Raw genomic sequence first — 60,948 nt, forward strand, 5'->3', positions numbered from 1 at the left:
CACCCCCACCTCAATTTCCCATATCTCCTTTTTTCTCTCTCTCTTTAAAAAATCGTAAAGCAACCCAAAGCCACGAGTGAATGCCTTCACTGAGGACTGCGGCGTCTCCTTGTAAACTCTAAGCTCCGAGTGTTCAACCAGAGGCCTTTTTAAGTGCATGAGAATGCCATACCTCCCCTTCAGCATTCATCTGTCAGTCCCCGAAGAACGTCCCACCCCATCTAGGCACTGAGTAACGCTTTCAGGCATCAGTCATGGTCTAGAACACTAAAACTCACAAAAAATGCCCCGAATCTAAAGGACCAGCTATGAAGTGCTGGCTGAACTGCCAAAACAACGTCATAAATTGGCTGTAGCATCACCTTTTGATCTTTACGAGAGCTTCGGACCCCAACCCGGCGCAGAGTCTGGGGTCTATGTCTGCCCCTGATAAAACCCATGTGTCTCCAGAGCCCACCTTCACTTCTCTTCTCCCCTCTCTCTCTCTCTCTCTCTCTCTGTGTCTCTTATCTGTGCTTCCCATTTCTGACCTCCCCTACATTTCTGATAAATGACCTGAGGTCACTGGGTCAGTGTCCAGGAGGCACAGGAAGTACTTGACTGATAGTGTGCCATTCCCGTCCTAAAAGCTGCTCTGGATATTAACGTGTGCTGATGAACAACACAGACTAAAGAGAAAATATAAAAACATGAGTTCCCCTGACTCCCTGACCATGGTTATCTACACAGAGTAACCCCTGACCAGAGTAACAATGGTTATCTACACAGAGTAACCCCTGGCCAGAGTAACCATGGTTATCTACACAGAGTAACCCCTGACCAGAGTAACCATGGTTATCTACACAGAGTAAGTGCTGACTGCTGCATTGCTTCATGTGACAGGAGCCAAAGCACTGATGTATGTGTCGGATACGGCCCAGCCAACCAGCTCATTTGCACCTGTTATTACCGCACTGGTTGATACTAAAAGTAACACTCCGTACAAAAACATTTACAGTACTTCTCAACAACCCACACAGCCTAGGCGAGAGACCCCCCCGGCATTAAAAGCTGCAAAAACCACATCAAGAACAGTGAAATTGAGCTAATTTCGTATTAACACACTTGTCAGGATCACTCTCGAAGGCTTCAGTGAAGAATTGCATCACCTGATAACAACATATGCGTGTCTAAACACACACACACTGGCATGCTGCTGAATGCTACCTGAAGAGAAGAGACTAGACACACACACACACTGGCATGCGGCTGAAAGCTATCTGAAGAGAAGAGACTAGACACTTACGATACAGGCAGCCTGCTTCCCCGTTGAGCCGGGACCATCCTGGGCAACACTTGTACACAGTCTGGTAGTCCTGTCGGTACACTTGCCTGAACGCCGTATAGTAAGCGGTTCTGTGGACAGACAGAGAGCGACAGATGATGCAATGATTAGATCCTGTCGGTACACTTGCCTGAACGCTGTATAGTAAGAGGTTCTGTGGACAGACAGAGAGCGACAAGATGATGCAATGATTAGATCTATTCCAAACTCAAGCATCAGTCAGTCATTTCCACAGGCAGGGCTACTCAATGGGATTTAATGTCCAAACAGGATGAAATATTGTCTCTGACCTCTGCAGTGTTTGAGTGCATGTTCCTGCGCAGTGTATTTACTTGAAAACTGATGGATAACAAACAGTCTTCTCACTTTGTGTACATAAAGAAGGCCGTTTAATACACATTTAGAAATTAGAAAAAAATACACATTTATTTCAGTAGGTCGTTAAATCAAGACACTTGAACTTGAATGCGAAAACAGATGTCATGATATAATTAATCTAAGGCCTATTTTGTACATGGCTCTGGCATCATCTCAAAATCGTGAACGAATCCATCATCGTCTGTCAGTGGGGCTCACTTTGTTTCATACGCTGTGGATTAAAGCGCGCCACTACGCTGGAGATAATGATGGCCCTGACAGAAGAAACCAAGTTCACAGCCTGAGGTTGAGCTTGTGGTTTTCCCTAATGGCTAAAGTGTGTGTGGATGCGTGCGTGTGGGTACGGCCCGTATGAGTGACGGAGACGGGGTGCGAGAGAGTGAATGACAGATTGAAAAGCATGACTAATGTTTGCAGACAAGGTGGTGTGTGTGTGTGTGTGTGTGTGTGTGTGTGTGTGTGTGTAGGTACGTGTCTCTGTGGGCGGAAAGGAAAACACAAACACTGTCGTAATTAGTCTGACATTTCCACCCCTCCCTCACATCTTTCATGTGATTTTTTTTCTTTTTTTCTCAGAGCGAGAGAGACTCGCTGGCGCACTCCTCAGCCTTGGTGTGTGTCCCTGTAGTTAGGCCTTTCAGGAGTCTCGCACACGGACGCCTCTCACACACTCATTATGGCCAGCAGACTGCTCTTTGTTTATAGGTCCTAATTGAAACCCTGGCCTCCATCAAAGAGGGCTGCAGCACTCCAGACTCGTCCCCACACACACACACACACACACACACACACACACACTTGAGTGTGTGAGTGCACAGGAGAAAGATAGGCTAAGGTCAGGTTTTAAGATAGATTCCTGAAACACTCCTCCTCAGAGACAAAGAGAGATAAAATGGCAGAAACAGAGAAAGAAGAGAGAGAAAGGAAGAGAGAGAGAGAGAGAGAGAGAGAGAGAAATTGTCAAGAGGAGGAGTGGGGTAGAGAGAGAAATTGAACACACTCTGCACAACAAAAAAGGTTAGATCGATTAAATAAAATGTCAACAGTTTTTAAGAGCTAAACTAACATCCCAGATGGAGATGGCCAAGCTGGATGGCATGATGAGTGTGAGTCAGACTGCTCCGCTGGCTCGACTGGGCACTGTGTGTGTGTGTGTGTGTGTGTGTGTGTGTGTGTGTGTGTGTGTGTGTGTGTGTGTGTGTGTGTGTGTGTGTGTGTGTCTGTTTCACTTACCCCGTAATGGCCTGAGACAGTGAACAGGGACACCAACTGTTCATACTGATGCTATGTGAGCATCAAAACGTTGTGTAAGTGTATGTGTGCACGCGTACTATTATAAACGTCTATGGTACATCTGTTGACTTGTGTCCATATTGTCAACTCATTCCTCAGCAACACGGCACGTGAACAGTCACACTGAAGAAGCCACACAGGCATAGAGAGAGAGAGAGAGAGGGAGAGAGTGAGAGAGAGAGAGTGAGAGAGAGAGAGAGAGAGAGAGAGAGGAATGAGTTCAAACAGCAAATGAGAATGGGTGAGAGAGGAAAAGTGAAGAGAGAGAGAGGGAGGGACAGAGGGAGGGAGAGAGAGAGGGAGAGAGATAGAGAGGGGAGGAAAGAGGGAGAGAGAGGGAGAGAAGGAAAAAGACAGATTGTGGGGAGAGAGAGAGGGAGAGGGAAAGGGAGAAAAAGAAAGAGTGTGTGGGAGAAAGAGAGCTACAGCAAGGTGAGCTTCGGTGTTGTCCCTTGCAGGTATGCGTGTTCTGAGGATGTCTTCCAAATTGCACCTTTCAGGCTGATGGTGAGGACACCTTACACTTAAAGGCCAAGGGGGGGGGGTTAAGGCCCTGATTACAGAAGGGGGAAAAAGGAGAACTAGAACCAACCTGAGGTGAAAGGACACAGCCTCTGTGTTTGAAGTAGTAAATACACAGGCACACAAACAAATGAAGCCTAATCCTTATGGCACACACTCTTAGGGGGAAAGGGTTCTTCGGTCTACCACCACAAAACACTTAAAGGTATAGTCCTTGATTATAATCCATTTTACTTTTGTCAAGTTCAGCAAAAATCTCCTCGCACTCCTGTCTATCCCGTGTCTTTCTGTTTTTAAAAAACTGCACAGGCCAAGCTCTGTACATCTGGTACGTCCAACCAATCCACAACAAGCTCTGATCATCGGTCCAACCAATCCACAACAAGGGATTCTTGAGTTCTCCCGAGGATTGTATTTGTTGAGTTCAAATGTCAACAATCTTTTGCCAGCATCAAGGACTACACCTTTAAAAGGGTTCTTCAAGAGGTTGTCTTTGCCTCAAACGTGGTACTGAAAGAGGCTCAAAGTCTTCATCAGAAGGATCCTCTTCTCCTCTTTTCACAGTTCTACAAAGTGGACAAGCGTTGGGGATTCCTTCAGCTAAAGTCCCAAAAGCATTCCTGAGGAAGAATCATTAACGATTCTTTCAAAGAACCTTTTCTGCTCAAAGTGGTTATTAAACATGACAATGTAGCAACAAACACAAGTGACATTTGCTTTGGTTCAGTGGCACTGACAACATAAACATACAATTAGACATTCATACATAAATAATGGAGTTGGGGACATTGATGGATCCATTATAAAATACTGCACGGATGACTAGATTGTAAATGGGATTAAAAACAGATGGATGAGCAGATTGACATGTGCCTGGGTGGATGAACACAGATGGACAGATGGACCTACGACTGGGTGGATGCACACAGATGGACAGATGTATAGACAGGGAGATAGATTGCCTTCCCATGGACTTCACTCAGTTGACTGTGGTCTGGAGTTGACAGTAGATGTGTGTCTGTGGTGTGTATAGTCCAGAATTAGATCAGTTTATAATAACTGGCTTTGGAATACAATTCATCTTTCTGAGGTCATCACCTCAACCAACATTTTTAAATCACCAAAGCATATTGGAATCCAAACTCTTGTCAATCAAGGGTTTCCAGACCATATCCGTGTTAAAACTGATCTATAGGCTGGCAGTGCCAGGATAAGAGCCATATCCGTGTTCAAGGGGGGGGGGGGGGGGGGGGGAGTGAGGCATGAGAATCAGGAGGCAAGCTGATAATTCCTACAAAGACAAGTCATACCTTCTCTCGTATCTCATGCACCAGGATTGGCCCACGCAGCCCTGCTTCCACACCTTCACCATGCGTGAGAAGGCCTGGACACATGGCTGCTTCTGTGCCACCAGTTTGACCTCGCGCTCAGGGCACACGTTCGGCCTGTTGGGGGAGACAAACGTCAGGTTGAGAAAATAAACCATTACACTTGGATATCCGCTGTGAGGGCCCCCTGTCGTGAGACTCAACATAATTATTTGTAAGACTAATATTGTTTGTTGAGGATCTGACAGGTCTCCAGCCCTGCCGGGGTGTTTATCCTCGGAGGGGAATTCCTCTATAGTATTAGCAGAATAACTAAGTAGTACTGCACAAGACTATACCTGCAGGAGGGCTTGTTGACATCATGCAAAGAGACTTACCTGGAGGAAGAGGAATATGCTTCCACGTACACACAGAAACACGCACACAGGCACACACACACACACACTTTGTCTCTCTCCTCTCTTTCACACACTCACACACTCTCTCTCTCTCTCTCTCTCTCTCTCTCTCTCTCTCTCTCACACACACACACACTATAGATAATTTTCTCTGTGACTGATACTTTCTGACTCAACCATAAGTCACTGCACACATGACTAATCAAAGAGCCGGATCGGATCGTAAGTCTGTCTTGATGGGAACTTACTGATGTTTATGGCTTCACGCCCCAAAGGGCACAAGACTCTTTTATGGACCCTGTGAGCATCTGAGGCCAGCTGACAGCAGATAAAGACAGAGCCTAGAGATGTGATCAGGGGCTTTGGCTTGGTCTAATCGGTGTGACTTACTGGAAAGCTGTTTCAGCAAGAGTAGAGGTGCAATTCCATTTAACATAATGACAACCCTCTGATGACTTAGTTAAATAAGGACTGAAAGTAGCTGTTAGTGAATTAAAGTGAGAACTACCAAATTCCCGACATAATTGTATGTTCCCAGGAGATTTTGCTATTTGAATCTGATTCACACCTGCTATTGTTTAAGAGAAGTCATTCAACTGAATTCCACCAAAGTTAACTACAATCCACCAAGACAAATGTTGTAGATTCAACAGTGTACTGTGATGTGTAGACAGTAGACTACTCCACATTTAACAGGGGTGACTAGAGGGACACAATGTAGCCTAGTAAATAGTAATAATTCGAATTTAGACGTCTACCTGACATTTTCACAAAAACAACAAAAGCAGTTGAGAGTTTTAATTTTTTTTTTGTTCAACATTAAATGTCTTAACCAACGTAAATATTATAGGGGGAAATCCCGTACTAATCTGTCTTCATCACTAATTCGCAATTAGGTATATTTACAGAAAACACAACTTAATTCAAGATATAAAGATTAGGTTTATGAAGGGGTTACAGGAATTATTTTGTCAGCGCAATTTTTCTCAATAACATAATCTTGTATGGGCTTGCACTGTCCGGGCAAAACTGAGTCCATTCCATTCTCACTTCTTGAAGGTGCGTCTCTCTAGATCAGAAGCTAAACTAAATTGCAGCGGGAGACATTCTTCATAAATAGCCTACATTAGGGTACATTTTAGTCCGTGCACTTGCATTTACTCCTATAATAATGTAGAATTCGTATATTAATATGTATATTATTTCACGCCATGTCTTTCGACCAATGGTAAACAAACAATACGTAAAGGTAAACTTGAATCCATAAGTCGAAATAACCAGCCCACTTGGTTAATTTGTCATATTATGAACACAGACTCAGGCTAGTTAAAGGTAGCATCAGTATGAACCTTATTCCTTGTCGTAAGAGGAAACTCACAACTTAATTCTCTCAGGTGATGTTTTGATAGATGTAACTTACATGTATGGCATGAGGTCTCTTCCATAACGGGATGCAGCTTGTATCCCGTTAATTAAGAAAATAAGCACTGAAGTGAAAAAGATATCCATTCTCACTCGCTGAAGAAAAATAGACGCAAGGGTAAATCAGAGGTAACGCAACCAAGCAAACTAAGTTAAATCGCGGAGACCATGTTTGAAAAGTCCCAAAAATTGGCGAAGTATCTCAAGAGTAGCGGTGGTGTCTCGCGTCCAGGGAGCAAAGAGTGAATTGAAGACAGTTAACGAGGAGGAAAAAAACTTACCGTCCCCCTTCCCCCTGGGAGGGCAAAAACCCAAATATCCGCAGGGCAAAACTCCTTCCTTTGAGTGCCGGGTTTCCAGCGTTTGATGACACGTGCGAATCACTTGTTGGTCATTAAGAGTGCACTTATGTAGAGATAACAGACATTCAGAAGTCAGATGTAAATCAGGGAGCACACAAACGCATTTGCTTGAATTTTTCCCAAATGCTAATGATAACATGAAAGTCAAATTCATTTAAGATTAAATTCATTTTTGAAAGTGGCTGTGCCAAGATCGTCTTTGACAAGCATGTATATATTATTATTGTAATATTTCCCAAAAGGACTGTGTATTCTGTACCAAATGCCTTAAAAGATTATTATTTCAGCTTTGAGGCTTCAACCGATTTTTTTGAAATGATGCTAAACTGAGACACCTTACAATAAAAAGCAGAGGGCTTTCCTTTGACCTGCAAAACAGTGCAGACATAAAACTTTTAGTTATGGAGTTATGGAAAGTGTTGGTAGGGTTTCTGAGGAATACAGACACATTCAGCTGACCTACGCATGAAAACTATTAATGAAAACAGTGTGCACAGGCAGAATATATCATACTATTTTTCTTACCAGACATCTTTTCCAAATATGTTCTAGACCAGTAATAGGCCTATAGTATCATTGATATCTGACAGCATGAGTCTGACAATAATGACATCATTTAAACACTAGGAAACTGCATCTCTTAGATGGACATTTAGGTCTTTGACTAGAATGGAAAAACGTATATCTGAGGTCATTCAGGATGCTTTATGTCAGGTCAAATGTCAGTAAATCCTGGAGGAATGCGTCATCCTCTGACCCCACTGGGGTTGCGTGGGTTCAAGGGTCAATGCCAGACCCGGTTCAGCAGAACCACCATCTTCAGCTGCACCTAAAACAACATGCCTTGCATTGAGGTGAGTACCTACTAATGCTACCCTGTTTGGGTTGCCGTTCTTCAGGCTGTAACAAACAAACCTGGGGTTGGGGGAATAATTGGCTCAAGCATAGTTATTCTTGTAACCCACTAGTAATCACACAGTTTATTAAACTGGGCTGTGGCATGGTGATCCTGTTTGAATCAAACAACCATCAAACGACCTTATAGAATTGTAAAGTTAGTGTACCTACTTTATAGTTTCGTAATACCATAGACTCCACAGCCATTGGCCTGGCTGTAATGTGCATGTAACTACTGCACTGTAAGGAACAAAGTGTTTTGTTTTGTTTTTTGTTCCTGGTAAGGCAATCAACCACAGTGATATTACAGAGGAAAACAGACCCTGTGTTCAGCCATCAGCAGGAAGGCTTTTGGAGGAGTAGAGAGGTCTGGTCGACAGCAGAGGTCAGTGAGGTGAGGGCCTACATAGCAGTCTGACATTTGGAGACAATTATTTTTACCTTATGCCGACTGTCTACACAGGTGTCTAAGCCATTTAGCCAAGGGAGGGCAGATTCCAAGGAAGTCGTTGATAATGACCCATTGAATGAGAGGGCCCTAGTTTATCATGCTACACCAGAGGAACAGAACACTGCTGCATCCTGGGACATCCTGCTCAAGGGAGGCCACTCTGTATGAGATTTGCATTCCTTAATTTGAACCGATGTGAAGGTAATTTAATTTAGTAATACATTTATTAAATTATTCTTTGAAAGGTCATACCACCGTGAAAAAAGAGTAATCAACCACATGATCTCCATCTCATAAGATAGGCTGAAATTAATGTGTATATTTGCATTGAATGTTAACGTCATCCTTGGCAGATTCAGCAACGGGTATTCAGGGCAAATCTATGTCAGAATTAGCTGCTATCTGTGTGATGGCTCTACACTGAAAGATGTGAGAGGGGTCATATTATGACCCTGGACTCATTGATATCCTAACACCTAAAACAAGCATTACCTGCTTCTTTATGTCCTTTACCATTTGAACATCTCCCAGAACCTTCTGCCCAAGACAAACCTTCATTCCATTGCATAACAGAGTTGTAGCAGACAGTTTTACATCTTAATGCAGGGTAAGTAGTTCTAAAAGATTATTTATATGTTTAAAATGTAATAATGTATGTTTTCATTACACAACCTTTCAGAATAGTAGTGTAATGAAAACATATATTATTACATTATACAGTAGTGAATAGAAGGCCTATAATTGATTCAGGCTGTCAACACTATGGGCCTACATCAAGACCGCATCTGCATCCAACATTTTGTCCATTTCTTGAAAGCCTTTGAAAAGCTGAAATAGCCTTGATGTCCCCCATCGACACAATAAAGGCATAACTGAAGGTCAAAGTTAACTTGGCTCTCCTTGCAATTCGAAGTTTACGGGTGAGTCACATTTGCTGGTGTTCTGCTGCCATCTACATGTACAAAAAACAAAACGAGGGATAGGATAACAGTGAAAGTCAAGTTCTTCCAAAGTCGCAGTCATAACATTGAAACAAGTTTTTTTGTCCAGGTGTTATCCAGTGTGTTCTGTCCTTTTCAATGGAAAAATGTGAAACGTTAGACTCTGTCCCTTTCCAAATTTGGACCAATAGTATATTTCGTTGACAGCACTGCCCCTCTACGTGCATGTCACTGGTAAAACTTTTGAGACACTCCCTTATCTGTGCTTGAACGTGAACGTCTGCCCACGCTACTCAGCTCAGCTGACCCGCGGTTTTATTATGCTTGCAGTAGTTAGAGTAGGCCTTTGTGTTTTGCATCAACGACTTTTCACTGGATCAAGTAGCCTGCTCCTTGTCCAAAACCGAAACATGTCTTCTTCCAACTCAGCACACTCCAAAATCCCGATCACGCTTCTGGGATCGATGGCATTCGGAGGACGAGCTGACGCGGAGATGAGTGAAAAAATGGTGAAAGCTTTCCTGGAGCGTGGTCACAGAGAGTTGGATACAGCTTATATGTACACAGATGGACAGGCAGAGACAATTATTGGTGGAATGGACCTGCCCAACAATGGTAACTGTCATAACTATCTCAGTTTTGCACACCAGCATTACGGTCACTTATGAGTCGTCACGATTGATTGTGCAAGCAGTCACCTGCACTACAACTAGTTGGATAAGAGTAAATCTTGCGTATTAGAATGACAAGCGAGCTTCTTCAATCAAATACCGTAAATATTTACCCTTATCGACATTTTCCTGTGTGTCGGTCAGTGTCTTTTCAATGTTCTGTGTTTTGAGAACCTTAATTTATTTAGTGAATTACCTAAATATTGCATTACACACACGCAGATTTTACAGCTTTCAGAACTGCTGCCCCAAAAGCAGCAGTTTATGAGGTGACTCTGGCCCGTCATATATCCTCAGATAATTAGTGTCAGTTAATGAATTACTTCAGAATCAACTCACGAGGTTACTCTTCAAAAGCTGACGTCCGTTGGGATTAAGAGGCCAAGGCAAATTTCATGGAGTTTCAAACCTATGTATAGGCCTTTTTTGCCAGAAATGTAATGTCCTAAAATGTTCATATCATGAATTTGCATACATACCCACTCCCTAACTCAAAACTCAATACCCCCCCCCCCCCCCATCATTGTTTCAATCTCTCTGTCTTCAGTGAGTTTAGCCACCAAAGCAAACCCATGGGACGGAAAGACCCTGAAGCCAGAGAGTGTCCGTTCTCAGCTAGAGACGTCTCTGAAAAGGCTACACACCCAGTGTGTGGACATCTTCTACCTGCATGCCCCAGACCACCAGAACCCCATAGAGGACACACTTCGAGCCTGCAATGAGCTGCACAAGGAGGTATGACAGCAAGGCATTCATTAGTGACCTTTTATTGACCTTTAATGGCCATTAGGAGGACCACTGATTGATTGTAAGTTAATGTGAATGCACAAGATGTCTGTACTTTTGAATAGGGTGTAATAGGTGCTTATCATATAGTTGTGTAACCATAACGTTTTCTTATTCATTTACTTTTGTAACCTTTGTTGTATCCTCTCCACTCTCTGTTATGTCTTGGGTTCTCTCTGTTCGTATAGTAAGCCATAGATCATAGTATTTCCTTGGCATCAGAATGCTGTTGTTCATCCAAGGCTAATACACCCATACCGATATTGACATCCCTTCAGAAAATCACCCAAGAACCAATAGAAACTTCTCCCTAACAAATACCTAGGATAGTGAAGATTAAATCTTTATCATTTTAGTCAGAGCCTGTGGTGCACATGTCTCTGTATTTTGTGACTGACTTCACACATGCGCAACGGTTGGATAATACATTTTGTGATTTAGACATTAAGGCCCCGTCCACACGGAAACTGGGTTGCCTGAATCCGGAACAGTCTTTGGATCCGGTACTTTTTAAGAAGATACTTCCTCAACTGTTGATCCTTCCTCAATTCAAAGGGAATTTACACCACAATGTGGTGGTCCAGTTCCCACCCTTTTGTCTAGGGCTAACGTGGGTCAAAGCCATTATTTGCTGTCTGGAAGAAGTTTTTTACCCCAGATAGCAGGTCCATTTCAAAGGGAAAAAAGGCACTAATCAGGTTACTCCAGCTTTTTAACACTGCGTGTTATAATCCTTCCTTTTCAGGGAAAGTACAAAGAGCTCGGTCTGTCAAACTATGCATCCTGGGAGATTGCCGAAATCTACTGCATATGCAAACACAACAACTGGGTTCTTCCCACAGTTTATCAGGTAAGGGCATAGGATGTGGACTGTATTCCTTCATCTGAAGGAAATCTGACATTTTAATTTATTGAATGGATGAGTGCCAAACAACCAAACAAAACAAAAACAAACCAAAATCTGTGTTGTCAAACCTTTTTGATCATCTAGACATGCCCTCGTGTTTATATCATAGCTTATGACTCCCACTCTCTTGATGATGTCTTCCCTCCCTTACAGGGCATGTACAATTCCACCACAAGACAGGTGGAGACAGAACTGCTGCCATGTCTGAGAAACTTTCACATGAGGTTCTATGCATACAACCCCCTGGCAGGTACTATGATGCAAAAGTCTGACTTGGACCTCTCTTTCCCATCTTTATTAGTATTACTGATATCTCTGCTCTAAATTCACATAACCTAGTCATAACAGCAAGAAAAACACACAAAAATAGTGTTTAGCTGTGTGGATGCCGTATGTATGTGTTCATCAAATGACATCGTCAGATCTAAGAAAGCTTCCAGCGCTAAAAGTTTGTGCTGCTGAGACGAAAGTGACTTGGACTATTAAAAAAAAAAAAAGCATGCAATGAATTCACTTAAGAGTGATAAGAAGATGAGTCTCACACCATATTTCTGCTCCAGCTGTTAGCCATAGCAGCAGCTCATCTGACCGTGTCTCTGTCCACACAGGCGGCCTTCTCACGGGGAAGTATCACTACGAGGACAAAGACGCAAGCCAACCTGCCGGACGCTTTTTTGGCAACAACTGGGCAGGTGCCTACAGAGACAGGTAACGCGCGCACACACAGAGGAATCATCTTCGGGATGTTCATGCCAAAAATTCAAATTAAGCCACAACCTATTGTCCACAATTCCATGCAAGTAGTCACTCATGTTAGGCTTGTAGCACTAAATTAACCTAACCCTACATTTAATTTAATTCCACAGTATAGAAAAGTTTGTACACAGAAAAAAATTATTCGGAATCTTTTTTTAATCTAAAGGTGTGTAGATAGTTTTGATTTGTTGATGAACCATTCCCTTCATGAATGTGAGAGTGTCATCACATGTTGTTTTTATCCAGGGGTTAGTACTCATATGGCTATATGATGGTGTTGACCCCATTCTATACTACATAAACCACAGGACTGAGAATACAAGTCCTACATAAAGGAACTTGAACGGCAGATACATGTACTTGAATAACTTGATATATGTGTGTTGTGCAGGTATTGGAAAGAGAGCCACTTCCAAGGAGTGGACCTGGTTCGAACGGCTCTTGAGGCGTCATACGGTGCAGAGAAGCCCACTCTTACCTCAGCCGCTATCCGCTGGATGTACCACCACTCTCACCTCAAGGTAGCCATTTTGGGCGGTTTAACCGTAATCTTCTGTCAGAAATCTTTGCTGATGTTACTTTTTTTTTTAAATGTTTCAAAGATTCAAGTTCTGCTGTATTTATGAAACAATCACACCCTGTCTGTTTTGATTATATAAGTAACTGCTGTTTTAAAATAGACCTAAATAGACCTCCTTCATGCCCGTTGTTTGTCAGGGAGAGCTTGGCGATGGCGTGATCGTTGGCATGTCCACCATGGAGCAGCTCCGTGAGAACCTAGGTGCCTCTGAGGAGGGTCCTTTGAAGGGGGAGGTGGTAGAGGCCTTCAAGCAGGCCTGGGACCTGGTCGCCCACGAGTGCCCCAGCTACTTCCGCTAAAGGGACCTGGTCGCCCACAAGTGTCCCAAACTACTTCCGCTAAAGGGACTCACCCGGTTAAGCCTGCTGATCAGGCATCTGAAAGGACTGGACTAGACAATATTACACAGAGGACTTGAGATGCTGTGAACCAAGCATTAACCTATTAATTCCCCATTGCTATTTTTTTTTAAACCATGCCAGATGAGAGAAATGAATCTACTCCTCTTGGTTGAGAGATTTGCCTTAAATATGAGAAGCTACAGTTGACAAGCGATTTAGAGGGCTACACTGCTCTGTGCCTTCACAGCTCAGTGTAGTTCAACTGACTTAGCAATACTGTGATGAGTTTAGCCAGGTCACACTTTAAGCACTTAAATGCCATATAACAAGCGCAGTTTCTTTCATGTTTCCATTATTATTAAAATAGTTACATTTTGTATGGCCCTTGTGTGTTTTCTGGGTTTTCTTTACAGCTGAATGCTTTTTGTACTGTGATGGCCTCTTTACTTCTCATCAATCTATTCCACAAATGGAAAAAAAGCACGTGAACCTGTCTACATTACATTTTGAATGTATTTAGCATCGGTGACGGTTACAAAACATCCTTTGCAGTTTAGGCACTGGCATTTACACATAATAATCAAACAAGAGTGGGAATCTTAAAAACACTACACAACACAAATATGTCCAGAGATTCCACAACTCCAGGGATTTTGTTAGATGAAAAACAACAGCAGAGAGAAGAGAAAAAAAAAAAAAGGTTGGTTTGGGGGGCAGGTCCTGCTGAATGTCACATTAAAGTCCATTTGAGGGTCAATTCTTATTCACTTCCATCAATCTCTTCCTCATCCTCCTTGTCTTGCATACTCTCGCTCTCATCCTCCTTGTCTTGTATGCTCTCATCTGTAAGCAGCTTGAAGTCCCCTGTCTCGGAGTTCCACATGCACTTTATCGTCAGTTTGAATTCCGCCATTTGAATTGCAAAGAGTTTCTGAAAGAACAAGAACAACATTAGACACATAGCCAACATACAACATCTGCATAGTTACATCACACTCAGTTTCAAGGTGCAGTCCTCATTCCTAGCGAAAGATTGTTGACATTTTAAGTCAACAACTAATCAAATATGTGCCTCCCTCAGTGCTCCTGAAGCAACATTGTTGATTGGCTGTAACAGTGTATTGCAGCTACTTTGTTTCCCATTTGCAGAGCTAGGACTGTACCAACACCAGAGCTTTTCTGAGCGCACACACAGAACGGACAGCTGGAAGACTGAAGAGAAATGTGCTGAATTTGACCAAAAGTGCACTGGATTGGAATCAACGACTGCACCTTTAACTAGATTTCTTCAATAGGTGAACTGCATCTAGTATGAGGGACGCTTTTACTTATATGAACGTACTTTCATTTCAGCGTTTAATTAATACTTTAATGCGTCATTTTCAACAGAATGGCACTAATTAGCAAAACTAAGTCATCACTTACCAAAATCCGAGCCTGTTCAGGTGTCAAAGAGTCTCCCTCCTTGCACACCACAAACTCTTTAATAAGAGTGACCACACCTAATAACAGACACAAGGCAATACCATTAACACAGGAGACTTTAGAAGTACGGCACAATTCATGAGATACTTTCAGAATTCTTTCTCTGCCGATCGCTCACCTTTCTTCAGGGCCGTGGGCAGACCTAACTGTCTGAGCTGGGGCTCCATGGAGTGAGGGAACTGCTCCAGCGGTCCCTCATCGAGGGTCACGGCCATCTGTGCTACGTTTCCCGCCCGAGCGTAGTCTATTTCTTTGAAGTTGTTGAAATATCTACATGCAACAGACAGACATGATAGGAGTGTTTGAAACAATGTCAGATGTCATACAGTGGGCTTGCTACAAAATGCAACTTCATTCGCCGTTATTTCATACTTGACAATGATTGTATATCTGGTATGTACATTCATGCACTTGGTGCAAATATGCAAACTTGCTATTTCTCAATACACATCGTGATGTAAAAGTATGAGAGTAAAGTATGAACTCAAAGTTACAGTTAGTAAGTTGTATTATGAAGCATCTTCTCAAAATGTGTCTAAGGTGGATCCACATCACAAAAGGCCTGCTCAATGCAGTGCTAACTAAGTGTGGGAACACAGAACACCTTCACTGATCACACATAGGAGTCGTATTTGTACTCACTCTTGCACCTCCTCTTTTGTTTTATTTGTGAACAAGACGCCAACTTCACCTTTCAGAAATCTACTGACCTGCAACATGAACAGTTTTTATGTTTTTATGCCTCACACACAGTACACAGATAATAATGAATTAGAGCCTCAAAGAGACAAGAACGAAGTAGAAACTACAATGTGCATTATCCAGATCCTTTAAAACATGCTCACCTTGTGTAGGTTGTCCTTGTATTCATCTGCTGGTCCTCTGCCCAAAGCAATCATCATTACTTTGTTCTTCCCAAAAAAGAACCTGCAATAGAAGATCCATATCTAGGTGATGTAAATGCTAGGCGTTGCTAGGCGTAGTGTACAGAGTACCTCAAAAATGCATGACCCATCAATTTACAGGGGAACAGATCTTACCGACTATGTTTCCATGCTGTCCTTATGTCTTTCAGTTTGTTGTTCCTCATGTGCTCCACGGAGAAGATGAAAACGTTTTTGTATATGTCCACACATTTCCGACACTGAAGAGAACATATGCAACATGTAAGTTAGATAACGGAAACAAACTTAAGTAACTACATGGATGTTAAGGTCATTAAAAAAAAAATAGTATACGCACCTCCTCAATTAAATTCTGTTTAGATTCCAGCCCCTTCTTGGCTGTTTTTGTTAAGGATACTGAAAAGTGGGAAATTAAAGTTATTCTCCATCCATTTAGAATGGCAACACACTTCACCTTAAAGAACTGGCTAACGTGTACACCGACAACAGCCATCTATCTAACTAGACATCTTACCCCTCAATGTTACTTAAATGCATTTGGCTACAGGGGATGCTAACACGCTGGAAGTTCCGCTGAGGCACCAGTGCAGTAGGCTACACAAATCTCGAGACAACTCAATCATAAAATTATCAAATACCAATCTCAGGGTTGTCCGACAATGTCAGTTCAGTCTGAATGGATCAACATTCAACATTCGGTTAACGTGTTATAGTGGTGTTGTGAGGCTAAAAGCACAGCAGCTAGGTGCTAAGTTAACGTTAAATCATTTTGAACCCTTTAACGATGGTTTGAAGCGTCACTTGAAACTTGTCGTTATGGCTTTTTCAGATGAATTCACACAGGATTGCAGTTCAGCAACTTGTTGTCAATTCTAAAAAGTACCACAATAATTTAAACTTACTTTTCTTATCCCTCTTAGACTTCGGCATGGTTCTCACGTTGTACAAGGACCATGCAGTAAAAGACAGCACGCACGTAGTAGGACCCCAAATGCTTTACTCTTCAGAGTTTTCCACGGACCGCCTGTCTGAAATGAAAGCAGACTTAATAAAAGATTAATTTGATTCTAATAACATACATTACATTTCAATAGCACACAATTCATTTATATCATAATTACAGTGAATTGTTCTATGTTTGGATTTTCTCTTACACCGAATGGAAATAAACGACTCAGGCAAGAATCTAGGCATGCCATAATCTCTAAAAGAGGCATGTGTGGTGCGATTCTATTTTTCTTCACCTGGTGGTGCAGTTGTGCTGTTGAAATATTTTACAAATCTTCCAGGTCAATGCCCATGGTCGGCTGACAAAAGTCTGATGAGTCCGAAATTGAGATTGACTGACTAGTAGAGCCCGCCTGAAAATGTTGTGTTATTTGTGTTACACTTATCGATATGGCCTGCAGTCTTACGAGGAGATTCAAGCAGAAGTGTTCCAAAATCATTATGCTTGATGTTACTGTGCATCCATGCTATTGTTACAATTCTTGAACAAACACATAGGCATACACGCATTAAAAAAATATAGCATTTTATGACCTCGATTTTTTTGTGTTAAAGCTGTTTTTGTTAATATGCCATGGTACAGTTGGATATGATTCGCCCTGAGAGAAATATAGACAGGAAAAAAAAGAGCTGACTGTTATGACAGAGTTACTGACTTGCCCTGCACCTTTAGAAAGCATAATCCTTTGAGGGGCTGTCAGGCCTTCACCATGAGAGCTTTCACAGGAAAAGAAATTAAACTGTCAAAACACTTCCCCTCTGGTTTTCGACTCTGCCACTCTTCTGTCGCCCCATAACAGCCATAAAACAGCCGTTCACTCCCTCGCTGTAGTCTATTATTGCAGCTGTCAAACACCGCCACCACACATCAGACCGGAACACTTTAATGCCAAAATGATTATAGCTAATCATCATCATAACATCAGGTACACTGACAAACTGTGACCACATAAATAGACATAACAACCAAATTGTCTCTGTCAATGTTATTATTAGTATTTTGTCATTAATCCATCTCCATGTTATGATCTATGCATTCTCTCATTAATCCACTTGTATTTGCATGCATGCATGTATAACACCTGTAAAGCACTAGGTGGAGCTCTAACCCACTGTCAACTGAACCAACACCCTTTATGTAGATTCATTTTCTTAATTACTTCGATACAATTCTAAAGATGGTTAAATCCCTTCCAAAGTGTCATTTTCACACACAAAAAAGCCCAAATTGTTTGGTAATGGAGTCTACACAGACTTAATGGATTCTGGCCCTGACTAGAAACTATACTGTAGGCCTTTTCAATAAGCTAAATTACATAAAGAGATTATGTACATTCTTTCATAATCTGCACACTTTGTTCTTGAATGTAAATCCCTTAATTTCCTAGTTAGGGTCAGCCCCAAGTCTTACTCATTCCGTTTGCAAGTAAACAAAGTCTTAAGAGATTTTGAAATCTGTGTTTATGGCAAAGCTTGAGGATGGAGATATAGCTGTGCCAATAGCACTGTCTTAATACAAAGAACGTGACACATCTGAACTTTCCCCAAATGGCTGGATCCAGGAACCCCCACAGCCAGAAGAAGGCTCGTTCATATGGTGTCATAAAGATCTCTTTTACACTTTTACATCAGGCATCCAGACCAATGGTATGCTTTCATTATATGAGTTCAATGTTTAAATTAACAACACTTGTGTTTGATACGTACACTTTTTAATCTATCAACCACGCAACAGCAGAGGGGTCAGCAGGTGAAGACTTTCACTTTCAATCTAATGTATGTAACCCCTTCAATATTTGAAGTAAAATAACTTATCCATGCTGAATAAAATCAGCCTTTGAAGAGGAGGTACATTCTTAATAAATAGATGATGATTTACACAAATGTGTGAACCCATCTTAAAGTTTTGTGATATCTGTTCATGATCAGTGAAGAAGTGCAGGTTTCTAATCTTACCACCACACCCAAAAATAGCACCCTTACACCCACACACAAGTAAAGACAGAGGAGAAATGAAAGTTATGTTCCGGGCCAGGGGATTTCACACTTTTTTTACTTAGTATCCTACACTCTTCAGCAAGTGTTGCCACTTAAATGCAAAGTTCAAAATGTGAAGAATATTCTTACAAAAGCCAAAGTAAATATCATTAATAATAGACTACAATGCATGAATACATTACCTTATTTGTTTGAGGAAAATGTCTGTTTTCCCCTGTTCTCTGAATCAAATAAAAAAATAAAACATTGTGGTATATTCTAATCCTACAAGCCCCTCTTAATTGAGTAATTAACTGGACTCTCAGATAACCACTGATTCTATACAGCAGATTAGGGCCAGATCAAGGCCAGATCCAGCCCAGAGACAGTTGCCTTGCTTAGTCTTGAGCTATTCCTGATGAACGTATGGCTAAAACTAGGTCTGACTAATGTGTTATGTGTTCAGTGACAGGGCTTTGTATTATTCATTTTGTTTGTTTTTGGAAAAACAGTCATAGTGTTTTCATTTCACACATGAGCTGAAGGTCATCTGAGACTGCGTTGTCTGGGAACCTGGCACACTGTCTGTTGCTGTTGAGGCTTTTCGTTGAGTTTTCAGAAAATTATTCTGTAGCCGTCCAATAATGTTGACTGACACAGAGGACCTGATCGTTGTTGTGATATTCATCAGAATTCTTAAAATATCAGTGTATTACACATCCTAACACCCGGCTCTGAGTGATGACCTCATGGCCATGTCTCAGTTCACACCATGTCATCACCTCAGATGTTACTCATCCAAACAAGCTCGTATGTTACCATAAGCAACATCATCAGCATCATACAGCCAGTAACCAGAGGAGCCAATCAGACCTTGGTAACATCTTTATCTCCTGTTAGTGAAAAACAGATATATCATTGGTCAAACCCTCAGATTAGTCTTTGCTAATATCTGTATTCTTTGTTTATTTATCAATTCCTTCATAGCCCATTGAGCCCAAGGTACAGACATCTAACTTGATTGTAAAGTCATAAAGCATGATGAGATAGATAGATTGAAGTAGAAGATTGCCATTACATAGCCTACACAAACACATCCTAGAGTCCATCCATTTTGATAAAACTGTCAGTTTAGACTGTAGCTTTTACTTGAATTATTAGAATTATCACAGCATTTGTCACAGAATACGCCACCTGGAAGTCCCCTGGAAATACGGTAAGGCTTTTATTCAGTTCGTAACTCAGTGAATTCTGACTCAACTCATGTTTCAACTTTTCGGACAGAAAGACATAAAGGGTCATTGGGTGACTGTTAATCTTGAGGTCTGAGCTGTAGCTAAATGCTCAGCTTTTGAGTGCTCTTGAAATCTAGGCTGTAGTAGCAGTCAAGCCAACCCGTTCTCAGTGGGTTAGCTTCAAAGTTGGCTATAAACTAGAATGCATCTTACATTAAACCATTTTAATATTGCTTGTTGTAAATCAAAAAGCCAATGAGCTCCCTCCAGGAGACGCACCCCTCCTTTGCCTACCAGACTGATGTCACCCTGCCTTGATTATAGCTAATGTATAGCTAAATAAATCTAAATTACATTCAATTGTCAAATAAATGTCCGTTTGGGTTAAAGAAAGAGTATGTCCAGTGCAGAGAGACAGAAGCGGCATATAGCAGATCGTCCTGTTAGCCTACCGAATTGACTGATGTCAGCAATGACACCTGCACTTATTATAACTAATAACTATAACTAGTGAATTAAATGCATTATAATTACACTGACTTCAATTCTCTGTTTGGATCAATCACTGAGACATAGAAGATTTGCAGTGCGCAGGGGCCTTAGGAGCAGGAATGAGAATGCTAGGCAATACAGCAAGCCTACTACTGTAGGTGTAGCTATTTTTCTAGACTGTTTAAAAATGGTCGATAATGATATTTAAACCAGGAGGCGTTGGTGATGAGTCTACAAGGTTCTCATGTGTGCCAAACTCTGAAATCACACAAGCCTGGGTTGTATGTATGGTGCCATGTGATCACTATGATGTCATAAAGAATTCTATGGCAGCAAGGTACAACAATCAAAGTATCTGTTGGAAAAAGTTTATTTCTGATAAAACAGACTATGGAGACCACACAGATTTTCAGCTTCAAATATCTTCTCTTCTGAAAGTGAGACTATAAGAAATTAAGGTTTGTCTTTTGACTAATTGATATCATTTTATGTAGCTTAATGTAATTTAATTTTCACAATTTCACAGTCATGTGTAATTTTCACATGACAATAATTATCAGTATGCCCTTGTGAGAACTATGAGAAGGAAAAGGGTAGGCTAAAGGAAAAATGAGACTGGTTGTAATTCTTCTACAGTATTTCCTATATGATTTAAACAAAAAAAAAAGCTTTCTAAAAAATATAAATTGTATATCCTTTACACGCCTGTCATTGGTTCTCTGCATATTGCAATTGCATGTTGAAGGTAAAACAGCAGCATGTGATCTATTCCAGTCCATGGGTTCCCTCTCAGGGACCCACCCTCCTTTCACCTACCTGACTTGTGTCATCCATGACACCTGCCTTGGTTAAAGGCTAGCTAATGGTGAATTATAATTACATATACAGTGGGGAAAATAAGTATTTGAACCCCTGCCGATTTCGCAAGTTTGGCCACTTGCAAAGAAATGTGTGATCTATAATTGTAATGGTAGGTGTATTTTAACAGTAAGAAATAGAATATCAACAAACAAATCCAGAAAACTGCATTTTATAACATTTATGACTTTATTTGTATTTGATGCAGAAAATAAGTATTTGAACCCCCAAGCAAACAGCAAGAATTCTGGCTCCCAATGACCAGTTATGTGCCCAAGAAGCACACAGATTAGTCCTCATTAGGCCTAACAAGGTACACCTGATCTCAACTGGTGACGTGTATAAAAGAAACCTGTCCAAAGAATCATACTTCACACCTTCAACCTCACCACCATGGGCAAGACCAAATAGTTGACCAAGGATGTCAGAGATAAGATTGTAGACCTGCACAAGGCTGGAATGGGTTACAAAACCATCGGCAAGCAGCTTGGTGAGAAGCAGACAACTATTGGTGCGATAATTCGTAATTGGAAGCAACACCAAACAACTGTCAATCGCTCTAGGTCTGGGGCTCCATGCAAGATATCACCTCGTGCGGTATCGGTGATCATCCGAAAGGTGCAGAATAACCCCAGAACTACTCAGGGGGAGCTTGTGAATGATCTCAAGGCAGCTGGGACCAGTCACCAAGAAAACCATTGGCAACACACTACGCCGTAATGGTTTGAAGTACTGCAGCACTCGCAAGGTCCCCCTGCTAAAGGAAGCACATGTACAGGGCCGTCTGAAGTTAGCCAATGAACACTTGAATGATACTAAGGAGGATTGGGAGACAGGATGTGGTCAGATGAGACCATAATCAAGCTCTTTGGCATCAACTCGACTTGCCGCGTTTGGAGGGGGAAGAATGCTGAATATGACCCCAAGAACACCATCCCCACCGTCAAGCATGGAGGTGGAAACATTATGCTTTGGGGCTGTTTCTCTGCCAAGGGTACAGGACAACTCCACTGCATCGAGGGGACTATGGATGGGGCCATGTAACGTGGAATATTGGGCTTGAACTTCATTCCCTCATTCCCTCCCATTGAACACGGAACCTTAAGGATTTGGAGAGGATCTGCAAAGAGGAGTGGACCAAAATCCCTCCTGAGATGTGTGTAAACCTGGTGACCAACTACAAGAAAAGTCTGACGTCTGTGCTTGCCAACAAGGGTTATTCCACCAAGTACTAAGTCATGTTTTGCTAGGGGTTCAAATACTTATTTTCTGCATCAAATGCAAATTAAGTAATAAATGTTATAAAATGCAGTTTTCTGGATTTTTTTGTTGATATTCTGTTTCTCACTGTTAAAATACACCTACTATTACAATTATAGGTCACACATTTCTTTGCAAGCGGCCAAACTTGCGAAATCGGCAGGGGTTCAAATACTTATTTTCCCCACTGTAAGTACACTGACTTCAATCAGCTGCCTGTTTCACAGATACATAGAGGATTTGCAGAGTAGGGGGGCATAGGAGTTGGGCTGAGAAGCCCTTTGCAATACAGCTGGTTAGCTGAAGCCTAGTGTTTGGAAGTCATGAGCTGCCGTTGCCATTGGTTACCTATAGACTTGCATTGAAAACAGTTTTTGTGTTTTTTTTTTTTACCCTAGATAGATTTTACATGTCCATTAACAGGGCAGTATTAGGATGTCAGAACAACTTAATATCAGCTGTCTTAAGTGAGGTGTACCTTATTATTTCAAAAGAGTAGTGATTTTTAAACCCGGAGGTATTGGTGTTGAGTCTAAAGCTTCTCATGTGCGCCTAAACCTGAAATCACATCATCCTATGAACCAAGTTAGTATGACATCATGTCAGCGTGATGTCATAAAACATTCTGTGGTAGCAAGACACTACAATCATTAGGATCTGTTGGAAAACGTTTATATCTGATAACAACAATCTATGGAGATCACACAAATTTTCCCCTTCAAATATCCAAAACCATATTTTGCAGTATTAGGATGTCAGAAAAACTTAATGCCAGCTTTCTTAAGTGAGGTGTAGCTATTTTTACAGGCTATAAAGAGTAGTGATTTTTAAACCAGGAGGTATTGGTGTTGAGTCTAAAAGATTCTAAAACCAAGTTAGTATGACATCATATGACACAGTGATGTCACAAAGAGCAAGATACTACAATCAGAATGTATCTGGTGGTAAATGTTTATTTCTGGTAAAGCAATCTGTGTAGATCACACAAGTTGTCCTCTTCAAATATTCAAATAAGAAAAACAAGGTAGGTTTTTTCACAAATTACCTTTTTAATCTCAAGTTTCAATGATGTTGAAATAGGATCATTTTTAAAATGAACTTTAAATGACTTATCACATCATTAAGTATGGCTCTAAATGTGATTTTATATGAGGCTTAATGTAAATTAGAATGAATTAGAATGTAATTAGTAATTCTAAATGGGTTTGTGTGAGATCTATGAGAAGAGGGGAAAATGTAAAAATGAGCCTGGTAGTAATATTCCTCCCTTTCGTATTCCCTACATGATTTTGTTTAATCATAAAATGTCTAATATCCATTATCATCTCTTCCACTGACATTGTTGTTATTAATCTGAATCTTGTTTAACTCATATGATCTGGTTGCCTTACAGAAAATAATGAGGTCCGGTAGGGGACCTGCTGCTGAAGAGCAAAGCAGTGACTCTGAAGCAGGTAATTGCTTTATAGATGCAGCCATTTACTTTATTGTACAGATATAAATGTTCATCAGTATGTGTGTTCCCAGGGTATCAGACCCTTGACCTTGATGTTGTTAGCAACTTGTGTTAACAGTTGAGCAAGCAGAACACATACAAGAACCTACTTTTTCTAGTCATGACATATTATGTATTTGTTATGATATTTGCGCTTTTTTGTAAATCTTCCTTATATCTAATGGAATATGTAGTGTGTTTGAGAGCAATGCTAATTTTATGAATAAACCCATTCCATTATGCACAAAGGGCCCTAATTGTATTGATGGGCAAATGGCAGTGAGCAAAGCAACGAGCAAAGTCCGCCACGCCACAATAAAACTGGGGGGGGTCACGTCCCCCTCACTTTAAAAAAAAAAGTCGTTTGGACCCCCCCACATTTGACATCAAAATATTAGTGCATGACTGGTCTACTAGTCCAGCGTTCTTTCCATTGCTTCACAATCAAATCCGTTCCACTTTACCAGTCGCGGGCATAGCAATAGAAATCCACTCCGCGTTTTCCTGGTTTCCTACACATCACGCACCAGATTCAACTCCCATACTCTTTGATTGAAGCGTTGCGCTAGCTGTCCCACAGACGAGATGGAAGGAGGTTTTTTTCGAGGAAGAGGAAAGTAAGTCAGAGTTGCCCAAGTTTTCCCTTTAGTGGCCAAATCACCCTTATGAGACATTCTCTGGCTATAATAGCATTAAGTCACAAAGATCCTTCTGCAAACATTATGATTATAGCTACACAAGCAAGCTATTTACCTACAACTAGCACTAGGCAATACCATACTTTATGTACCCATTAGTGGAACAGCATTTGTTGATTTTTTTATTCTGGGACTGAAATATGTTGTGCTTTTGGCCGTGTTCAGACCTAGGTGTCTTTTTCAGGCAGAAATGGATGACCAGGATGTTTTTTTCAAGTAGCTACAAAAAAAAATTAAGGTGGTTTATTTTTTTAACAACCGTGAGCTAATCTGGAGTTAACATTAGCTAACATGCTAGTTTTTCTAACGACTTTTTAAATCCTCCTTTTAAATATTTTGCTCTCATTACATGGAGAATAAAGTGCCAACGTTGTCAGTGTCAGTCCTCTGTGTATTACACCAAAACATTATCCTGGCTATCACCAGACCAAGCTCAATCTTATTTAAGATTGCAGATCGGCTGGGTTTACCTAGTCTACCAGAACATAATGCTAGTCAGTGATTGCAGACCATGCCGACTCCAAGGAAAATCAATGAAAGAGAGAGATCATTTTTTATTTAAAAACATGGTAAATATTCCAGAATGCGGGAAATTGCATCTACATTTTTCAAAATGTTCTGGGGGAGAACCCCCAAACCCCCCGCCACAATATGTGTCAAAATGCTGCTGATGCCCTTGGCTAAAGCTAATTTTATAATTTGGCAAGATCCTAAGAGTAAACCTGGGTGGGTCAGACTCGCAATGCTCCAACACGCCACACGATTAACTTTAGTTCACGCAGGATGGAATTTGCACAGGGTCGTTGCTTTGCTCGTTGCCCGTCAATAAAATTAGGGCCCAAAATGTTGAAGTGATATAGGTGAGTATAAGATAAAAGTAAGTATAAGACATAGGAAAGTAAATAAGTGTTGTATGTAATGTATATAGGTAAGTATAATCGTGCATTCAGGCAGCTGGGAATTGGACAAAGTTCCCATTTCGGACCATCCCACTTTTGAGTTGAGAGATTTCACATAGCGACAACAAACAGGCAAGAGTATTGACAGAGCCATGAAGATGACTCTACATGGCTCTGGGTATTGATAGGTAATGTTAAGTAGGCAAGCTAGCCAGAAGGCTAACATTACGTTAGTTACACAAAAGTAAGTAAGTATCGTTTAACATCACAATCACCTGCGCTAATGAGTAGAACCTAAATAAACAGTTTGGTGACTTATTTGTGCGCAGACATTTTTCATCTTTCACCGGCGTTCAGGTATATTCTTCCAATGTGGTCAGAACTTCCCCACTTCCCAGTTGCTCATGAAAACACCATAAGTATAAGACATAAGAAAGTAAGTGTAATATATTTTTGTGAAAAACCTCTCTCATTTCCTGTCCCTGTCCAGTGCCCACTGGCAATGAATGTCTTACAACCTCAGAGCAGAGCCTTAAAGGGACGAGGGCCACTACCTCAGAGCCGAGCCTTAAAGGGACGAGGGCCACTACCTCAGAGCCAAGCCCTAAAGGGACGTGGTCCAATAAATGCCCATCCTTCTTCAGAAGACTGTCTGCTATGATGAGGAAGAGGAACAAGATCAGTCCGGAGTAACAAAACTAATGGCTAATAATAATAACGATAATGCTTATATATTATTATACTATAATGCACATTATCGTGCAATATTAATACACTAATCACTTTATTGACTGTGCAAGTCACTTATGCCATCTCAGTCACCTTACACTATGTGTATAAACAAAACTGTTACTGTATTTATTGTAAAGCACCTCATGGAAGTACTTTAATCTATACCATCGTACTTTGTTGAACTCTTAATATATACAGTATATATATATATATATTAAGCTATTTCTACTGTTTTTAGCTAGTTGTCCTATTGTTGTGTATGTTGTTGTGTGTATGTTGTCCCTCGTCGCACTGACAATAAAGGCTTTTCTATTCTATTGTAATGTTGCCTTAGTTGTATCCTAATACAATAGTCTTATAGTATCCTTACTAAAAATACAATACAATATTCAGCACTCGTACTGTTGTGGTTTTCTTTTTCTTTTTAGTTCCACAGTCTGTTTTAAGAGTGGTTTCACATTCTTTGCTATGTCACTTTACTGCCGGTGAAATGACATGTTCTGTATGTTTCTGATATGCTCCATAAAGCATTACTTTTCCACCAGGGTCTTTAAACAACAACATGTAGAATGAGAAGCCCCTCCATGCCAGTGTGAGCAGCAGGTCTTTCACATTATATGACACTATCCCAGTGCTGGCATTCCAGTCATAGTAACGAAGAACAACAACAACAACAACAAAACATGACATATTGTTTGAAGTTGTGTCATGTGGGAGAACATCTGCATATACTGTAGGCATTGTAATTCATCAATTGAATCCATCAATTGATTTGAATGGTGTTTTATTTCACATCATAGCTGTCTATGTGGCGCTATGTCGTTAGGAAATGGTGACATTTTCTGACTTTTAAATGTCTTATACTTCTGTAACGTAATAAATAATGAATCTGAACATGTTTAACATGTCTATTGGATGTGTTTCATAGAGGCATATACACTGACCAAAGTGTTTATTACCATGTGATGTGGGTAGGCCAAAGGTTGCCTCTCTATGTCAGCACCATGGTCATAATCTAGAGATATGTGGAATAATTAAATACACTACAGCCTGCCCACACACACTGACACAACCACACACTCTCGGTCCTAAACCAGCACAAGCCCATAAACACCCAAATAAAACTAGTGGCTGTATAGTTTCCTACACACTGGACTCGCTCCCTAAGTGAGTTTAAGGTCATGGTTTACCTTTGATAGGTCTTCACGAGTCAGCAAAAAAAGAAACAGCAAGTGCACAGTGTTGTTAAATGTTGTAGTATTGCATTTGGCAGACACTGTGGGGCAGCCACTGTACAAATGATCTAGAGAGTCTTAAGACCACCTAAACCAATGTATGTTATGTTACCACTTATGTATGTTATAAATTACAACTCAACACAACTGTACTTTGCTTTGAGTTGGTGTCACTCAAATTTTTTTAACCATTTGAGCAAAGTGTAAAGGGAGACTGAGGTCAGGTCAGGCTCTCATTACATACGTATTTATGGAGGGGCTTTTGAGATCAGTTAATGTTCAGAGTAACCTTTTCTTTAACAAATGCATGTGAACATTCTCTCTCTTTCTGTTTTGATCTTGTACTTGCATTTTGGATTTAGTAAATAACATGCTAAAGATGGTTATGGTGCTTTTTAAACATGGCATAAACGGTGCAGAGGTCAGGATTGTCCCGCTGTATGATTGATTGCCAAGGATTCCTTCACAGATGGCAGTTGGCAGCAGAGGAGAGGGTGCATTGCGTTGCAGACTGTTACATCAGCGGATGGTGGTCTTATTGTTCCCTTCCAGATGGCACCTGATAACATACAAATGGACTGATATGTCACACTGTTGCCATAAGCACCAGATGGAACTGAACTGTAGCCCACAGAACACCAGTATCAGGGACGCAGCCTACAGTTGAGGCAGTGTGCATGTTCTAGGCAATCACACAAATGGACTGATCTGAGGTGTGGCTAGATTTTCCTGAGGGGTTTGAGTAAATTAATACTATTATCTGCATATATGCTACTACTTTTGAGTGACTATTCGATTTCTTTAGCTAGCTTGGGATGTAACATCGACAGGAAATTAATTAACGCATTTTACAGTCTCTACTCACCTCAACAATTACCATTAGAATTGATTTGGGCTTTTGTTATTATAGATACGTTTCTTGCAGTATTGTTGTTTAATCAAATAGCTGCATATGGATCCAAGTAAGGAGCATTTAAGTCCCCCTTTACACACGCCTTTAAACAAAGCGCGGTCCCACTCCCACTGCACGCCACTGCCCGTCGTGATCGAATGGGCGGTCCTGGTAGAAACGCATTACAACTCCTCCGTGGTTGTTGTGAGATAGACCTGACTGCATGTCACCGTGAACTGAAATTCCCTGAACTGACTCTCTGTCCGACGGAGACTTAGCCTACGTTTCTTTAAAACGCGGTTCTGTTCCGTTATTGTTTTATATCTTTTATTGCAATTGAGTAGCCTACGCGGGGTGGAACCACTAGAAACATGGGCAAAGTCCAAGGCGGGATGAAATGTGTGAAATACCTCCTTTTCATTTTTAACTTCATATTCTGGGTAAGTGTATGCACAGGGAAGCACACTGGTGCTGTCCCAATTGAATAATGACATTTGTTATTCAGAACGAGAATTCATTGCCATAGCAATCGCTAGGAATCCGGAGGAGATGCGTAGCCTACAGAGTATGGGTGGTTGCTAGTGTTTGCCTAATCAATTTATCACATCTCGTTAAGCATCTCTGAGTAACGAATTGTCCATGTATCTTGGCTTGACCTGAATGTCTTCTTGTCTCCTGGTGCGTCTTTCATCGTCTGCATCTTAGTTTCAAATATCTATTCGGTATTGTGTCAGATTGACCTGGCTGTTATTTTTCTCAGCAGCGAGTGTTGTCACATCAAACATGTTAGGGTGGTGGTCTGGGCTGAGATCTTTTGTCGCTGTTGCAAAGATTTCGTGCGTCGAAGGCTGCAAAAATAACTCCATGGACGAGAATTCATTATTTTAAATAAAGAAAAAAAGCATTCGTCTTAAAGGTGGACACTAAACAACACATCTTTTAAGCGGAATTATAAATGTGGCTATACATAGTAGGTGTATATCTTACTGTATGGACTATGAAATCGAAAGAATGCAATGCGCACGAGGCGGCTGTAAATTGTTTCTATAGTTTAATGATAATGAATTAACTCTATAGACTTTGACCAGGATGGACGAGACAAAGAGAACACTTCATGATTAATTTAGGCTACATGATACCACTTTAGTTTGGTCAGAGATGATGGTCACACATCATAACTGACATGAAAGTTTCTCAAGGGTAATTTCCAAAATGCAAATGATATAAACATTTCACTCTTGAATGTCAGAGCATGCAGTCCATTTCACTCTTTTCCCATGCACTCATAGTTGACATCCGCCAGCTGTTTACTCATAAGTAGATATACATAACTGATTTGACGTGGTGGTCATTTTCCAGTAGTAGTTGCTATATCATACATTTAGATAAAAAAAACAGTGTAGTCTTTTTTTTTTTGCACAAGCAATATCCACACAGCGTCCTTCCTGTCTGTTGAGACCGTTCAGGAGGGATGCTTGTACTGTATATGTTAAGTGTAATTAGAAATGTGGCTACACATAGTAGGTGTATAGCTTACTGTATGGACTGTGAAATCGAAAGAATGCAATGCACAGAGGCGGCTGTAAACTGTTTTTGTATAGTCAAACGATGATGAATGAACTCCATAGACTTTGACCAGGATGGACGAGACAAAGAGAACACTTCATGATTCATTTAGGCTACATGATACCACTTTGGTTGGGTCAGAGATCAGGGTGACACATCAGATAATTACAACAGACACGAACGTTTCTCAAGGGTAATTTCCAAAATGCAAATTATATGAATGTCAGTCCATTTCACTTTTTTTCCATGCACCTATAGTTGACATCCGCCAGCTGTTTACTCATAAGTAAATATGCTGATTTGATATTGGTGGTCATAGCCCAGTAGAAGGTACATTAAGAGTGTGGTTTTGTTGCACAAGCATCCAGTGTCTCTCACTGAAGCATAAATCCACACCAGCATCCTTCTTCTCTGTCTGGACCTTTTAGGAGTGAAGCCAGACAACTCTGTCACGTTTGACATTAGCGCCTAACACAGATCACTGCTGCAGCCAGACCTGAGGGTAGAAGGAGCCGCTCTTCCATAGGATTCCTTATAAGGATGCATGTGTGGTCTCCACTCTTGAGTGTCCAGGGATGTAGAGTATTGTAGCTGCATAGGCAGGGTTTTGTTTGGGATTTAGGGGAATTCTCCAGCCTTGCTATTGGCATGCACTGGTGTCTGGAAGTTGGTACACTGGTAACCCCCCCCCCATCCCGTCCCAGTTCCAAGCCCTTTTGTTCCCACCCCAGTCACTTTGCCTCTATCAACTGCCTGTCTTGCCACAGCAATTACACATCATTCACGCCTACCGTGATCCATCACACATATGTTTTGGGCTAATCTTGGATACTGAGAGACAGGAGCGCACAAATTCATGATCTCTCCATGTGTGAGGGCCTCTCTGCATTCTGGTTCGGCTTCCCCTTTCAGAGAGCCCAGAACACTCATCTCAAGAGTTTGTCCCTGGACACAGTCTCAGACCCAGCTGAGTGGAGTGCTTCAGTCCTTTAATAGAGCACACAATTCCCTGGGAACTGTTGAGGTTTAGTGTTCATTTGTCTGCCATCAAGCAATCTGTCCTCTCCACCCCTGCTTTGTTTGTGTATTTCCCCTCTCTCTCTGTTGAAAGAGAACACTTCGTTATTTTCCATACTGCAATTCCGAACTGAGGTATTTGATGTTGGCCGTTGTTGTCAGCTCATATGGCCACCCATGATTGCAATTACACCTCAATTTGAGTCACCAGCTGAGTTTCATTTTGGTTTCCAGCAAGCTTTTCTTTAAGGTCTGTGCTACTTTCGCTTGAATCAAAAAATCTATATCACAAGTAAGGGACTTTCAGAGGAGGACCTCTGGTTTCTGTGTTCTCAAACTAGGCCAACCAAGGTGAACTCACGGCAGGATTTCACACAGTTGTAACATCCGAGGCATACCTGGGGAAGCCCATAGCTTCAGCGGTGTACAGTAGTCTGCATATGTGGGGCAGCCATAGCATAGATACAATCTGTAAATGTGCAACAATTTGTCATTTTCATGTGAATGTTCTTCTGTGTGCTGAGGAATGTGAGTTCAGGTCTGTCTATAGCGTGCTGGGCCATGACTCCACGAGTGCAGTGTGTTATGTATGTGCTGTTATAAACCCACACGGACACTCTGTCTAAACTGCATCAAGCTTTGAATTAATAGTTGGATCCAACTCACGGTCGGTACCTACTTAGTTAAAATGGTCTTGCATGGAGATGTATATTTAGTTAGTCCTGTGTTTGTATGAAGCTAGACTGCACCAACGTGTATTTCTGTGAGAAATATGTGTTTCCATTGTATGTGTTATATGTCCCTTCTGGACAACCAATACAGCAAAAGTATCAGACAGGTTATCTACAAGCCAAGGCAGACAGGTAGCCTAGTTTCTTGTGAGCTTGTGGCCTTGTGTGTTTTTTATTGACTTGACTTTAAGACGGGTCAGTGGACTTTTGAGATAAGATTTATGTTATTCATGTGTCTCATGCTATCTCTCCCTGCACATGAGGATACACAGGGTTAGGGTTAGTATTCATGTGTTTCATGCTATCTCTCCCTGCAGCGCTGGGCAGGATTAAACCGGACTTTCAACTTTAATTGTATTATTTCAATGTTGAAAGTCTCTAATCTAAACATTCCCAGTGCTGAGTGCCACAATAGACATATTATTATACAGTGCGCCTGTCACAGTGTAACTATACCATACAGCAATACACAGGTTATGACTGTGTATCAATGTTTATACTCTGTACTTACAAGGTCATAACCCTAACCCTTAACCTAACCCTACCATATGTAGGTATCAAAGCTATTCATATTTGTTATGAGAAATGTTATATTGTGCTTAATAATACAGCAATGGTAGCTGCAACGTAGAGTGTGGCTCCACGTTTGTTCCTCTTTATTATGATTTCGTTTTTTACCATCAAATCACAGACAGAAAGCTCCACTCTTACCCATCATCACACATAGCTGTGCTCTACTTTTGGCCTGATGATTTTATCATTGTTCTAATGAAGTGGGCGGTCATGATGAGTCCTGCCCGCGCTGATCAGCGTAGTGGACTGTGAGTTAGGACTTAGCTGCCATCTCTACCATCGGTCATCGGTGGAGTGGTGCCACCGCGAGCAGCACACAGCCCTGTCTTTGTGGAGGGGCCCCGGCTGACAGATAAGCCCCGCCGTTGTGTTGAGCTGCCAGGGGCAGGAGGGGCACCAGGACACCAGGGGGAACAGTGTGGGCATCAAGGGCACTGGGGGACAGTGCCAGGGCGCAGCTGATGCCAAGGCGGGTGACGCCATACCATGCCAAGCCACGCCAGGGACGTCCCGTGAGACTGTCACGACCCGACTGCCCACCCACATGGAGAGACGGGGCTGGGCTACTGGATGGCATTGGACAGTGTGGGTGTCAGCCAGCTGTAATTTAGCTTGAAATACTTGCATAGGTTGTCCCAAAAATGAAGGTTGCACATTTAGCATAAATGAAAAACACATTCATATATCTAATTAGTCTACTATGAAATAATAAATAATAAATAAAAAAATATATTTCTAATCATGTAATTAAAGTTCTGTCTTCTCATTAAGAACTAGAAACAGAATGAAGAAGAAGGTAAGAAGAGAACTAGAGAAAAATATAGCAAAGTGCTCCTCCTTTTGGGATCAATTATACAGCAGTTTCCCCCTGTGTCTCATCTCATGAGTCTGCCTGTCTGTGTCTCATTTCATGAGTCTGCCTGTCTGTGTCTCATCTCATGAGTCTCCCTGTCTGTGTCTCATCTCATGAGTCTGCCTGTCTGTGTCTCATCTCATGAGTCTGCCTGTCTGTGTCTCATCTCATGAGTCTGCCTGTCTGTGTCTCATCTCATGAGTCTGCCTGTCTGTGGACTCCAGCTCTCTGTGTTATCTGGTTCCTCCCCCTGTCATATATCCCCCTTTCCTGGTGAACGTCATCTCCAGATGGCAGCCCACTGAGGGGCAGATCTGGTCCATATCCGGCCCGTGTCTGGCCCTGATCTGGCCTAGAGTCAGTAACTGTTTTACCCATCAGCTCCTTTCCTTTTTGTGTCACCAGACGAGGAGGTGGTTCTGCTCAGATAAATACTTACATGACCTGCCCATTAGCACAAGACACTGTAGGATTGAGGATGACATTAACCAGAACTCTTTGGGTGAAGACCCAGAATGACATTGCTGTGATGGAGTGATCAGCATTATTGTGATGGGGGGGGGGGGGGTGCACATATTTGCCTACCCGACTTCCTCTTCTTCTGCATGTACAAAGCCCTGTCCTGTAACATCCAGCCAAACCTAATCAGGCATGAAAATCCCTCACCTTTCGGCGAAATTCGCCGTTTTGAAACCAAAATAGGTGACCTACGTGAATCGTGTAGATTCGATGAGAAATGTTTTTTTTGGGGGGGGGGGGGGGGAAGGTATTCATATTCAGTGAACTGCGAACAGGTGCGCGTGCCAGAAGGGAGCGCGAGATTCAGTGAATTGCGAACAGGTGCGCGTGCCAGAAGGGAGCGCAAGTGCATGGAAATATTAACGCGAAATTGCCTTGCATGACCAGTGCAGACCACCATCAGAAGCTAAAAGCACGCCTGCTGAAGAAGAGAAAGGGGCGAGGCTGAGACGTGGCAAAACAGCGAAAGCGGGCCATGAAGACACTGGTGGTTCAGGCAAAGAATGATCTGGTTCTGAGAGTATTACGAACTGTAATGTAAATTGTTAGGCTATATTTGCCATTAAAATGTATTAAAATTAGGGCTGTCAAAGTTAACGCGTTAATCTATGAGATTATTGTGGCCGAGATTAATGCGATAAAATATTTTAAGGCAGTTAACGCAACTTTGTTTACTTCCGATGTGCATTGACGCATGACACGAAACCGCCGCGTGCCTGCAGTCAGGAATAGGAGCGACCGAGACGGTAGTTGAAGATGGAGAGAGCAGAGGGATTGTTGGGCGGAAAGTTTCTGTTTAAGAGTAAAAATGACGGAACAACCGACAAAACTAAAGTTGTATGTAGCATTTGTCAAGCTGAATTTAGCTATCACAGAAGCAGCTCGTCTTTAAGTTATCACCTTAATGCAAAGCACCCGACAGAAAGCAGTCCCAGGTTAGATGGTCGCCAACCCACACTCCACGACTTCACTAAAATAACTAGACCAGTCCGTGAAAAGGTTACCAACGCTTACGCAGTTTAGGTTGCCGGTGACTGTCGGCCCATCAACATAGTTGAGGACGGTGGGCTGTCTGAGGTGATTCGAATTGCTTCAGGGGACAATTCTTACGATTTACCGTCGCATACATTCCTTGTATGACGGCGAGAGAGCACGAACAATTCAGCTCCTCGAACAAGCTGCCAGCGTCGCCCTTACTGGTGACAACTGGATGTCAGTCAGAAATGACAATTACCTGGGTGTCACAGCTCATTTTATTGACAATGTATGGAAATTGAGATCTTTTGCATTGAAAGTAAAAAAAAAAAAAAACATTTGCGACATACAGCGGAGGACTGTGCAGAGGAATTCATCGACGTCTCAAACAGATGGGAGATAAGTGGCAAACTGACCACTTTAGGCACTGATAGTGCCCGTATTATGTTGGCAGCTGCTAGGCTACTTCCATTTTAACATCTACCCTGCGCGGCACACAGTCTGTACCTGGCTGGCACTTTATAGGTATGAGTTATAGGCCTGAGCCTCTTTGAAAACACAGTTCTGCGTGTAGTTTTGTGTTAAAAAAAAATACAATTAAACAACAGTGTCTAAAATACACGCTGTCTGAAAGTGATTACTCGTTAATTTATAAGATTTAGTCTTTAGAAGTCAAACAAACTTTTAATCACGATTAATTTAGATTAATGCATTTCAAAATGTGAGATTAATTTGTTAATTTTTTGGATCTATTGACAGCCCTAATTAAAATCTGAATTATATAACATTGTATTGGCTGTCAATCATGATGGAAGAGTAGACAAGTTAAGTTACAGCATGTCCACCATCTCTTGTGGGGGCTATGCATTAAGCCATTTGTGGTGCCCTTACCACATTGTGCCTCTTATACTGTATGTTAGACCCAGTGACATCAGTGCATAATACTTAGTAAGGAGGCCATAATAATTTTGGACTCATGGCTGAAGTTAAGTTTCTCCAGCTCTCCCCAGGTTGGCAAAAAAAAGCATCTCTAAATGCATCAGATTGATGCTTTAAAATATGGAATATTACAATTTTTCTTACGGGGGAGCATGCCCCCGGACCCTCCTGGAGGGGTAATATCCTTCTCACCTTTTTCACCCCTGACCCGTTTTCATGCCTGCTAATTTAGTTGGTTTATAACGATCACTTAGAAGGGCCCCAACAGCAGCTTCTGCAAAGAACTATAGCTGTATTATAGTTATTTAGTATTATATATAACTATTGCTTTATGCTCATGTTTTCCAATCAGTGCAGTTCCACTGACTTACTCAGAGCAACTCCTACGCCGCAGACACAGAGAACTACCCCCAGGCCCAAAAGGGATTTGAATAGGAACTACTAATTATGATGATAATGTTTGATTGGCACGAACATGTCCTTGAATCAGTTTATTCTCACATAATTAACTATTTAGACCAAACACTGATTGATTTACAGCATGGATTAAACATGTATGACTTCACAGCGGGGGGCCACTGCGCCCTTGATGCGAAACCACCATCACTGGATTGCTCTGGTAATGCCTGAGTGCTTTTTATGTGGATATAGTCCACTACATAACAATGGTGTCCCTCTGGAAGGACAGATGGCAAGCTTCAGACGGGATTACATGGCGCTCTTTATCTTACTGAGTTTCAATCAATGAGGTGTCATGGCCAAGGTTACCCTGGAAACGACGAGGAGGAAATGAGAGGGGAAAAAGGGTATCCGGCCCTCAAAGTCTGTAATGGTCACTCGGCCACTCAGAGTGTGCTACTGTTTACTGATGGGGCATTACAGCAGATGACCAGAAGTGATTTTAACGTTAATTTGACTTTTACATATAGTGTAGGGATTCATCCAAAGAAGCCTGATGTACTGAGAAAGAAGATCTTGCCAGGTGCAGCATTATAAAGCATTGTTGAATTTCGGCACGGGTCCTTTCCCAGCTAGCCTATGTCTGTGTCTATTCAGCTGCTGTCCAAGTCAAATGTTAAAGTTGCTATTTTTAGCTTGTTCTGTGTAGAGGGGTTTGGTGCTCATTATTCCCACATTATATTATACCCACAAATCATTCTTTTAAGGCAATGTGTAGCAATATAAACACTGTTCAAACACTCTTTGGTTTATTCAGTTCAATCAGATGAATCTGCTTGTGATTAGGCTCCAGTTTATTCCTGTCGGACATTAAAATATCAGCAGCTGTTTTGTTGCAGAAGCTGTTGCATTTTAACGTCTCCTTCTCTGTGTGTGCCGCAGCTGTCCGGCTCCCTCGTCCTGGCCGTGGGGCTGTGGCTGCGCTTCGACCCGGACACCAGTTCGCTCCTGAACGAAGAGGGCGCCCCTGACACCTTCTTCATCGGTGAGTTAAGAGTTAAACAGGTGGTGCGGCTGTTCAGGTAAGAGGTTGACAGTCGGACAGAGCCACGGCCAGATGTGGGCCCCGCTATTAGCTGATGTCTTGGTGGCATGCCAGTTTTATCTGCTGCGTGGCTTGGGTTCCTCAAGCCATGTGAAGCATGGAGTCACATTACCAGTTTGGCTGCTCGGTTGCCAGCCTGTCACCAGAGAGTTCACTACACTTGTGTGACATAAATATTTATGGAGAGTGTCCCTTTGAACTGTGTGAATGTCTGTCTCGTTCAGAGGGGGGGGGTTCCACTCTCTTCCACCACAGTATCCATTATTGGTGCTGGGCATTAGGAATGAGGAAGTCATTATATCTAACTCCTCCTGTGAGGAATCCAGAAGAGCTTTCGGGTTGTGTTCGCTTATAGTGATAGCAGGGTAGGGGCGGTAATGGCGTTTCCCACCAAAACCAGGTTACTTTCCGCTGATGGCTGCCAAATGAAATAAGAGGCTTTTATTGCCCGTGACAGCGTTCTCTTCCCCCGGGGGGTTCAGGGGTGAGTAAGAGTTTCTAGCGCTTGCTCCGTCTATGAGGCCAATTAATCTCAGTCTGGAAGCTTTTACGCAGACCTCCGCAAATGTATGCCGGACCCTCTGGCAGCTGGGATGAACCCTCTAATACTGACGTCTTTCTGGGGACACAGGGAGGGAGGAATAAACTAGCGGCACCAGCGCTTCTCTTGTCCAATGGCTGTCTGGTGTTGCATTCTGGGTGTGCTGTTCTTCATGAGGCAGCTGCGGAGCCTCAGCGCTGCTTTATTAGATCTCTGGATCTGGAGGCGTAATGGCGGCTCCGCTTGATGCTGTACTGCGCAGTGCAATGGCTATCTGTTATTGCTAGAAGCATCCACCACCACCCACTCTCAAAGTCATTAAAGATGCAGTTCTAGAAACCAAAACCAAAAGGGTTTCCTTGACTCTGAGTTTTGACACAGAGTTACAGTTTCCCTTGCCTGCTTCAAGCAGACTCAAATTCACTTTGTGGATATATGGGTCTGGACACACAATTGGGGATTGTTTGCAATTGTTGCATCCTAATGGGCGTAGACTTTGAAACTGAATTTGATTGATATTCTTCCTACTCCGCCACTAACGGTGCAAGCTGATATATTAGCCTTTCCCCAAACTTCATTGGCAGTAAGGAAACAATGTATTTGCCCTTGATGAATACATTTACACATTGTTCTTGCTCCGGTTTCAATTCTTCGATTGCTAGCATTGCTACTACTCTTTGTATGCTTTGACTAGCTCTAGCATTGCTTTTACTCTTTGTATGCTTTGTCTCTCTAGCACTGCTGCTTTTGTTGTAACTACATTTCAAACAGACGTTTTACTTCAAAGTCATCGCAAGCCCCACTGGCCGCTGATCGATCCGCCTTTCAGAGTGGCACAGCGCTTCATCTGGTGAAAAAAGGGTTTCCTATAATCTATACTAAAATCTCATATCTGTAGGTGAAATTGGTACCAGCCTCACATGGGAGTACCAGACTATGTAGGTATCTTACGCTGTGAGCAGGAGCCGGGTGAATGTGGGTGCAATTGTGTGTAAATTGTGATACCGTCTTTGCGAGGGCCACCAAGACACACTGGTGCTGTCCTTGCAACAACAACAATATGTTGGTAATCTCACCCGATTAGACAGGCATCAACCATTCAACACAAAGGCAGATCAATTAAGTTGAACACCTAGGGGGCACCACACAAAGTGTAGTGTCCTCCACGTGGTCAAAATAATGATAATCCACAAATCAGTCTCGTTAAATATATCAGTCTCATAAAATATATTATACTATCAATTTGGAACTCTGATTAATAATTAAATTAATAACTACAACCAAAGTTACCTTATTAATAGTATGGTTGAAGGTCATTGGAATTCTGAATAGAAGAGGTTGGCAACGTCCATTCTTGTGCAACATTAAATAAACCAGCGTATATAATCAAAGTATTTATTTACACAATGATAAGAAAATAACACACAATATGTAATCTAGCCAAATGTAACTAACCAATGAATTGAAGGAGTGTGGGGATGTGTGTGTGAGCTTGTGAGCTCGGGGTTGCGCTGTTAGGGGCGTGCCAGAAAGAATGTGTGTGTTCCTTTGTTTGATCACCGTAGTTCCGCATGCATGTGTGTGCACGTACGCGAACATACATGTGATGTGAACAAGGGCGAGCCTATATGCAGCGTGAAGTTCGAGTATTCTCTTCGCGTGTGTGGCTATGTGAAGGCCAATGTATATGTAATCATGCGTGATTTAGATGCCATGTTAGAAGAGGGAAATGGTTAGTGATGCATGCAAGACCTGATGTGTCTGAGAAGCAATCCTAACGATAACCCAGATGGTGTGGCGAAGCCAACTACCAACTAACAATGAAAATATATAAACAGTTACATTTATTAACAAAACATATGAAACACATGAACAATGGCATGTAAACAGTCTTCTGCTTAGCCAGGTTGTGAATAGCTAGGATAGCTAAATGCCCAGTTAATGTCAGAGTTACCAGTCCTTTGGGAAAAGTGTTGTGCTGGTCCGACGTGGATGAAGCAGAGAAGAGATGATGCCGTCCGTAAATGGAGAAAGTTGTCCTTGCTGTGATGTCTGTTTCCCTGCAGTTTAGGTCGGAGGATTTGATCGCTCAGAACGTTGGTCTGCCTTCTGTTCCCGTTGTGTAGAGTTAGCTAGCAGGTCTATTGTTAGCTGCTTTCCTCTGCAATTTAGCTAGCAGGTCTATTGTTAGCTGCTTTCGCTAAACTTACTTCGTCTCACTTAGCAGTCAGTTGACTGAGAGATCTTAGGCGTGTGTCGGCCGTAAGACAAAAGTGAGTTCTCTTTGTTGCGAGAGAACAAAGAGAGTTGCTCCTCACCGTGTGCAGGCGATGCCTGAGGTGAGAGGAGGTCAAAGACGATGCCCGGAGGGAGAGAGGTGAAGAGATCCTTGCCAGGTGGGCGCCGGCAGAGAGAGAGAGTCACATCTGGGGAGATGCGGCTATTGTCACGCTCAGGTGGGCGTGGTTAAGAAATGCATCAGGTTACATTTTTATGACAGGTAAAGTCTGACGTAGGTTCCGGATGAAACATACGTAAGTTAATGATTAAAGTCAACCACAATGGACGAATTCCAGTGTACCTACATATCTAAAACAATAATCTCAGGGAAAACTGGCCTGAAAGCAATAGGCGGGCGGAGCCAGAATACATCTGCCTACCAGCAGAGAAAAAATATGAAACTGAAATGACTTCATGATTTGGACTCAGATAACATGATGTTTGTCAGTGAACTCACTGCAGATAACATGATGTTTGCCAGTGAACTCACTCCAGATAACATGATGTTTGCCAGTGAACTCACTGCAGATAACATGATGTTTGCCAGTGAACTCACTGCAGATATACCTTCATGATAGTCAGTTTTCAGAGATCTCAGTGGAAGCAGTCTTTGGGGAACCCTGTTCTTCCTTTCAGTAGTTTCAAGCTGTGATAAAGCTTAGAAACTGTTCCTGCCTGCAAGGAGGTTCAAAGCAGGAAAGGTCTTTGTGGAGCCATTGACTTAAAGAATCCAACAAGAAATCTTCTTTTGGTCAGAGACCAACTAAAGAGAAGATGAAGATAATTCAAGAGTGTGTCATTTTTGCATGGTGTGTTGTTTTTAAGGGCCATGTAAAACTGTAGTCAGGATTTGATGTAGGCATGTCATTTGAAGTGACCAAGTAAGTTGCTATTTTTGTGTCTGTGCTCAGTCAAAACACTCTCGGCTAAAGTCTGGGTTGTAGTAGGCCAGTGTGCAGTTTTGGTCTAATGATGTCATGCACCAAACCTCTGCATTGTTTATTAAGGGTGACTTCACCTGCATATCTTAGTAGAGTTTCTGAACAGCATCCTTAGGCTGCCACAGGAAATATATCAGAGACCGTTACAAAATGACAACCATAGCAACGGTGCATAACATCTGATTGGAACGGCATTGCTACTCACCCAGACCTTTGAACATCTCAGCAGGGTGGGCCTCCTAACCTCCAGGGTGGGTCTCTGAACTCCACATGCCCAGCAGCACACCAGCCTGGTTTTGCCCTGGTAGACCTTTGGCATCCAGGGATTGGACATGTGCCCTGTCCCCGCAAGGCCCCTGATGTCACAGTGTGTGAGCCACTGTGCCGTGACTCCCACCAGGCCGGTAATCTCTTGGCTAGAGTGCTTTCTGGAAAAGGTTCTTTAGATGAAGCCATGGCTCATTAGTTCCTCATTAACTCCAATTTGGTGTAATTTTTAAAGCACTCTTTCAGCTGCAGCAGCGCTGGGTGCTTTGTAGAAATATGTGGGGTAAAGGGGGTTATTTTTTAAACCTTATCTCTTTCTTTTCTGGTTTAGCCTAATTATTCTTTTAATTTCGTGACATGTATATTATGTTTCCCTCACAGCACACAAGCATACATTCAGTGTCTTTATATACCTTGCATTTTAACCAGCAAAATTACTGCTCAGGCTCAGGGTTATACACACACAAACTCACCATCTATTCAGCAAACTGTAGTACTGCGAGCAATTCATTAATTGCAATTAATTTACTCATTGTGTTTTATTTTCACTCCTGATTGCAGAGTTAAAGCAACCCAACAGGAAAGAGGCCTCAGGGAGGCTTTCCTGTTGCCACAGACTCATATCATATAAACACATCACCGGTACATTCATGTGTTACAATTCACATGCCGATTCTGCGTCGGTGGTGACAGGCATCTCAGATGGTCCGGCACAGATGCGGCCCAGACTCACGAGTGCCCTAGCACAGGCTGTTGTTTATGGCTGCGTAGCTTCGGCTCCCTGGCAACCGTATAAATATTATCAGGAGCAGCTTGAGCAGGATGCCGAAAGATAGAGAGAGAGAGAGGCAGCCCGCACTGGTCTCGTGTGCCAAGGCGTCATTACCAGATCAGACAGTCAGATACGCCACATTCCATGCAGGTGATCTGGCTTTCCATACAGTCACCTGCCCTGCGTGTCACTTTGTTTTCATGAGGGTTTTGTTTAGATAAAGAACCCTTTACACTCAGCTCCTGTTCGTCGTCTGCATCCTCCATGACTGGCAAGACCGTCTGCGAAAGCCAAATCACCATTTAGCCCTACAATGGCAGGGTGGGTTCATATACAAAGCCTATACAAAGGAGTCATTAGTGTGAGTAGCAGTTTTCATGACAGGTTTTTTTTATGGTTGTTTATTATGTGGCGGCTTGTCTGAACACTCTCTGTACTTGCAAAGTGCAGCGGGCTCTGCCAGCAGTGGTTGTTTTCTCTGCTGGCAAGTCCTATGAGAACTGCCTAGTTTCATCTTCACCACCCCCCTGACCCAGAACAGGAAAAACAACCCGCTTTGACCCCCCCTCCCCGCCCCCTGAGGTTTAATTACAGCACTGGTTCAGTTAGAGTCGCTGATGAGGCTGTGAACACGGATGCACCATTAGAGAGGGCGGAGGAGAGGAGAGGAGAGGAGAGAGGAGAGGAGAGGGGGAGAGAGGAGAGGAGAGGAGAGGAGAGAGGAGAGGAGAGGAGAGGAGAGGGGGAGAGAGGAGAGGGGGAGAGAGGACAGGAGAGGAGAGAGGAGAGGAGAGGAGAGGAGGGAGAGAGGAGAGGAGAGGAGAGGAGAGGAGAGGAGAGGGAGCGCAGAGCAGCACAGCACAGCTCAGCGAGCCGCCAGAGAGATGACGCCATCCGCGCCACTTCAGGCCCCGAGAGTGCCACTCGCACCACAGATGCCAGCCCAGCAAAGATGCTCGCCCACCTGCACACCCACCCGCCCGCCCTCTTCTCTTCCAGTCTGTGCCTCTCACTCTGTTACAACAACAACCCCCTCCTCTTGTCTCTCTTTCTCCCCCAGTCTCTCTCTCTGCTCTCTTAAACACCAACCCCCCCTCTCCCATTACTTTTTACCTTTTTACTTTTTTCCAGTCTGTCTCTCTCTCTCTCTGTTTTTCACCCCCCTCTTCTCTTTCTATCTCAGTCACTCTCTTTTCGCCTCTCTGCTTCCAACTCTCTCTCATCTCTCTTTCGGCTTTGGTCCCCTTCTTTCCCTCTCTGATTCTCACTACTAAAAAAAACATTCTCTCATTTTTCTGTCTATCTTAGTCTATCTCCATCCCTCTCTCCTTCCTTCCTTCTCCCTTACTCCTTATCTCTCTTCCTCTCTTTGTTTGTATCGCAGGGCCATCTCTTCATTTCTCTTCCTCTTTCACCTCACTCTTTTTGGTCCCTCTCACTTCATCTTTCTCCATCCTGCTCCCCAATTAAAACTTGCTCATCCTTTCTCTCTCTGACATTATCACCTTTCTCTTCCTCACTTTCTCTTTTTCATCCTTCTGTCCTCCCTCTTCTGTCTCTCTTGCCCTCCATCTGCTCCTAATGCCCTCTCTCTCCCTCATTTTTCATCTCCTATTTCTTCTATTTGTTCTGTCTGTCTGTTCTCCCCCCCCTCTCTCCCCCTTTTCACACTCCCTCATCTCTCTCTCTGTTTTCTCTCTCTCTCTCTCTCTCTCTCTTGCTCTCCTTCAATTTCCCCCCCTTTTTCTCTTTTCTTTTTTCCCCTGTGTTTTCTCCTTTTCTCTTTTCTCTCTCCCTCCAACACATACTCTTGTGTCTCATATCTGTCGTCTGTCTCTCTCTCTCTCTCTTTCTCTCTCATCTCCATCTCGCACTCTTCCCCCCCACCCCCCTCTTCCCCCTCTCTTTCTACCCTGGCCCTGGGAGGCATCGGCTGCTGATGAGTGCTCCTGGTCTTTGTGTGGAGGCCATTGTTGCGGGGGCCTGAGTGACCTAATGAGGGCATCCACAGGGCCCTCAATGTGGCCCTTGTTTCTTCGAGGAGAGACTCGACGAGGGGGGGCCAGGGGTGCACAGAACATGTGTCGCCGGGACATGTGACTCTCAGCTCGTGCTAGCATCTCTATCTTTCTCTCTCTCTCACTCTCTCTCTTTCTCTCTCTCTCTCTCTTTCTCTCTTTCTCTCTCTTTCTCTCTCTTTCTTTCTCTCTCTCTCTCTCTCTCTCTCTCTCTCTCCGTCTGTCTCTCACACCCCCTCACCCCTCATTGGCCTGTGTTTCACAGCATGTTGATCCACAGTCTCATTGAGTTTCAAATGCTCTCTCTGGTGATGTGATACACAAATAAAATGTTTATCGCCCGGTGGGCATTGTCTGTGTCAGACATAAAGGAGTACGGTGGTCCATTAGGCCCATTTTTCTCTAACTGTCCCTGTTCTCTGCCATTACACTGTGCTGTGGGAGTGAGAACAGTACGCTGACAATAAGGGTGTGTCTCCACTGACACCTGTGTGTGTGTGTGATGTGATCTCTGCCGGAGCTATGAAACCATGAAAGAAGGGGTGGGGGGGAATTACGGAAACCAGTTTTCAACCGATGCGGGCTTTCCCATGAACTGAGGGTATTTTTTTTTTCTCGTTCTCGCGTTCTCACTTTCACTCAGCTGTGCTCACAGGACCTTGGACATGAACTGGTGTCCTCAGCACAGTACTGACGCAGAGGAATTTCCACTGCTGTTCACGTGTTTCTCATGTTGCTTTGTTTTTTTTTCACACCAGTTGGTGAAGGTTAGAAAGAATTTGACTTTTTTGATATGCAGTTTCTCATGCTGGGTCCAGCTTTACAGGGTAAATTATGTGTCTAAACAATTATACCCGGATATTGTGGTTGTGTTTTAGCACAACACGAATCATATAAGAGCTTGCTATTTTCATAGAGGAGATCTGTGACAGTGCCGTCATAATGTAAGACCCTTCATTAATTTGCCAAAGGTGTTGGATTATGCTGCCCTCTAAAGGCCAGGTGTGGATGTGTTCTTCTTCTCATTGTTCTTCATTCTCATGATGGTGAATAAACAATGTATTATAATGTCCCCTCTCTCCCCCCCCCTCCCTGGCTCTCTCTGTTTACCTCCCTCTCTCCGTCCCTCTCTCTCTCTGTCTCCCTCCCTCTCTCGCTCCAGCCGTATACATCCTCATCATTGCTGGTGGGGTCATGATGCTGGTGGGATTCTTCGGTTGTTGTGGGGCTATGCGGGAGTCGCAATGCCTTCTTGGATTGGTATGTCACTGCCACCCCCCTCCAGCCGCTCACACACACACACACACACACACACACACACACACACACACACACACACACACACACACACACACACACACACACACACACACACACATAGGAATGCACACATTTGCACTTCCTTTGAAATACATCCGTTTGCCAGCACTAAATTAAATTACTGTGTTAAGATTCAATTATGGGCGCTGGTTATCATAATGTCTCAAGTGTCATGTCTCATTTATGGTTCTATGCTCCGCTCAACACTGAATGCTGGGTAATGTAGTTTTGAGCATTCTGCTGTTTATAGCTATACAATGAAATGTACAATAGCAGAACATCACCTTCACAGCTGCCAGTGAATTTCTTACTGTGTTCTGCAGTTCTTTGCCTGTTTGATGATCATCTTTGGGGCGGAGGTTGCCGCAGGAGTCTTTGGATTCTTAAACAAAGACAAGGTATGACTCTCACCAGTGAAGTGGCTTAGATGAACCTTAGATGTTTTGGATATGACCACTTAAGCTTACGTAAAATGTTCTCCTTTCATTTTCTCTGTTTCTCTGTTGTTTTCTTTTGAATGACTTCAGATCATCAATGAGGTCGAGAGCTTCTATCTGAACTCCCTGCAGGACAACACCAACGGCACCGCCATCGCCTCCATATACCACACTGTTGTGAGTAACCCATGCCCTCTGACCTTTGACCTCGGTACTCTGTGTAGACTCTCTATCCCGTCAGGCATGTTTTCCTTTGTGTCGCCGAGATCTGTACCCTCATGCTGAGTGTGTACTTTTTTCTTCCCCACGTACAGCTGCAGTGCTGTGGAGGCAGCGAGGCCAACCCCACCCTGTGTCCAGACGCCACCGAGGAAACCAAGGTAACTATGAGCGCTTCTCAATGAAAGCTTTTATACCTGGGGGGTGTATTCCAAGCACGTGGTGGGTTGACATCAGCCAGGAATGCAGTCATGTGGAGAATAGGATACAATAGGAATAATGGACCAACCAATCACACACAAGGGCTCCACTTGAGATTAGCAGTTAAAGGCACAGTCCTTGATCTGTCACATCTTCAAATTCAGCTAAATTCTCCTCACGTTCCTCTGGCTGTGCGTTCAGTGTGTGAGGTCAAAAAATCATCAGGTGTTAGGACACCAGTCCTTGATCTGTAAATGGGAAACAAACTATTCTAGCCAATTAACAACTTTGCTTAAGGAGCTCAGAAGGGAGGGGTGTATTCTATTGGCTGTTGAGCTCAGATATCAGCAACCTTAACAAGAATTATGAATAAAATAAAAACAAACTAACAGATGTTAGTGATGACGACTGGGAAGAAGACAGTGATTAACTTACACTTCAGGAACACCAGAGGGCAGTAGAGAGACAGCTGCCCACGGTGAGACACTGGGAGGGGACAATTGTCTGTTACTGCTCTTCTTCTCCCTGCAATGGCGGACACTTTCCTGACAGACATCTGCACCCACTGCAGAACTGGCATTTACATTTAGGAATGGAGCACTCTGCAGCGCTACTTAGAATGAATTTCTCAAGTGAAGATGATCATTTGGTGCTTATTGTTATAGCCTGTGTAGGCTGTTGTTTTAAAACATATGAAAATACACTAAAAATAAAGCTGAATGTACCAGAACATTCAGTAGAAACATACGTCCTTACCAAAGACATCATAGCAGTTTAAGCATTATATTGACATTTGCTGATATTTAAGACTTTACTATAGTCAAATCTTTTCTGCAGAAAGAGCAAAAGCTCTCAGAAGGACACACCTCTTCTGACCATGTTAGACATGTTCTGACTGAATTTTAGAATAGTTGTCAGTAAGCCATACCTGATGATGTGTAAGTCATTCATGGCTGTCCCAGATATCCACAGCAGACAGGGCGTACTGTATATGAGGTATTCTCTCATAAATAAGACGTGACTCAGAGGTGACTATACTGACTAACTCTATACTGACGTTACTCACTAAAAGGCTGATGGAGTTCTGGGGGATGTGTTATACTTGACAGAGGTGAGTGTGTGTGCGTCTGTATGTTTGTGTGTTACCCTGTACAGCAGTCAGAGAAGTGTGTGTGTGACACTAAACAGCTGTCTGATACATGTGTGTGTGTTTTGAAATGAGGGTGAGTTTCTCTTTCTCTGTCTTTCCCTCTCTCTCTCTCTCTCTCTCTCTCTCTCTCTGTGTATGTGAGTATGTGTGTTTGTTATACTGGACACCAGACAGGAGTGTGTGTCTGTGTTTGTGTGTGTGTGTGTGTGTGTGTGTGTGTGTGTGTGTGTGTGTGTGTGTGTGTGTGTGTGTGTGTCACGGTTCCACCAGCCCAGCACCCTGGTGTCTCTTGTGATTCAGTGAGCCAGTGGAGCCTTCAGGGTCTCAAAGGAGCCATGATTTTATTTATAGCACACAGGCAGACAATTCGATTGGCGAAAGGTCTTTGTCTTTGAGTGCTCATCCCTTGCCCTTGTTTCAAGTCACCATCACACACACACACACACACACACACACACACACACACACACACACACACACACACACACACACACACACACACACACACACACACACACACACACACACACACACACACACACACACACACACACACAATCACACAAGCACCAAAGCCTGGCTCTCTCCTGTGGGAACATCTAATCTGCTTACATCTAGCAGGAAGGGGTCTGCTTAAAAAACTAATGAGGGATGAGGATATCCTGGTCACCTATGATACATACTGCAATTCCATTGCCTGTGAGGCTGGGATAGCTCTAATACCTAGTTTGTCTGCTAGAAGGTTTGCACGATGAAGGAAAGGAGAAAATGACAATCTTCTGTTTGTGTTTGTGTTTGTCTCTCTATAGGATTGTGTCACGGCTATCGAAGAGTTTTTCAATGAAAAGCTCTTCATCATCGGCTATGTGGGGATTGGTATCGCAGGGGTTATGGTAAGTATCTAAATTAATGCATTAATCATTCAAAAAAAATTAACTAAAAGTATATCATCTAATCCATTCTTTCTCTCTCTCTCACCCTCTCTCTCTTTCTCTCACTTTAGATTATCGGGATGGTCTTCAGTATGGTTCTTTGTTGTGCCATCCGAAACAATAGAGAAGTAATTTAATCACCCCTACCCCCCCCCCAAATATCCCATACCCGTCTTCAGCCTCAGCCTGGGCTGTCCCGACCTCACCATCTAATCTAGATTCCCAGTGGGGTGGGGCATCCCATCTGGACTTTGAGGTGGAGGAGGGGGGGGGGGGTTCTTTCATAACAAACCACAGCACAAAAACACACTTCAACACGTCCTTATTCATTCAGAGGGGTTTGTTTCAGTGGTGTGTGTGGGGTCTGATGACATCATTCGGAGGAGACACACTGCCGCAGTGGTTTTCCTAAAAGCTGGACTGGACTCACACTAAGCTGCCCTCGACCCCCCTTTCCCATCCCCCCTGACCCCCAACACCCAACCAAACTAATTTATTCCCTCGGCTTGTCTTGTGCGTTGCAGTTGGCACACCACAGCAGTCACTCAGTTCTCACTCCTCCACAAGCGTAGTCTGCCTACTGTATTTGTAGACAGAGGTGCCTACTGTACTGTACATATAGCTGAGGTTCAGATGGTAAAAGTCCTCATGAAGACTGTTTTTGTCAGACGTCTTCTCAGCACAGAAGCACAATTTATTAACCGGGGGTGGGGGGACGGGGGGACGACGACGACGGCTCTCTAGTGACACGAGCTGACTCTAGTGCTTCTCAATCCTGCTCTCTGTTATCCATCTCTCCCTTGCTCTGCCCGCCTGGCTGAGCTTGTCTATGGGACACTTGATGACAGACGATTCAGCCAGTCAAGAGCGTTACAATTACGCTGACGTCAGTCAGGTGTGCTTGGAGCAGGGATAGATAGACGTTTTTGTCCAGGAGTTGGTTTGAAAAGCACTGGCTTAGAGTGAGGGAACACCCGATGTCGGACTCTCGCTTTCTGTACCTCAGGCACCTCTAGGTAGAGGCCCGTGACCACTGTCATGGTGAATATCTCTGTAAAATGTCACACACCGAAATGTGGACAAATATGGTTGTAAATATCTCAAATTAGACGGCTCGTTTCAGTCCTCGCGCGTTTGTCATTCCCTCCACACGTGTCGTTTCCTCTCCCCCACTACTCAGCTGCAACTGTGTGCCATAACCAGCCTTCTTCACACATTTCGTAACTGCCTTCACTCGTGACTCATGTTACATGCATTACATGCGTCAGCTGTCTAATTCTAATGTATAGTACAAGTCACCATCATGATAAAGGACACCTTTACATAAGCACACAAGCTGTCACTGTCACTGTCACTGTAGCAGGTATGACGCGTCTGACAGGTTTCATGGAGTCTCGTGAATCATCTGGTGCTGCTAATCCAACGAGAGCAAATACGATACTAACACCATTACCTTAATGACTTAATCCTGGCCAGAAGTCAGTCAGTCAGTCAGTCAGTCAGTCAGTCAGTCAGTCAGTCAGTCCTACGTCCAGGCCTGGTGACCTGGATGTCGTGTGCAGCTTTCAAGGTTCACTAACCTACTTTCAGGCCAGTCCTTAAAAAAAGTGTTTTAAAAATAGTGGTACTTTGAATGAAAGATTTTCAAATGTAAACTTGAATTCCCACGCTCCCGCACACACACCAACCATATTTTTAGCACAGAAGTAGACAATGGCGAGTGAAAGATGCAATTCGATTCAACAAAAACTCTGTACATAATGAGGGTGTATACAAAATCTGCCGCAAAAAAACTATGTATCCCCTTAAACACCTGTAAAAAAAAAAAAACATATAAGAATTGAAGTAACCTTTTCATAAAACTCAACCCCCACTGTAAGGGGGGATGGGTCAGTAGCCACTCTCTTCAGGGTGTGGAATTCAGTTGGAATGACTGAAATGCCCAGTAACCTAGGTAACCTAGGCCTGTTTCAGATGAAGTGAACTCCCTTGCTCACATGTAACCAGCGCTGCCTAAAGGGCTGCAGGCTCTGGGACGGGTCCAAGGCCCACTCCGCAGTCTTATGCAATCTGGGTTTTAACTGGTCCCATGGCCTCCAGCATTTGGACTGGAAGTCAGAGTTTTCTGTGCCTTTTCAGCAGCTTACACTCCTAGAAAAGAGGGTTCCTGAACTGAAGAGGGAACCTGAATGTTCAACAGACAGCTTTTTTACCCACACAAAGTTGTTGGCTGTGTTTCCTGAACACGTTGTTGAGCAACCACTGTGGTAAGACGGAGAGTGTTCATAATGATGGAAGTCTCTTTATCATTTAACCGTGGTAGTTGCTCACCAATGCTTTTGGGAAATGAATGCACACCCCAGTGTACAGCTGACAGCCTAGGAACCTTCAAAGTGTTCTAGCAAGAACCTTTCATTTGGATATAGGCTGACAAGACCACTGACAGTTCTCGAATGCACCCTTTTTTTGGGAGTGTATCAGGCAGGCACAGGCTTGTATGTGGGCTCGTTCTAAGCATGCTCTCTTTCTCTCTGTCTCTCTGTCTCTCTCTCTCTCTGTCTCTCTCTCTCTCTCTGTGTGTAAACTGTTGCTGTGAAGAAATGTACATTTTGTGTCAAACTGTAATTTCTCTATGTTGTGACAGTCTGTTTTTGGAATGTAATCAAGATGTGTATACTTTGGCTAGTGGGTAGATTTGTGTTTGCTAATCATGTAAAAGGAAAAAAAGAAAAATGGATGCTTTTCATAGCATGAGGTTTTGTAGCAGTTTCTAAATATGAATTGCTTTGAGAAATAAAAATAATGATATGATACTTCAACGTGGGTGATGGTTTTGAATGTTACATCAGAAATTAATGTCTGGATTAGGCCTTCAGGAAATTCTAGAAGCATCTCGCCCAGAATCACAAAGAATCCTTTGATTCGCGGTGTTGCCGGGACATGTTTTCACAACCTCATGGGACCTCACACTCCAAGGCAGCTAGAGAGTCAACACACACTGCCAACTGTGCAGCTCTGCCATTGAGATGAGCAGCGCTGTTTGCTGAAGGCGCATTGGCCGCGGTATCCAGGCTCGCATTCCCAAGCCTTCACTACTATACCAGAGCATAGCGCCATATTCTTCCCTGTGACATGAGATGAGCTTGTCACACAGGTAGAGCACGTCTGGTGGTAGCTTTGAGCTTTGAGAGATTTTAAGGGGTATGTGAACATCAGTGGCCTGGAATTGACATAAGGCACCATGAGGGCAATAAAAACTTCTCATTTCCATTTAAAAAGCACCAGAAACTATTTTGATCAACTCACAATTGTGTATAGAACAAGTTAACACGTTATAAGTAAACACGTTTTAACGTAATTAAAGTCATAGTGGTGAGCGGGAGTCGCTCCTTTCCTAACACCTCCAACACCCTGACGTGGCTGACTCATGTGCAGTTCTTCACCTGATCTCTTTACACTTTGTGATACTGAGTAGGTTTACCACTTAGTACCCTCTCCTAGGTCTACCGATTTTTTTATGAAGCTTGATTACTGTTTCTCACTTGTCAGTCACATTGGATTAAAACATCTGCCCAATGAGTACATGGAATGTAATTTGAGACACAAGTGTTTCCATGACGTGCCCATGGATATATCTGGCCCCAGTCTAGCTGAACTGAGGCATACCTGTACATATGAGGACATGGAATGGATTGACACTATTTGTAATGTTAATTGCAATGGCTGGTTGTGTAACCATGACCATCTTCAAAGAGGCTAGATTTTCAAACATTGGAATTGAATTGGAGACAGCCATTCATCAGTTCCTCCTGTATTTTACAATCTTGTGTTTTCACAAATTCACGTAGATTGAAGGATATCCTGCAATTGCAATTGAGTGTTGAGCGCAATATTAAAAACAGTCATGGAATGTCTGCATGATTTTTGATTGATTTTTATTAAACGCAAATTCCCACAGCAAATTCAGTCACTTTGGCCCCAACAAATCACAACAAGCCCTCGTAATATCCTGGAGGGACTGATTCATGTCTTGAACATTTTGAGAATTATCACTGAGAATTTGTCAGGCTCTATGAACACTGTCCGGCCGTCTGGACACACCTTTAGTAGTTCTTGTCTGAAGATGTTTCTGACAGTTACCTCATGTGAAAAACATTTTCTGTGGCCTTTCATTTTTATAGAAGAAATCTATTTATTTCCAAAACTTGGAGGATAGTTTGATTTTACAAGGCTCGCATGATCTCTCATAACTCAAAATGTCCATAGGTGATGATCCAACCCCCACTGTCTGCTTGCAAACCATTCCCCCATCTTGAGCACTCCCCAGCATTTGATGTGGTTGCAGCCTAGGGGCATGATCAAATTCATAGTTCGCCAATGACCCCATATCTAGTTTAGACTGCCAGGGTAAAACTTTCTTCTTGAATCCATTAAAGGGATTCAACTGCAAACTCACATCCAACCAAAAGGGATAAAACTTCATGAATGACATAAATCAAGTGTGGCAGTTGTCTGACCAATTACTTTTGTTGCCACTACCACCACCACCTCGGTGTACATTATTTTCTACAACCCAGGCACGGTCATCCACTATTCCTTAGTTATATAGTACTGTTGCTTATACAAACCATTTATATAACTGAAAGATATTTACAATATTGTGTTGAATCAAACCAGATAATAGAGCAACCTTTGACCAATGTGTTGTAGTTCAATGAGACAGCAACTAGAGCTGTGTTGCATTCCCGTCTACTTCTATAAATTCAGGAGTCCAGTGCATGGTAATGTTCATGTTTATTTAAAGATTTCATCTCAATAAAAAAAATTAAAAAAAAAGACATGTTATTTTCAGTGAGAATTTCACAACCTGGAATAAATTCACAATTTGCATTAGTTGGTGCTCAACATGCAGAGTTTAAGGGCCACCATTGAACCATCCTCTTCTGCAGTAGCCCTTCACATTATAAAAGACAAGCCAATTCTCTCTTAAGGCAAAGACATACCTAGACACAGACAAGAGACATAGACAGGTGTCACCTACAGCTACAGGTGGACAGTGCCACAGAAAAGAGAGCGAACCTGAACGCAACATCGATTGTTTCAACTTGAACAAAGAACAAAAAAAACAAGTACTAACAGTAAATTGCAGCACACACATACTCTGAACACTGTGATGAATCAAGTATGTAAGAGACACAAGAAGTGTCTTTCCATGCAACCCTTAGTGACCCCATAACCAAAATGAATGTGTTTTTCTTGTTGGTCCAATCACTATTTGAGAAATGTCTGACGAGGTACGATTGAATGGCTTGTGTATTGTTACATATGGTCACATTATGCATAATATAGCTAAAATGCTTCCATTAATGAAACTGTATTGCATCCTCAAAACGCAAAAAGGGAATTTCAGAAGGGAAAATATTCTTGCATGTTTTTGCAAGACAAGGCCTGACCTCTGTCAAAAACAACTTTGTCTAAACACTGTAACAAATCAGCAATTGTGGTCATTTAAATAAACATATTTAGTTTAATTAAAAACATATACAAAAAGCAATATAACTGATAAGGTCTTTTTTTTTATTGCGTGCTGAAAAGGACACCATTTTTCCCTCCCTCACTGAGGGAAACTCCAAGAGGAGAACTTTCTGGAGAAAGAGTGGACCACTGAGAATAAACCCTTGTAGTAAGCCTTCCTCAGCTTCTCCGCAAGGCTTTCACACCAAGTGCAAACGTTGGCTAGAGGCCCACAAACAAGCCAGGAAGCCACAAGGGGAAGTGCAGACAAGTCTCACACACACACCCACACACACATGCACACATCAGACAGGAAGTCAACGACAGCAGAGGTGTGCGACCCTCAAAAAGCAACGATCAGATAATTGAGCGCTCTTTTTTTTCCTCTCCGTTTCATTTGAAATTGGTGGTTGTGTAGCTGCCACTAGTGTCTCTTTCTCCCTGTTCCTTGTTAAAATACTTCAGGAATTCTGCAGTCTCTTGTTGTTCCACCTTAGGCAGAGACGAGGCTGAACGGGGTCTGGTCCATTATGAACTCTCCGACGCCGGCGAAGTACATGACCTGGGCAATGCCGAAGAGCGGGGCGATGACTAGCGCTCGGCAACCGGCACCCTTGAGGAAGGCAGAGGGCCCCTCCCGCTGCATAATCTTCCTGCAGAGGCAAGCACAGGGGAGATAAGGTTAACACCACGTGCACACACACACACACACACACACACACACACACACACACACACACACACACACACACACACACACACACACACACACACACACACACACACACACACACACACACACACACACACACACACACACACACACACACACACACACACACACACACACACACACCAGATGACCAGGAACTAGAAGAGCGGGTTAAGCATAAATTCACATGAAACACCAACTTCACTGGAAGAGGTGGAGTGTCTCCTCACCTGACACAGTCCGTAACGCCCTTGTAGTTTTCCTCATTGGCCCCTATGCTCAGGGACTGAAGCCGGGTCTTAACCACTGCAAAGGACACACACACACACGACAGACATGCACATTATTCTCATTGAAAAGTGCTTCATTGGGTTAAAAGCTTGTGGTTTCTGAACTGGGGTTTTGTCCAACAACATCTATGGAGTCCAAATAATCTTCTGAGAACATAAAACATGAAGCTGAACCAAAATAAGTTACCATAGCAATGTTTATGCAAAAACCAAGTATATTTCAACTAAACTTTACGAAACTACACTGTATATATTAAACTGTCGACAAAAAAAAAACATCCATTTTGTTCTTTATTTCGGCTCGGCTGTCTAAAGCATTAAACTGGGACCAGAGGCAGAGCATACCATCACAGGGGTTGACGGCCACAGCAGCAGTGGAGCCTGCCAGACAGCCGGAAACAAAGGACCAGTAGAACGGCGTGGGGCCACCAGGCGAGGACTGGCCCATTTGATTCAGGTGAGCAAACAGCGGGAAGTACACCATGGAGAAGGGCACATCTCTACAAGACATAAGGATAGAGAGACCGTTAGTGCATGAGACAGCAAATACAATGACGCCATCTTTATATGCTTGACTGTATTTTATTGCATTGTAATCAAATGGGGTTTCAAAGAGACAACTAAGATGGTAGGGGGCCGTTTCGTACCTCATGAGCGTGGCCCCCAGGCCCTTGTAGAGCCCCTGGATGCCCTTTGTCTGCAGGAGCTCACGGGCGATCTGCGTGGCGGACACGGTGCGACCGGGAGCTGGGCTGGCCGTGTAGGAGCGGCTCAACACCGTGTTGGTGGCAGCCAGCTTAGTGGGAGACATGATGCCTGGCTTCCTCTGCTGGGCAGCTAAGAGAGAGAGAAGAAGAGAAAGAAAGAGAGAGAAGGAGAGAGAGAAAAAAGGAGTTACATTACAGGACTTCACACCCACCCTCCGTCTTATTTGATTAAGTGTTTCAAAATAAAATGACAACTATTTGGTATTAATTTCAATTAAATATTATCAATATACTCCTAAAAGAATCATTTTCACTTACCTAGTCTTCCAGCATCTTGAAGCTGAATCTTCAGCATTTCCATAGGAGTAGTGATGACAACTTGGCACATGCCAGCACCACATCCAGCCAACATCTCCTTAAACACAGTCAAGCGTTTCCTGCAAAGCCAGTGAAGGAAGCGGTTACGAAAGATCCAAAGACAGAGAGGGAGATTCCCAGAAGAGTTACTGGGAGATTCTTCCCAGCAGACGTGAGCCGTGCCAATAAGAAGTACTTACCCGTCTTTGGCGAGGTGGTGGCGGAAGAAGTCGTTGGCGGCTAGTTTGATAGCCTTCTCAGGGGTGACTAGAGTTAGGTTCACTGCGGCACCTAAAACACAAAAGCATGGAGGATTAGCAAAAGCAGAAATAGTATAGGGTGAACAGCTATCTCTCTTTCACACACACACACACACACACACACACACACATTTACAGGTACAGCAAGTATCAGACATTCCCCACCACCATCACACCAGAGATCTTCAAATGCTGAACCATCTCCAAGTGTCCATTTAAAAAAACTGAACATATCTAAATTGGCTTAACACTTTGTAATGATAATGGCGGGGGATCTTTGCATAACAGGTCATACACATTAAGACATTAATATCTTACACAATATTTCTCAATAATTATAAAACACATTAATATCATACACAATATTTCTCAATAATTATAAAACAACAACAACAAAAAAAAATGTATATAGAGAGAATGAACTGAGTAGGAAACAGTGGGGATGCAAGAGCAATTCAGACTTGAATGATCAGACAGAAAGGAGTGATCAGATCTTGATCAGGGTTATCTCAAGATCCCATAGCCTTCAGAGCGAGGCGTAAACGAACTAGCATTACAGTCAACATTTAACAAAAGAACAAAGGCAAGGGAGCCGTGAGAACTCGCAAGAAGTTAAAGTTCAACGAAATTAGAACAAGACAACTAGCCAGAACTCAGTAGCAAAAATATGTTTAGTCAGACAGGAGGAGACACAAACAGTGACTGGGTGAAATGACAAAGAGACAAGAGAAGCCAAGAGTCGGCTGACTAAGGAACGAAGAGACTGAACGGAACAAGTAGAACAAAATACTGAACAAAAGTAGAACATAAAAAAAAAAAAGTAATAAATCAACAAAGAGTAAAATAAAAATGACATTGGTGCCTAATTGAAATAGAGCGATGTAAGAACCATTATATGATTTGCCTCCAGGCCGGCTGCGCCATATCGGCTAGCCTTCAATATTCCCAGGGGGACCCACGTCTGTAATATGAAAAACACAGATGCAAACAAACAGCATTCCTCACAGAACGGGAGCCCATACAACTGGCTCCCACCTCCCCACCTCATCCTAGCACACATCAACGTCTCTAAGCAGGTATGAAGGATCACATGAATGCACTTCAGAGCATTATTGCCAAGACGATTGTAAAAACTAGCATTACCTTACTCACAAGTCATGACAATATTATTAAGACCTGTTCAATGAGAATCAATGCACACATTCAGGTCTCTCGTCTAAAGGACGGAGACAAGAAGCGTTTGTGCAACTACTTGGTAGAAGCTGTAGCATGCATAGTGTGTAGGTGAAACATACCTCTGTGCCAATAAACAAACTAACTAACTAACAAAGGAGAAAGGGGCACGTCCATATAACCAGGTTGAATATACTTCTCTACTTAGGGTAACCACTCCTGTCTCTAAACCAGTTCTGAGGACAACTCAAGGCATAAGACGGAAGGACATTAAATGGAAAAAATAATCTACAGTCAAAAGTCCCATTTTTTTGTCACTTGCCTCATCATTCACTGTTTCATATTCCTGTCCGGTTATGTACCGAATAAAACACTGAATAAAACTACTAAAAAAATTCTAAAACAACCTCACAGACAAAGTAATCACTAAACAAGTGTAAATCTTACCTCTGTACATTCCAAAGAATCCCTCAGATCGTACCGTTTTAATAAGGCAGTCCATCCTAAAGAGCGGGGAAAACACAAAGAGCAAAACTATTTTTAGGCAAATTATCTTATTAATATACATATATACATATAAATATAATACATTAGGATAAATGGTATTATCTCCAGGAACTCTGAAGCTTGTGTATACAAACATAAGTGCCATCAGTGCAATGAAAGTCATTCTCTCTGACACATAGTCACTCTCGCCAAAGATACAAACGCTGGCATGCAGCTGGCGATGAGACAGAGAGAGATGGGGGAGGGGAACTACCCACATTCCAATGGGATTAGCCTGCTAAAAAAATTGAATGCAAAAGCCAAGGGCACCAGGGATCAAAGAGCCTCCTCAGTTAACGTGCGCCCAGTATCTGTATCCCCCACAGAGCTCAACCTCCACCATTGTCCTGCTAAAAAGACAACGGCTACAACTGGCCAAAACCCTCCATGTCGGGACAAAGAGAAATATTACTCACATGTTCCTGTAGACTTGCTGGCCTGGTCGCTGGTTCTGTAGCCTGGTCTTTACCAGGTCAATGGGGAACACACAGGTGACCCCTACAATGCCAGCAATGCCACCATTGATCAGCTTAGCAGGGAGGCTACAAGGAAGTGGGGGGGGGGGGGGGAAACCCAGACATTAGAGATTCACAGAAAGATTAAAATGTAGATACTACAATATCTACAAACTACAAATAACTGTCTACATTTAGGTGTTGATTTGAGACGCTTCGGTGACTCAGGATTTCAGTTATTTGTTTAACATTTAGCGTTATGACTAAAAACATAAGTGCGAGCATCGGTACCTAATGTGTTGCTGAGACATGATGACTTTCGAAAGGGCAAAGAATGCAAAGAGGCGGTGACAAGAAGTCTTAGTGCTGCGGTAGGAAGTTGACGACAGGCAATCTGCAAATGAAGAAGAGCAGAAGAGAAAAAAAGGCGGCAAGTTTATATATGCACTGAACACTTCCCAAAACATGAGGACACACAAGCACAGTATGCACACACACAAATCTCTCTCCACACACACACACTTGTAAACCCTTTTAACCTTTCCCCTCCCCCATCCACTAGGAACACAAATGGGCCAAAAGAACTTCCGGAAGATAGTGACAGGGGCGTAGGCACACTGACACACACACATGCTAACACTGGAGAGCCTGTAATTGGATCCACTCAGGGCTGGCCATGAGCTAGTGATGCACTGGGCACTAGAAACATTGGATTTAGGACCGCACATGATCAAGTCAAGACATGACATGACATGCCTATAAAGTAATGGTATGCTACTTGACAATAAAGATAATTACATGATCTCTGCAAGCAGTAATGTTACATTCTAGCATGTGCAAATTATATGAACTCACTTTAGATGCCCACAGATACATTAAATGTCAAGGGCAGTAACTTCCACAGCTTTAGGTCGGCTGTCTTTGTAACAAAAATTATTCAATTCTGGGTGCAAAGCCATAGAAACCTCTGGCATTAGAGAAGATGTGAGACTGCCCCTCCCCCACAGCTACTATTGAGCGATCACTGCAGAGTCTTTACAGAATTATATGCCGTTTAACGAGCAAAAGGTTAGACAAAACAATGTTGCAGCTAATTGATAACGTCTGTGAAACATTCCTAAGACTACCATACAATTTGAATGCGGAAATGCCATCCTCCGTCGGTAACCCAGTGAAGCTTGCTAACTAGCCAAGTTGCTAAATTCATTGATTGAGGTTAACTCATGTTTTTAAAGAAATGGATAACACCAGAGTCGTTATAAGAGCCTATAAAGACTTTGATAACACTTACGAAACATTAGGCAACTGAAAGAAAAGTGGAAGCAAATCTAGCATCTATAGCTAATCTATAGCGAAATAACATAAAACCGGATTGCATTTTTCGAAACAGATATACAACAAATATATAATTTGGTTAGTTATTTATACTACTTTTGTGACACTTACCTAATAAATATAGCCTTTGGAAGTAGTTGTATTATCTGTCAATACACGTAAGCGTTTCGTTTCTGTGTTCGTCAGAAGTCTGAATGGACTGATGTGAAATGATTCGCGTTTTTCATATGAGGAGTGGAGCCTAAATCGTCACGAGTTTGCTTTGACCTATCACCTCCCTTAAATTAACATGTCCCATTCTTATTGGTCCACCGTCCGAGTTGAGAGTGGGCGTTGTTGTGTCTCCGATTTCATCAAGATGGCCCCTACTGTCAATGGATAGGAAGAGTAGAAAAGTCAAACCAGACGCAGAAAAAAAATCTTAAACCGAAAATTCTGGTTTTAGATACAGATTAACAACAGGTCAGAAGAGTATAACAGTTCATTTGTTAGAAAAATAGTTATTGGTATAACACATGTACAAAACGGATCTAGAGGTCTTATTTAGAGAGGTCTAGGTCTACTATTCATGCTCAGGTTAGCCACAGTTCGGATTGCCTTGTCATTATTGCTTAAAAGCAACAGGCTATTTATAGGCTATTGTAAACTAAGATGAGGTGACTAACTCACTGATGGCTAATGAGTCTCAAAATAGTTAAGACTAATAGGCACAAGGCCTACTCTGTAGCTAATCTTAGGCAGATGCAGGAAGGCACCACATACTTACTAATCTTTATTTCTGTGTATGATTAAGACTCATTAACTGTTAATTACACTGAACCACGCTTGGTTTTGGCCACTTTCCAAATTTAACTTCCATCCAGGAACTCCTTGTACATTTTCACACAATGCACAACAAACTCAGCCATTGTTTTAGCAATTTATCTGGCCAAAACTGGACTTTCAATCAAAATGTGAAGTGATCAATAATGGGAGACCAATGCCGGAGCTTAAAGGTATGGTTCAAACGACGGGACAGAAGATAACTCCATCGACTACTCACATTCAAAGCCAAATTGCTTTGAACATTTTTGGAACCTCAAGAATAGATTTGGTTTTGGACGAACAGCAGAGACTAAATATTAGCAAGGGGGAGAGGGGGCTTCTCACCCCTCTTTTGCTAGCATTACATTGATATCAGAGTAAGCCTTTGCTCTGTTGATTTCCCATTATTTCTCTTAGGATTGTTTAATGTCTATGTGAAGCCATTTAACATCACACAAGTGGTTGTGATCACATTGAACCCAAGGCTGCTTTTTATTGGTGAGCTGATTTTG

The 60,948-nt window shown here is 42.7% G+C and overlaps 5 protein-coding genes across 5 annotated transcripts in view; 2 read left to right on the plus strand and 3 right to left on the minus strand.

Annotated features, from left to right (window-relative positions):
* megf6b (multiple EGF-like-domains 6b) overlaps positions 1–6,922 on the minus strand; it is a 138,013-nt gene extending 131,091 nt beyond the window's left edge. Inside the window, 3 exon segments of the mRNA XM_042707716.1 lie at positions 1,286–1,395; positions 4,828–4,962; positions 6,664–6,922. Of these exon segments, the coding sequence (XP_042563650.1) occupies positions 1,286–1,395; positions 4,828–4,962; positions 6,664–6,674 (256 nt within the window). The 5' untranslated portion in view covers positions 6,675–6,922.
* Positions 6,923–9,563: 2,641 nt separating this feature from the next.
* On the plus strand, positions 9,564–13,741 carry akr7a3 (aldo-keto reductase family 7, member A3 (aflatoxin aldehyde reductase)). The gene is made up of 7 exons (XM_012836823.3): positions 9,564–9,931; positions 10,535–10,722; positions 11,519–11,623; positions 11,834–11,930; positions 12,289–12,388; positions 12,828–12,957; positions 13,154–13,741. The coding sequence occupies exons 1-7, from the start codon at positions 9,637–9,639 to the stop codon at positions 13,313–13,315; spliced, it is 1,077 nt and encodes a 358-aa protein (XP_012692277.1). The 5' UTR covers positions 9,564–9,636; the 3' UTR covers positions 13,316–13,741.
* A 111-nt stretch (positions 13,742–13,852) lies between these two features.
* Positions 13,853–16,770, minus strand: mrto4 (MRT4 homolog, ribosome maturation factor). Its single transcript, XM_012835926.3, has 8 exons — positions 16,650–16,770; positions 16,085–16,143; positions 15,883–15,986; positions 15,688–15,769; positions 15,485–15,552; positions 14,961–15,112; positions 14,783–14,859; positions 13,853–14,288 (listed from the first exon to the last, which is right to left on the minus strand). Exons 1-8 carry the CDS (start codon positions 16,675–16,677, stop codon positions 14,118–14,120), a joined length of 741 nt encoding a protein of 246 aa, XP_012691380.1. The 5' UTR covers positions 16,678–16,770; the 3' UTR covers positions 13,853–14,117.
* Positions 16,771–28,674: 11,904 nt separating this feature from the next.
* tspan2a (tetraspanin 2a) lies at positions 28,675–48,442 on the plus strand. Its single transcript, XM_012836277.2, has 8 exons — positions 28,675–28,968; positions 37,043–37,145; positions 45,187–45,284; positions 45,668–45,742; positions 45,872–45,958; positions 46,096–46,161; positions 48,161–48,244; positions 48,355–48,442. The coding sequence occupies exons 1-8, from the start codon at positions 28,900–28,902 to the stop codon at positions 48,418–48,420; spliced, it is 648 nt and encodes a 215-aa protein (XP_012691731.1). The 5' UTR covers positions 28,675–28,899; the 3' UTR covers positions 48,421–48,442.
* Positions 48,443–53,060: 4,618 nt separating this feature from the next.
* On the minus strand, positions 53,061–60,592 carry slc25a55a (solute carrier family 25 member 55a). Its single transcript, XM_012836746.3, has 10 exons — positions 59,744–60,592; positions 58,589–58,691; positions 58,259–58,384; positions 57,744–57,799; positions 56,064–56,154; positions 55,825–55,943; positions 55,447–55,636; positions 55,145–55,299; positions 54,740–54,815; positions 53,061–54,450 (listed from the first exon to the last, which is right to left on the minus strand). The coding sequence occupies exons 2-10, from the start codon at positions 58,606–58,608 to the stop codon at positions 54,291–54,293; spliced, it is 993 nt and encodes a 330-aa protein (XP_012692200.1). The 5' UTR covers positions 58,609–58,691; positions 59,744–60,592; the 3' UTR covers positions 53,061–54,290.
* Positions 60,593–60,948: the final 356 nt, after the last annotated feature.

Source organism: Clupea harengus, chromosome 5 (assembly GCF_900700415.2).
Source record: "Clupea harengus chromosome 5, Ch_v2.0.2, whole genome shotgun sequence".
Taxonomy (NCBI): Eukaryota; Metazoa; Chordata; class Actinopteri; order Clupeiformes; family Clupeidae; genus Clupea; species Clupea harengus.

What these genes read in the sequence shown, in the direction of transcription:
- akr7a3 (XM_012836823.3), top strand. Translation starts at nt 9,637, where the DNA reads ATGCTTGCAGTAGTTAGAGTAGGCCTTTGTGTTTTGCATCAACGACTT. An exon ending in TTCTTCCCACAGTTTATCAG is followed by an intron (nt 11,624 to 11,833) that starts GTAAGGGCATAG and finishes CCTCCCTTACAG; the next exon opens with GGCATGTACAATTCCACCAC. An exon ending in GCAGGTGCCTACAGAGACAG is followed by an intron (nt 12,389 to 12,827) that starts GTAACGCGCGCA and finishes TGTGTTGTGCAG; the next exon opens with GTATTGGAAAGAGAGCCACT.
- mrto4 (XM_012835926.3), bottom strand. Translation starts at nt 16,677, where the DNA reads ATGCCGAAGTCTAAGAGGGATAAGAAAA. An exon ending in ACAAGGACAACCTACACAAG is followed by an intron (nt 15,553 to 15,687) that starts GTGAGCATGTTT and finishes TTCATGTTGCAG; the next exon opens with GTCAGTAGATTTCTGAAAGG. An exon ending in ACAAAAGAGGAGGTGCAAGA is followed by an intron (nt 15,113 to 15,484) that starts GTGAGTACAAAT and finishes TGTTGCATGTAG; the next exon opens with ATATTTCAACAACTTCAAAG.
- tspan2a (XM_012836277.2), top strand. Translation starts at nt 28,900, where the DNA reads ATGGGCAAAGTCCAAGGCGGGATGAAATGTGTGAAATACCTCCTTTTC. An exon ending in CCCTGACACCTTCTTCATCG is followed by an intron (nt 37,146 to 45,186) that starts GTGAGTTAAGAG and finishes CTCTCGCTCCAG; the next exon opens with CCGTATACATCCTCATCATT. An exon ending in GATTCTTAAACAAAGACAAG is followed by an intron (nt 45,743 to 45,871) that starts GTATGACTCTCA and finishes GAATGACTTCAG; the next exon opens with ATCATCAATGAGGTCGAGAG.
- slc25a55a (XM_012836746.3), bottom strand. Translation starts at nt 58,608, where the DNA reads ATGTCTCAGCAACACATTAG. An exon ending in ATGTCTCAGCAACACATTAG is followed by an intron (nt 58,385 to 58,588) that starts GTACCGATGCTC and finishes ACTTCCTTGTAG; the next exon opens with CCTCCCTGCTAAGCTGATCA. An exon ending in CAGCAAGTCTACAGGAACAT is followed by an intron (nt 57,800 to 58,258) that starts GTGAGTAATATT and finishes CCCGCTCTTTAG; the next exon opens with GATGGACTGCCTTATTAAAA.